This window comes from Abrus precatorius, unplaced genomic scaffold (genome assembly GCF_003935025.1).
Source record: "Abrus precatorius isolate BTA unplaced genomic scaffold, Abrus_2018 Scaffold11, whole genome shotgun sequence".
Lineage (NCBI taxonomy): Eukaryota > Viridiplantae > Streptophyta > Magnoliopsida > Fabales > Fabaceae > Abrus > Abrus precatorius.
Genome location: NW_020874303.1, coordinates 25,452,490 through 25,521,705, shown reverse-complemented (window position 1 = coordinate 25,521,705; position 69,216 = coordinate 25,452,490). Strand labels below are relative to the sequence as shown.

General features: G+C 31.4%; 8 protein-coding genes across 26 annotated transcripts; 4 read left to right on the top strand and 4 right to left on the bottom strand.

Annotated features, from left to right (window-relative positions):
* Window positions 1–10,663: 10,663 nt before the first annotated feature.
* LOC113856483 lies at window positions 10,664–11,414 on the bottom strand. The gene has a single exon (XM_027488314.1). It carries the CDS (start codon window positions 11,150–11,152, stop codon window positions 10,805–10,807), a length of 348 nt encoding a protein of 115 aa, XP_027344115.1. The 5' UTR covers window positions 11,153–11,414; the 3' UTR covers window positions 10,664–10,804.
* Window positions 11,415–16,203: 4,789 nt separating this feature from the next.
* LOC113855207 (aconitate hydratase, cytoplasmic-like) lies at window positions 16,204–24,939 on the top strand. 3 transcript variants are annotated; one of them, XM_027486744.1, is made up of 21 exons: window positions 16,292–16,690; window positions 16,992–17,096; window positions 17,308–17,468; window positions 17,569–17,661; window positions 18,101–18,286; window positions 18,389–18,550; window positions 18,703–18,847; window positions 18,941–19,083; window positions 19,165–19,221; window positions 19,317–19,396; window positions 19,502–19,577; window positions 20,299–20,484; window positions 20,778–20,845; window positions 20,973–21,091; window positions 21,201–21,322; window positions 22,362–22,460; window positions 22,540–23,019; window positions 23,543–23,641; window positions 23,736–23,978; window positions 24,081–24,198; window positions 24,564–24,939. In XM_027486744.1, the coding sequence occupies exons 1-20, from the start codon at window positions 16,432–16,434 to the stop codon at window positions 24,147–24,149; spliced, it is 2,952 nt and encodes a 983-aa protein (XP_027342545.1). In that variant the 5' UTR covers window positions 16,292–16,431; the 3' UTR covers window positions 24,150–24,198; window positions 24,564–24,939. The 3 variants fall into 3 exon arrangements, with proteins under 3 accessions (XP_027342543.1, XP_027342545.1, XP_027342546.1); XM_027486745.1 differs by having other exon boundaries at window positions 24,568–24,644; XM_027486742.1 differs by having other exon boundaries at window positions 16,204–16,690; window positions 24,081–24,804.
* Window positions 24,940–26,445: 1,506 nt separating this feature from the next.
* Window positions 26,446–26,859, bottom strand: LOC113856546. Its single transcript, XM_027488401.1, has one exon. The coding sequence runs from the start codon at window positions 26,857–26,859 to the stop codon at window positions 26,446–26,448; it is 414 nt and encodes a 137-aa protein (XP_027344202.1).
* A 5,011-nt stretch (window positions 26,860–31,870) lies between these two features.
* LOC113853897 (protein DETOXIFICATION 40-like) lies at window positions 31,871–36,281 on the top strand. The gene is made up of 7 exons (XM_027484591.1): window positions 31,871–32,354; window positions 32,524–33,155; window positions 34,778–34,834; window positions 35,254–35,492; window positions 35,654–35,772; window positions 35,958–36,044; window positions 36,146–36,281. The coding sequence occupies exons 1-7, from the start codon at window positions 32,034–32,036 to the stop codon at window positions 36,209–36,211; spliced, it is 1,521 nt and encodes a 506-aa protein (XP_027340392.1). The 5' UTR covers window positions 31,871–32,033; the 3' UTR covers window positions 36,212–36,281.
* A 2,365-nt stretch (window positions 36,282–38,646) lies between these two features.
* LOC113853896 (glutamate receptor 3.7-like) lies at window positions 38,647–43,776 on the top strand. Of its 2 annotated transcripts, XM_027484590.1 has the most exons (7): window positions 38,757–39,278; window positions 39,753–40,406; window positions 40,554–41,104; window positions 41,506–41,783; window positions 41,987–42,018; window positions 42,278–42,684; window positions 43,042–43,604. In XM_027484590.1, the coding sequence occupies exons 1-7, from the start codon at window positions 38,978–38,980 to the stop codon at window positions 43,453–43,455; spliced, it is 2,637 nt and encodes an 878-aa protein (XP_027340391.1). In that variant the 5' UTR covers window positions 38,757–38,977; the 3' UTR covers window positions 43,456–43,604. The 2 variants fall into 2 exon arrangements, with proteins under 2 accessions (XP_027340390.1, XP_027340391.1); XM_027484589.1 differs by having other exon boundaries at window positions 38,647–39,278; window positions 39,753–41,104; window positions 43,042–43,776.
* Window positions 43,777–48,272: 4,496 nt separating this feature from the next.
* LOC113853759 (glutamate receptor 3.4) lies at window positions 48,273–54,037 on the top strand. 7 transcript variants are annotated; one of them, XM_027484358.1, is made up of 7 exons: window positions 48,273–48,469; window positions 48,951–49,366; window positions 50,084–51,415; window positions 51,562–51,839; window positions 52,224–52,255; window positions 52,373–52,782; window positions 53,212–54,036. In XM_027484358.1, exons 2-7 carry the CDS (start codon window positions 49,271–49,273, stop codon window positions 53,662–53,664), a joined length of 2,601 nt encoding a protein of 866 aa, XP_027340159.1. In that variant the 5' UTR covers window positions 48,273–48,469; window positions 48,951–49,270; the 3' UTR covers window positions 53,665–54,036. The 7 variants fall into 7 exon arrangements, with proteins under 7 accessions (XP_027340159.1, XP_027340155.1, XP_027340160.1 ...); XM_027484354.1 differs by having other exon boundaries at window positions 48,280–48,469; window positions 50,076–51,415; window positions 53,212–54,037; XM_027484359.1 differs by having other exon boundaries at window positions 48,356–48,469; window positions 48,951–49,612; window positions 50,076–51,415.
* A 2,943-nt stretch (window positions 54,038–56,980) lies between these two features.
* LOC113856219 lies at window positions 56,981–58,755 on the bottom strand. The gene is made up of 3 exons (XM_027487952.1): window positions 58,586–58,755; window positions 58,110–58,189; window positions 56,981–57,359 (listed from the first exon to the last, which is right to left on the bottom strand). Exons 1-3 carry the CDS (start codon window positions 58,697–58,699, stop codon window positions 57,281–57,283), a joined length of 273 nt encoding a protein of 90 aa, XP_027343753.1. The 5' UTR covers window positions 58,700–58,755; the 3' UTR covers window positions 56,981–57,280.
* A 2,742-nt stretch (window positions 58,756–61,497) lies between these two features.
* On the bottom strand, window positions 61,498–68,941 carry LOC113854091 (homeobox-leucine zipper protein HDG2-like). 10 transcript variants are annotated; one of them, XM_027484946.1, is made up of 15 exons: window positions 68,600–68,658; window positions 68,247–68,300; window positions 67,911–68,149; window positions 67,696–67,743; window positions 67,149–67,363; window positions 66,941–67,058; window positions 66,563–66,751; window positions 65,403–65,852; window positions 65,202–65,303; window positions 64,879–65,079; window positions 64,413–64,587; window positions 64,023–64,294; window positions 63,248–63,343; window positions 62,741–63,133; window positions 61,549–62,147 (listed from the first exon to the last, which is right to left on the bottom strand). In XM_027484946.1, the coding sequence occupies exons 5-14, from the start codon at window positions 67,352–67,354 to the stop codon at window positions 62,768–62,770; spliced, it is 2,175 nt and encodes a 724-aa protein (XP_027340747.1). In that variant the 5' UTR covers window positions 67,355–67,363; window positions 67,696–67,743; window positions 67,911–68,149; window positions 68,247–68,300; window positions 68,600–68,658; the 3' UTR covers window positions 61,549–62,147; window positions 62,741–62,767. The 10 variants fall into 10 exon arrangements, with proteins under 10 accessions (XP_027340741.1, XP_027340739.1, XP_027340740.1 ...); XM_027484947.1 differs by lacking the exon at window positions 68,600–68,658 and adding an exon at window positions 68,411–68,440; XM_027484940.1 differs by lacking the exons at window positions 67,696–67,743; window positions 68,247–68,300 and adding an exon at window positions 68,753–68,941 and having other exon boundaries at window positions 61,498–62,147; window positions 67,907–68,149; window positions 68,600–68,689.
* Window positions 68,942–69,216: the final 275 nt, after the last annotated feature.

Below are 69,216 nucleotides of genomic sequence, written 5' to 3'. Positions count from 1 at the left end.
TCACCAATCCTCTATCTAGCAAAAGTGATCTTCAAACTAATTAAGCTGCCCTTTATCATTCAAAGAGACTGAATGCATTCTAAACATGTTCATTATATATTTTCAAACATATGATTTTCAAAGTTTTGAATTTAAAAAAAAAATGAAGGATTTATCAAAATTAATTTTCAGGTCAAACACTAAAGTATAGAACAAAATTATGTGTGTGGGTGTGTACTTTTTCCAGCTTTATTAAAAAGATGAAACAAGAGTGAATGACCTTATCTTAAGCGCGCCATATGCTGGGAATCAATGTGACCATATTGTGTTGTGTTATGCGCATGATGATAAATTTAGCCAATTAAAAGTATTAATGATTACATGAAGGGGCCAATATGAAGTTTATTTGCAGTGGTGCATGTGGTGCAAAGCATGAAAGCACGTTAATGAGACAGAGTAGGGTAGTGAGGAACTCCATGTGGTTCAAACTAATTTGGATACAACCATCACATGTTATATATCTATTGTAGGGGCACAGAGTGGGGAACATTATATTTTGATACAAAGATTATTTATAAAAGTTAACTGCCTTATAATTTCAGCTGCTCCTGCATATGCTACACATAACATTCCAGCTTGTCATGGCTCACAACTCAGTGGTGAGAAGAAAAATCTAATGTTTTTGTGGGTCTCCACCTTCGTGAAGTTAAATTTTTTAAGGGAAAAAAACATTAATCATGAATTATGAAAAGTTTATAATTACAATACAAGTCTAAGTGTCTAATGATGATTAACATCATGTTAAAGTTGACATGACATGAGTGAATGAATATTCCAGTGACAGACTTTCTACCTCAAATTACTCTTAAACCCAGAATTTAACTAAATGTATTGAAAGTGTCAAAATATTTACATTATCATTAAAAAAAAATTGAATATTACAGTAATTATTTTAAAAACTATACTTAAGATGATACGAAAGTAATCTTCAAATGAAGAATTTTTTGGTTACTTCCGGTATATAATAAACTGAAACTATATTGTGTTAAGAAATATTTGAGAACTGACATTAGAGGTTTGCTAAAAAAATAGACCAAAAAGTATATATTAAATCACATATTTGACATTTTGTTCAACAAAAAAAAAAGTTGACATTTTGATTTCCTTAAATTTCTTTATCTTTAGAATAAAAACAATGTCAACTTGATGTCAATTTGAAAATCATGAAATGGATGACACTGACTTATAATTTAATGCTAGTTAATTTAATTGTGACTATTTTTTTTAATTTCATTTTGTAGAATTACGTATTTGTGTAAACTTGAATATATCTCTGGCATGACATGGTAAAATATTACTTAATAACATTAGAGAAACTAAATTCATATAAAATAATATATCGATTTGATTTATATAAGGGTAAGGCAACAACAAAAATTCTGTGCGATTATTATAATCCTAAAATGTTATATCTTAACGTTATTCAAATAATTAAAAAACATAACATTTAATCGCCTTCTGTAGTGGCCAAATATTCTTAAACTTTACGTCCAAGATTAACATAATAATAACTGCTAGTATTTGCTTATGGATTTTAAAGATGAATCTCCCAATATCAGAACACCTTTGTAATTGGCGTCTCATAAATGACAAAACCATGCCACTTCCAGCATGATAGACTTATACTTAGAACAATTAACAGAGAGGAGTCACACATGTCTCGTTTGCCATTATTAGTAAGGACAAAAGGACAAGTTACCTGTAAATAATTAGTGTCCCTATGGTTACTTAATTTCATACAGCTATAGTTGTACAATGTATACTAATGATATACACATGAAAATTAATTTTAATCACAAGCTAAACAAAAAATATATATAGTGTTCTATGTGTTAGGAATAATTTATTTTAAAAAATCATACTGTATTTTACTACAAAACTTTAAAAAAAAAATTTAAAATAATTTTTACCCATAAATATAATTTGAACATATACATTACATTAAAAAAAAAAGTCAACCTACTGTTGAAATTTATGGTTCATGTTACAGATAAGTGCAAAGCTAACTTTTCCCTTAAGTTTAAACTAGCTGAAAGTGATGCAATTGGCATCTACCTGCATGTAATCAATGAAAAATAATAAGAAAGAGAAATGTCAAATGTTAAGATTTCAATTCAATCCACTAAAGGACAATATACAGTAAATTAAATTAACTTGTACACGAGATGAAAGGAAAGGGGGGCTTGTATGGTGTGGAAATGGAGATATTTTTTATGACTTGAGATTAAGTATAAGTAGTTACTCATAAATGATAAAATTTTGACAAAACATTCAATATAAGTAGCTAGAATCATGAATTTTCGACCCCTTAATATTTTTTATTTTATTTTTATGAAAATGGTGTGTGTGAGAGAGAGAATCCATGTTCCATAACCTTACCAAGTTGCTTGTAATATGATTCTTCTGTCACTTTTACAGTACGACTACTTCTACGAGTAACCTCTTCATTCTCTTCTGAAGCAACCCAAAGCTGCCAATGCACGAGACAGTACAAACTGTAGGTTGTTGGCTTCGTGTTCATGCTTTTGTAGCACAAGTTACAATACTTTGCCTCACAATTTCAATACTTATATCATTTTTCTCTTTTTTATCTTTCTTTTTCAACAAATAAGAGTGAGGAAGACTCTAAAAATAAAAAACTAAAATAAAAAAGTGTTAAAAGTCATAAAGGTTCTCAACAATGAATAATCAAAGGAATTTAAAGACAATTTGCTACTTTAGAGCGACCATTTTTCTACTCTTCAGGAATAACTAATGATACTTTTTTTAGCAAATGGGGCTTATGATCAAAGCATGATTGTACACGTTGCTCGTATCAAATTGCACTTTTTTTTTCATAGATTGTGCCATCTCTGTGCTAAGAGGAACTCATTGAGCCATGATCTGCTTTATAAAACTATACCATAAACAAATATGAACGAGTGCTAAAACAAGGGTCTCTAGGACCCACTAATTAAAATAACTCACTGACCAACTTTATTCAGATATGCTAATTAATTTAAGTGAAAAAGAAAACTAGGTTGCATTGGTTTAAACATGTTCACATTCATGGGCCAAACACAACCAAGTCTAAACATCTGGATGGTTCTTATACTTTATGCATTGCATAATAAATAAGATTATAGTTCAACTAACCAAACAAAGCCACCCAAAGTACTGACAAAAGGAAAATCCTTATGGGATAGCATAATTTCTGATTCATTTATTTTCCTCCTTAGTTTTTATATAAAAAAATCAGTAGCAATTCAGTCTAAGAATATGATTTCATGACATATTTATCCTTGAATGAGACAGGTAGACACTCTTGGCTTGTGGTATTAAATTGGACCCCTCTCCTTATTAAATTTTTTTAGTTTGTTACCAATATAAATCATATTGTTATCTGGACCCGTGATGCGAGGTACCCCATAGTCTTAATATAATTGGGCCTTGTCAAAAATGGCACAAATGAATGTCCTTTTCAATTGGCCTACATCTTCCATTGTTCTTGGTCTACAAACCATGTACTCACTTGGTGCCGCACAAATGGGGTATTCTACCAAATATCCATCCCTACCACTACCACATCACCACATTTGCATTCTTATAGTTGGGGCATTAAAGTCATTTGAGAAGTTTAATTGTTGGAGTCCAAATGATGAAGAAATGAATAAAAAGCAATGTCACTGTCAATCATTACCATGAAAGTGTTGAGCAATTTTCAGTAAGGACCTTCACCTGTTGCAATGAATCATTTTGAACATATTATGTCAATTCGAAGGAAGATTGTTTTTCTTTCTTCTTTTGTTTTTCCTTTTATTTTCTTTCCTTTTTATGTATGGATAGTCCTTAGTAGTTGCCATACCGCTGTTTAGGGTCTGTACATGTTGGTCACCCATATACAAAATATCTTACAATAACTAATGTCTGTGTGAATATAACTGCAACAATTGTGTTTAAGAAAAAAATTAGATATTGAATTGAACACTAACAATAATTATCATACTTAATGAATTCTTGGATATTTATATATGAATTTAACTTTATGTATTATTAATGTAAAAATATGACTTTAAAATAAATTATTATAAAATTTAATTATTTTTGTTAATATAGCAATCTATGATTGAATATGGTATAAAATCAGTATATTTCAATTAAATTCTTCATGTATTTGAAATTATTACTCACTTTTTGATTAAAAAAATATACCTTTTTAATGTTTTTACAAACTACTAAATCCCTAAAATAAAATTGTTATTTTAATATTAAATTAATTGTGAAAAATAATAAACAAAAAATATTACTTATCAATGTAACACCCATTAAAGAAGATATTTAAATTATATAAATATATCTAGTTTTATTTTTGCCAGATATAAATATATCTATTAAATGTATGTGTGTGCACAAGTGGGCAGGTATGGGGCAAGATGTGTATTTTGTATTTTTCATTTTTTGGGTCAACTGCAAGATGTGTACATAATATGGACATCCATATCCACTAATTTATTTGGGTATTTATTTAGGCATGGGCCCAAATTCAATAGGTAAAAAAAACCTCACTTAACCATTTGATTCGGGTCCACTTGTCATCTTTAGCACGCATGTAGATACTGAGCCCAAAAAAATATATATGTAAACATATTATTATTATTATTATTATTATTATTATTATTAATAAGCACACTCTTTTTCTTCAAATTTTACTGTTTAATGCACATTGGGTACATTTGTTTGAGCATTACTTAAGACCACAGACCGAGCAAATAAAATTTAAAGAAAAAAAAAACTAAAAGGAATAAAGAATTAATAAGGAAGATAACATTATCCATCATTGTGGTTTATATCATTTAAGTTATATAGTAGTTCAACTGTATCAGACCAGCCACACATAGAAGTATATGAATCATGTAAATTTAAAATAATGCAAAAATATTATGATAATACTATTTGTCATTCACCATTTAAAATCCTTTTACTTTATTAGAAAATTTCTAATAGAAGGATTATTCGTTGAAGAAGAAATCACCATCTAACTTTTTACTTTTCCCTTGTGGGGAACAAATCAAACACGTAATCAATGACTTCTATAAACCATCAACCAAATCTTCATCATCAATTCACAATTTAGAAAGAGGTCATAGACTTCCCTTAAAACCACATGGTTACTAGCTATTGTCTTTATCTCACTTTCAACTTCAGCACAAAAATCTACTCTAGGAGGTAGTGCCACATAAAAGTCTCTTTCAAGCTTGCAGTTTCTCTATCAGAAAAGCCAATAAAATCCGTGTAACGTTGTCCATAATTCTTACTAGGAATCTGCAATACCCAATAAAGAAAATAAAATAAAACAGTGACTAATTAAGCAATTATTTAAAATTGTAAATTTTAGAGCAGATTAGGTGTTTGTAACCTAATATAGGATGAATTTATAGTTTCTCTTTTCTTTTCTTTTGTTATCCCATAGAACATGATTGTCTCTGTTTTCATAGAAAAAAAAGTGATGTACCTATCATATATAATTTTTGTGTGTATATTTGTAACATTAGTCTTATTTTGGATAATTTTTTAATCTTTAACCAAGTATCTCTACACTGTAAGACTAACCCTCATATCAGAAGTGAGAATTAGGTTTCAAATTGAGAACTTAAGATTCAAAACTATGATATTGATGAAAAAGTTTGCCTAAAATTATTACTTTAGATAATTTGAAACCATTTAAATGCAAACAATGTTTTATTTTCACATCACTAATTTGTATAATCATTCAGTGGCAGTGCTACGTATTACATTTTTACCATAGTAAAGGTAATCATCCTAAGATATATAAGAAATCATCATTACACTGACCTTGTTTATTGCTGTCAAATGAACATGGTATATAACAAAGGCCCCTGAAAATCCAATCACAATCAAGCCAAATGCAGCTATTGCCAAAATTTCGGGGCAGGTCTTTACCATTCGCATAAATCTATTGACATCCCTCAACATTCTCTGAAGTAGCCTCCAACAAAAGAAGACAATTTTGTGTACATAGAAAATAACGACGAATATCGCAAATTCCATCTAAATTGATGGTTCCTCTGCATGTACTAACATTAAAAAGTTATTATAAATCAAGATGAAAATTTTATTATCTAGGGAATGTTAAAGTTGTATGTAAATTGTAGTTAACCATACCACTCTAATGCATGGACCGATCCAAGGGTAGTGCTGATCGTATCACTTAACACAATTGTCAAAACTTGCACAATGGCAACTTTTAGGTGGCCCAAAGATCCTATAGACTCAACAATACTTCCAAATTCTTTTTCACCCCATTAACAATTACCTTTTGGTTCTATCTCTGGTACTAGTCTCTTTAGAAGTTTCTAGGTCCTTTCTAGGAAAATTTCAATGGTCGGTTGTGCTAACGACAATCGAGTTGATAAGAACCTACCTTAATGTAACAAAAATGGTGATGAATAATATGGCTTGAACCAATTATTAATGCAGCAAACATGGATACATTGATCAATTTGTTGAAACTCAATTACCTCTTCAAAAACAAAGGAAGTTTAAACATGTTTAACAATGATGTTGATTAAAGACCAAAAATGAATGTCAAAACATAACAATGAGGGCAAAGTGATGTGGCATATCTTTCGTAACACGTGGCAGAAATCTAACTTGAAAGAATTATAGAAGCAGTGGTCAACAACATTAACCTTCTTGGATCTAGACCACATATAAGTAGCCCATGGAAGAAAATGGATGAAAGAGCACAATTTTAGCGACAGTAACTTAACTCACATTGACACATAAAGAGGGTATACAAAAGTTGTCAACTTTACATTCTTCCTTGGCCTACTTGAAACACTCTAATTGTGTCCAATTTTTCAGTGACACCAGATTTTAGCAGTTGACCTTCACAAACCCTTTTCATTTTAATCAACTTCACCCTTGAAATACTCACCATACTCTGATTTCAATAACCATCCTTGTTCTCAACTTCAATTACTTTGTCTCTGTTGCATCTTTCAACATCTTTTTCTTCCACTTCCCCCACGTAAAGCAATGAATTTCATCTCTTATATTTCAATTTCGGTTGCTTTAGTTTCCTTTCCACAAAGTGAAAGCAATGAAATTAGTTTCGGAAACATAAACAGTTTGGCAAATAAATTAAATAACCAGTCATTCAAGCTATTATTAATATTGTTATTATTCGGTCAATCTAACTCTAGCTATCCACCTCCATATAACATATACCAATGTGAGTGCCCTTTTTAAATAAGAATATTTTTAAAAATTATTTTACATAAAAATATTTTAAGACCTTTTTTTTATAAGTTATGTTTCCTTAATATTTAACATTTATTTTTTTATAATTTTAAATTTTTGAAAGTCTACCTATTTAATTTAGTTAAGAAGATATTTATTATTAGTAATACAAATGTTTACTCTTTTTATATTTAAAAATAATCATAATATATATAATTTTAATTCAATAAAATATCAATAATATACAAAGATATCACTGATTTATTATTATTTCAGCCAAGTTAATTCCATTTTAAAGTTTTTTTTTTCTAAATTAAACTTTTAATATTTTTGGTCAACTGAACAAGCGGTAGCCCTGTTACAAGTAACGATTGGCCCAATGTGTTGAGGTGTAGCTTTACCCAATAAGCCCACCACGGCATCCATGGGTTAAAAGACACGATAAAATAGAAAATGGCCACATTATATGTTCACATATTCATAATGCTATTTTGAAATGGGGCCATTTTTCCATTTTATAATTGAACAGGAGAAAGTCGCGTATGTGCCAGTTAGTTTTTGGTCCACTCATGACATGCAACTTATTATATCACTGGTTTTATAGTTTTATTTTAAAGCATTTTTCAAGTATTGAAATGTTTGTAGTTTTTCTGAAAAATGAAAACATTGTAGTTGAAAATATCTAGTCAATCTAAAGATCTATTGACAATAATAAAACAAAAGTGCATAAGAAAGCTACATTCTGCAAATGGCATCCAAGTTATTTCTATACTTTTTTGGGTTAGAAAGGTGTTTCTGTACTAATAATGAACATTTTTCAACTAATAGGTTGTGGACTTCTTCCGTGCCCAGTATTAGCCAATTGTCTGGTCTATAGATATAATAAAGTTGTCTGATAGTATGTTTAGTTGGAGAGAGAAAAGTGAGGGAGAAGAGAAGCGTTTGGTCAAATGGGAGATCAAAGGAGGGAAAAAAAGAGCCAAGTATGTTCTAATCGAGTAAAAAGAGTTCAACTAAAGCGAGGAGATTAAGGGGAAGTGAATGTTGGGTTTTCTTTCTTAATAATATTTAATTACATTTTAAATGATGTATAAAATATTTTTAAAAATTTTTGTAGGATAATTTTTTTATTTTGAAACATAATTATAAAAATACAATTTATAGGATTAAATTAATTTTTATTATCATTATAAAACAAAATAAAAAAATAAATATGAAACATGAGAAAAATAAACCTTAAACATATATCTAACAGACAAACTGAAAAGAATATTTTGAATATTAATATGAGAATAATAAATCATAACCATATATCCACACGTAAATAGTTATATAATTATTTTTAAAATGTTATGCAATTTAAAATTTTAATTTTAATCAATCGTCATTAAATTTAATGAATAAATTTTATTTGCTCCACTCATTGTCCATTAAAAAAATATTATATCGCATCGCAACTCATTTCATTAGCTAGGAATTGAAAATAGAACTAAAATATTTTTGAAATCCAATTTAGGTAAGCAATTAAGGAATTCATTATAAGAGAAAAATAATATAAAAAATAAAACTTCTCTTATATTTTATAAATAAATTATCTCTTCAATTTTTAAAAAAAATGTAAATAAGAGTAGTTTTTAAAAAATAATTCTAATATTTTTTTTGTCAACTTATAAAAAAAACTTTTATTTATTTTGTATACTAATTTTTTTTATATATAAGAATTAAGTGAATTTCATTTGTAAAACACAAAGTAACCATCCGGCTGTTCAATTATGAGTCCTCGAAATCCAGAAAGTATGCAAACAAATGATACAAGTATGCAACTATTATGATTCAATCTCCAAAAGAAACCGAGCAAATTGAATATGTAACATGTAAACGTGTCTTGCATTTAACTGCTGACATGGTCGTGAAGCGTTTTACCGTCTGAAAGAACAAATAAAACACTGTTCAAATCCCAACTAGCAATTGTAGCTGCAGTTTAGTTACACTAAAACCAGAAAGACCTCAAGTTCACATTTAAACTGAGAATCCAGCCTATCATACTGCAACACTAACCAGAGCAAAACCAGCCACAAACTTTTTCTAGAAAACATTCATCCACGCGCAGAAGCATCCAAGAAAAAGCAAAATCTAGTGACCAGGTATTCATTCTAGAAAGAAAATTGTCTCCCTCAGACAGATTTTGTGAATGGTGTACTAAAATTAGATTCGTTATAATAATGATAATGGCTTCTAAACCAAAACAAGTTCTAGAATGGTGGAAAGTATATGATGCACATAATGATATCCTCGAGTCACTATCATGCTAAGCAGCAATAAGTCAGTAACAGATCAGACGCATCATAAGACAGTTACTTGTTAAACAAACATCAAGTTTAGATTGGCTGGAAAGGTAAATTATCTATTTGAAGTTCAAGTTACTCGTCTATTTCAAAGTTCAAACTATAAACCATGCCTTAGGTGATTAATCTGGCTATATGAGCAAAATCGCTTCTTCCTTTGCACGATCCATGTTTAACAACTTCCAGAATACAGACTAACTAAATATATTCATTCGTTTCATAAGCAATATTATTTATCAGATGTCAGCAGTCAATTAAACCTTGCATCTGTAACTAAGACCACATTGTCCCTTTACCTCTGTATATTTAGGAAATGAAACAGTTAATTTGTCAAAAAATAAAAATAAAAATCAACCTGCCATGCTTGCAAAATCAGCACCAAATATCAATTCGTCAACTAGAAATCTCCAGGAACAGTTAATTTGTGCATTAATTTAACTACTTGTGAAGAAATAAATGCATATGCCAAGTAAAACATGCTTAGAAAGGATTTAATAAATAAACACCCAACAGAACTACATAAAGAATAAAATTGAAAACAGATTATTAACAGGACCTCTAACCAAAACATTCCATGTCTAACAATCTTTCGTATCAGATTAACAAACAAGAACATTACTATTTACTACTTCACTAGAAACACAAAAAAGTAAATCACTAACATCACACATGCAGCACACCAAAGTAACACGTTAACTGCTATTGAAACAGAACCGTAATAAAGTTAGCATTAATAAATCACAGTACGGAGGCAAAAATCACGAACTAAAGGATTAATGAACAGTCCCGCAAGCCTCTAACCTACGACAAAGTCCCTGAACAATAAATTTAACATGCAAATGTTAATGTTAAAACAAGCAAATGCCTGCATTATTGCATCCGTAAGTAGGATCTACATCGCGAAACATACTGAAATTGGAGATACCAATTTCCATATTTTCACGAGAATTATATAATCTAATAAGCATTAAACGAAAGCACCACCACAGGAAAAACATCAACGCAGGCATAATTAATACCATGAACTGAATATGAAATGTGATTTCACTTTATTAATTTCACCCCTATCTGAGTAAGTTTTTCACACAATTCAACAAAAGTGCTACATCTGCACATCTAAACTGCTCTACATCCTAAGACAGAAGAATCGCTTCAGCCTTTTTTCCGAATAAGAGAATTCAATTCGCGACGAGAAGGTCACTGGCGAACGAGTCAACAACCAGATCGGGCGAGTCCGGGGAAGGATTCACAGGAACGAAGAGAATGGACTTAGCAGCCATGAGTTTCTTCCGCTGCGGGCAGCGTGGGCCGTAGATCCTGGCGACGAAGAAAGGAAAGCCGGCGTCGACGGCGTTGACCTGAGGCTCGTCGGCGTTAGTGAGCGGCGAGGATGGAGGGATCTGAGAGAGGGAGTTGAGACGGTGAGATCTGGCGCTGATTCGAGAGTCTCGGATTCGAGCGAGAGCACCAGGCTTGAGGTACTTGTGAAAATGGTGAGGTATGGATGGTCTGGTTCTACGGTTCATGGCGTCTTAGAAAGTGGATGTAAGTGAGAAGCGAGAATCGGCGGGAGAGGGAGAAAGAGAGCGAGAGATCGAGAGAGAGGTTGGAAATGGTGTTAAAATGGAGAATGAGAGGTTAGGGATTTTAAGGAGTGGGGGAGAGGCGGGAAAGGGGGAAGAGCGGGGTTGGGTGAGGGTTTCAAAACAGAGGCTCAAGGAGGCGGGATTTTAACATCTTTCTGTTTTTGCCTCCTTCCTTCCTTCCTTTTTTTTTTTTTTTTCTTTTCGCGACAGTATTCGTCAACACACTTCATTTTTGCACTTTCTATTTTTTATTTTTTTTCCTCTTGGACTGTACCTTTTTTTTTTCTCTTAGGAAAGTAAATTAGATAAATTTAAGTGGCACCGTTATAGGTAAAAATATTTTCATTATGAATTGAATAACCTGCTACTTCTGATGGACTAGCTTGAATGGACTGAATACTTCAAATTTTTCAACTTTAATTGTCGATTATGATTATATTTTAGTATATGATTAAATTAAATATTTTAAAAATATTTCTTATGAAAAATAAAATATTAAATAATTTTTAATAATTTTCTAAATTTTTTTCAAAAATAAGTAAATATTTTGACATAAAAAAGTAAAATAAAATGTGTTTAGTCTTGTAAAAACACAATACCTTGTAAGTCATATTGTTTCCCTTGAAAGTGAAGTTTTTAATAATTTATATATTTAGTCCTTCCATTTTTGTGATAAAATATGTACTATCGTTAAAATTTTATAAATTTTGTTAAAACTCATTAAGAGTGGATTTAAGTATAGAAAAAGTAATGCATATTTGTTATAGAATCAAATATCAGTTAAAGTTGTATAAAAAATCATATATACGTTTTTATATATTCTTTTATTATTAATAATTATTTAAAATAAATGTTAAAAGTGAATGTTAACATCCTTCGTATTTTATATAATTTCTTAGTTAGAATATATGTTATTTTTAATCTTGTATTTCTATTAATTTAATTTCTAATCCTAGTAAAATTTTATTTCTTTTGTTTTTAGTATTTTAAAATTGAGTATTATATTTTTATATTTAATTTTTTTAATTTTTCATAATTTGTGTTATAAAAAATATATTTTATATACATAAATTATATAGATCAATTTATAAATAATTATTTTAACTTAACATATGATTTTTTCAAAATTTAATTAATAAAACTATATTAATTAATTAATTAATTAATAAAACGTATCATATTATAGTAAACTATAAATTGTATAATCAATTACTTTTATCTATTTTTTGTATTTTCTTGCAATTTTTTTTCAAATAAACTCACTATATGCTTTATTGCACTTAAATATATTGTATTATTTTTATTTACATTTAAAATTAACTTGTAAAAGTATTAAAATTTAATTTCATGATTATTAATATATATTAGTTATTGATATTTAATTAAAAAAATTAACACTGTGATAAAATATTAAAATATATTGTAATTTTATTACAATTTTTATCGTTTTAATATATACTATTAATGATTATATATTTAAGTTTAAATAACTTTAAGACAAAGCTATTATTAATATATATATATATATAATATATATATATATATTATTAATCAGTGAAAAATGAATTTTTCTTGGACCAGAGACAATCATGATTTTAATCATTTGGGCTTAAAAACATATTGTAATTTATGATTGAAAAAATAGTTTAAAATAAAATATACGCTAAAATGAGTGTTAATTTATAAATGAGTAAACATGATGAATATTTTTGTTCTTTTTCCATTCATTGGAACCATTTATTATTGTCATTGTTACTGATAAACTTTTATTAACAATGTTGTTGTCATTATTTAACCTTCATCGCTCTGTTATATATTAACATTATCGACAAAAATCTCATTGTTTTATCTTAAAATTCATATTATTGTGGTTATCACTCAACCTCTTTTCATCATTGATGTTATAACCCTAATTATCAACCAACGTTCTCACTTGATAATCCATGTTATTATAACCAGTCAACACATTTACTCACCTTCGTTAGTATTACTTGGCTTTTACCACCTTTAATCACTGTTTTTATTATTTTAAATCATTCATCCTTGTCACTTAGTACCGCTCATTTCTACTACTATTGCCTAATACTACAATTCTACTCTGTTACCAATACCCTCAAAATCCTAATGATACTACCACCCAATAATCTTAGCTTTATTATTGTAATTTAGCATCCTTTACCACTGTTACACTGCATAATGCTCTTGATTACAAATATTATCACTTATTTGTCTACTAAGACACTACTATTATTGTTGTTACAATTATTAATTATTTTTTATTCTTATAATGACTTGATATTGTTTATTATCACTTAACATTTGTTATCACCAAACACCTTTTAACATCACTACTATTATTTGTCATTTTTCATTAATTTTATCATTAGACATTGTCCATGTTATTTTTATTTTTTAAAACAAATCAAACGTACAATGTTTAGAATATATATCTAAAAAATTTAACAATAAATACATTAAATTATGACAGGAGTGAAATTTTATCACTTTTATATAACTCATCATATTTTATATTTATCTTGCAAAATGATAATATTAAGTAATATAAAGCATGTGGCAATGAATAATGTCTACATGGCCCATTCACGATCGTCTGTAATGTTTTCATGTGACGGTTTAGGCACAGAATGTTGTCTACGTGGCCCATTCACGGTCCTCATTTTTATTTTTTTTTAAACTTCGATGGTCCAATTATCCATGAACTCTCGTTCTTCCAAACTTGATTAAAATGGTTTACATCAAATATGACATATATTGCTGAGAGGCAATATCAATTCGAGTGTTTTGTTTAACTTTTATTGTGTTGTTTTGTGAAAGTATTATTCAAGACGACAGATTTAGTCAAACACAAAATATTATAAAACTTGGAGGCTTTAAATTAGTATGATGTAACTTTGCTTTATATATAAAAATGTTTTTTTCTGAAATAGCAGCTAAGAATTAGGAACAAGCAAACGATTTCTCTAACCCATCGTTTATACATATTTTTCCTCCTTATCGTCACGCAAGAAATAAGAGTTAAACAAAACATTCGTAAAAAAAATGCCACCCAGTTAACTAGGACCATACTAAACGATCAATTCGGGTTCGGACATGCTCATTTTTCCAGCTCTAAATGTATGTTGTTTTTGCTGCACTCACATTAAAAATTTCCATGAATCAATATTTAGTGTGTAGCACATCTCTATATTGAAATTACTTACTTTTTTCCCAACTGACCACTACATGTACGACATAAGAGACGAGATACTTGTGAGAGGAAAATTATTTGTAAAAAAAGAAAACATGCATTCTGCACTTCTATATTATTTTATAGGAAACTATAAGTCTAAAGACTATATATATATATATATATATATATATATATATATATATATATAGAGAGAGAGAGAGAGAGAGAGAGAGAGTTCAAATTCAAAATAAAATGCATTTTTCATAGAGGAAACAGGTTAATGACTTTGGATGTCCAAGAAGCAAAATGCAAATTGGTTCGAATGTTCTCCGCTGAAAGTTCCTTTATTAAAAATGGGTGGCACCATTTAGAGAGATTTTAGAAGGAAGGAGGAGAGAGGATATTTTTAAAATTAAATATATAAAATAATATATCAACAAAATCTTAATATATCAAGTATGTATTTATTATCATTTTGATAATAAATAATATACAAATCTTTTAATTTAAAATTAAAAAACATGACTTTCTTTCTTTTTTATCTGAAAAAAATCCCTCCTCCCAAACAATCTATTAATAAACAAGGAGGGAGCAAACCAATCTCATATATTGAATTTTTTATAAATATATTTTAGAAGAAATAGTTTTGTTGAAATGTAGTTAGATTTCATGTATAAGCATTTTTTTTCTGAAAATAGTTTGAATAATAATTTATTACTTTATAAAAAACTAATCTCTTATAGTATATCCGATACCCGTCGTCTACTGAAATTTGAATTTTCACGAATGAATTTTTAACTTATTTACTCATTTTTAGTCTTACACGCACACACACATGTTATATAAGGTATTTGTGTTTCTTACGTTTTTTTTTTAATAAAACATAATATGTAAAACACTAAGTAAATAGAAAAATTATTTTAAAATTATTTATTTTATTTATAAAAAAATTCGATACAAATTTTTAAGTAATTAAAAATAACTAATAATATGCATTCATCGTTCTTTATTAGCTAGCTAATATAGCATGATCCGCAAATATTTAATTTTTTGTCTGAAGAAACTTTATTCAAACATATCCTTTTTTTTGGGTAAGAAAATCATCCGTCTTTTATTATTTATTTTTATAAAATAACCAAAAATGTTTGCCTTGGAATCGTCAATGTTTGCGCTGGGCCTACCGCCGAGTATTTATTCTTGGTCTGCTTCGATGGCTGAATATTTTCGTACTTTCTGAAACTCTTTTAGACATGGACCGAAAAATAACCCTCAAGACACGATAAGTAAACCAAAACAAACTATCGTACATTGCAGGTGCATGGCTCACCATCGACCCGCGCCATTCCGTCCTCGCGCGTTGAATAACATGAGGCACATCCGGCACTTGCGTCGCGATTCTGATTAAGTGAGGTGGAACTTACGGTGGGAAAAAAACAATACTATAAAACTAAAATATTGACACGAATAACGAAATATTACTGAAAGTGAGGTGAACATTGACACGACGATAAAATATTATATAATAAAAAAGAATAATTCGTTGCAGTGAGAACGAGAATGAAAAATCAAAGATGGTGATGGCACGTGGAATGATTCGTTAGCCTTAGAGGGCTAATAATAAGAATACGGTGTAGCTTTCTCGCCAGGGATGCGAATAGTTGAACGAGACAACTTGACCTCGCCACTTGGGGAAACTTGGCAAAATTTGCCTAATGAATTCGAAGCACGAACCGGGAATTTAAAATAATATATTATGGAAAGAATATGTATATAAAAAGTAAGCATGTGAAATAATAAAATCAAAATTGAATTTGTAATTTTTTCGTGATTGGACGTGAGGATTGCAGAGCGTGGAGACATCCGCACAGGAACAGGTTTGGGTCTCAATAAAATGGGTATTCCTTGGGGGTCTTGTAACAATAGAAAAGTCGAGGCACCGTTATTTTCTTCTAGAAGGAGCCCAAGTATACATTCGCTTTCCACACGCCTCTGACTACTCTCTATCGCTCTCTCATTCGAATGCTTGATCATGGCCTCTACTACTTCTTCGCTCCTAAGAGCATCCAGGGCCAAGCTCTTCTCTTCTTCTGCATCTCTTTCTAGAACCTTCGCTCGCTCCTCTCCTCACCGATCTCTCGGCTCCTCCTCCGCCGCACGCTCCTTCAGCTCCGCTGTCCCCCGATGGAGACACGGCCTCGATTGGAGGTCTCCGCTAGGCCTCCGCCCTCAGATCAGAGCCGTCGCCGTTCCCCTCATCGAACGTTTTCACCGCAAGATTGCCACTGCTGGTACTTCATCCTTCACTCCCGTAATATTGGAATTATGTTGTTCGTTTATTTGATCTGCTTTGTCCAGCTAAGAACTGTTCATTTCAGCCAGTTTTCCGGTCAAATGTAAAATGTGAATTCCGTTTTGCTTTGTTTTTATGTTTTTGGAATCATCCGTTTGATTATCTATGGGACGTAGGGAGTGTGATTTAGTTTATCTGATTAACCTCTCCGTATGAATTTGTGATATGTAGTTTAGTTTTTAACATGTGTTGCTGAATTTCGTGTTCTGATTGGTCATCTGACATAAGCGCCATTGCAGCTGGTGAAAATCCTTACAAGGGAAACTTGACGAGTCTCCCTAAGCCTGGTGGTGGCGAGTTTGGAAAGTTCTACAGCCTTCCTTCTCTCAACGATCCGAGAATTGGTAATTTGCTAGCTTAGTTTGGCTTTTTTTCCGTGGTATAAATCTTGCTGTTGTTTTCATTCACTGGAATTTTGGTTAAAATATGTCGTGTTGGTGGATTTCGTTCCATCATCATCTGTCTGATGAAGGACCGGTGTCACCTTTAGAATAGTACATTTTTCTTGCTTTTATGTTGGTTGCTGATGGCGTCAACTTTGTGGGTGTTTGACAGATAGGCTACCGTACTCCATCAGAATTCTCCTTGAATCTGCCATTCGTAATTGTGACAATTTCCAAGTTACTAAACAAGATGTTGAGAAGATTATTGACTGGGAAAACTCTGCTGTGAAGCAAGTTGAGATTCCCTTCAAGCCTGCTCGTGTTCTACTGCAGGTATGTCATTTAATTCTTGATGCATCGAAGAGTTGTTGTCATGGATGAGTGATATGAAGTAATTTGCGTTTTCTTTGACCCCTTTCCCTCCTCTCCACAGGATTTTACTGGAGTCCCAGCTGTTGTTGACCTGGCTTGCATGCGTGATGCTATGAATAAGCTTGGCAGTGATTCTAATAAGATCAACCCTCTGGTATACGTCATTCTTATAATTTTCCTGTGCTTTTATTTTCTGTGAAGTCGTTGATAGCAATTACTTAAGAAAGACATTTCAACCTTTTAAGTATGCGTTATGGGGTGACATATGTGCCTTGAACTCATAATTACTTCTGTAATAATTTTTTGATACACATTAAAGAAGTTGAGTTCCGTGTATAATGGCAGATGAAAGTGTGCTGCTGTAACTTCTATATATCTATATAACTTTTATTTTAATACATGATTTTTTTCACTTAAAAATGGACCATACCTATGTCTTCATAATTTGAGTAATTATAAAACCCAATTTTAAAACTAACCAGTTATTGTGTTTTGGAGGAGTTTCTCAAACAACCCCCTCGACCTTATTTTCCCTATATGTTATGTTTGCTATAGTATAAGTGGCTCTGACACTGATCTATAATTGTTGCCAGGTTCCTGTTGATCTTGTCATTGATCATTCAGTTCAAGTTGATGTAACAAGGTCAGAGAATGCAGTGCAGGCCAATATGGAGCTTGAGTTCCAGAGAAACAAGGAGAGATTTGCTTTTCTTAAATGGGGGTCAAATGCTTTCCGTAACATGCTCGTTGTTCCTCCTGGTTCTGGTATAGTACATCAGGTAAGTTCAGAATAAGACGTTTAAAGTGATGTCATGGAATAAATTTTTTGTAGTTGTTATTTTGGTTGTTAATACTGGGACTTATGATGTTTTAAATTCCAGGTCAATCTTGAATATCTTGGACGTGTTGTTTTCAACAATGAGGGCTTGCTTTACCCTGACAGTGTGGTTGGGACTGATTCACATACAACAATGATAGATGGGCTTGGAGTTGCTGGATGGGGTGTTGGGGGTATTGAAGCAGAGGCAACAATGCTTGGCCAGGTATATTTACTTCTGAATTTTGACTTATATTTAATGAATGCTGATGATCTACTCTTTAGAATTACATGTTTGTATCCTTTATCTTAAAATAAGCACATTGAGCAATTCAGCTACGGTCGTGATCCTAATGCTGCGTTCTGTGATAATAACAGCCTATGAGCATGGTTTTACCTGGTGTTGTTGGGTTCAAGCTATCTGGAAAATTGCGCAATGGTGTTACAGCAACTGACTTGGTTCTAACTGTGACCCAAATGCTTAGGAAACATGGAGTTGTAGGGAAATTTGTTGAATTTTATGGTAATTAAGTTCTCTTTTATTACATCCTTTTTTCTTCAGTTTGTGCTTGTCTGTTCCAGCTGATTTCCAGTTTTCGTGGTTTTTGTTGTTTAGGTGATGGTATGGGTGAGTTATCATTAGCTGACAGGGCCACTATTGCCAATATGTCTCCAGAGTATGGGGCAACCATGGGCTTCTTCCCTGTAGATCATGTTACATTACAATACCTCAAGTTAACTGGAAGAAGTGATGAGACTGTGAGTATGAACACATTTATTATTTCCAATGATGTGAAATGCTTGTAGGGTTACTTGACCTTCGTTTTTAACTGAATATAGGTGGCAATGATAGAGGCCTATCTCAGGGCAAACAAATTGTTTGTTGACTATAATGAGGTAATACTAGAATATCCTATGCACTCTTTTTGAACAGAACAACCGTGTATCTGTATTAAGGGTATGGAGCATTAATTTATTTTCTGGAAATGCAGCCTCAAGTAGATAGAGTGTATTCATCCTATCTTGAGTTGAACCTTAACGAAGTTGAACCATGTATCTCAGGACCAAAGAGGTAAGACACTTCTCTTTTGCGTGACATTTCTTGTAGTTGATTGTTGGTTTAAAAATTTCTGTTTTATCATTTGTGATAATTCATAGTGAATGATGCTCTTTTCAGACCTCATGATCGGGTGCCTTTGAAAGAAATGAAATCTGATTGGCATGCGTGTCTTGATAACAAAGTGGGATTTAAGGTTAGTGATGCTGTGGTGATTAGATATTTTTCTCATATTATCTCCTGATAAGATGATTTTGTAGTTTATCATCATATCTTGCATTTGCTTGACTCAATCATTTGTTTAAAGCAAAAATGATACTTCTGCTCATTTGGTTGCTTTTGTGTTAAAATGCTCACTGGGTTTAGCATCACTTTTTGTTTGCGCCTGTGGTGACTTGAAGTAGTATCAGGTATACCTGAAATGATCATCCCCAAAGAAAGTTTAAATTATCTTACACTGATTGGTGTATTGTTTAGCAAATGAAATGACTTTGTTTCTGGAAACTTGAACAATTAAAAGGCATCATTATAAAAGGGGTGACCCAGTGCTTGAGGCTCCCGTCAAATGGGTCCCACTGGGTCTGGGAAGGATAGATGAAATGGCATCATTATGTCAATAGAAAAGAAATTAACCTTGGATTTCTTGAAGCTTGGATCTAAAATTGTTCGATATTACCTTAAGTGACACCTGTTTCCTGAAAGTTATCCTGTCTCTATTGTATTTCTTCCTATGATCACTGTACCAGAATTCCAGTAAGCATTATAATAATTAGAAAGCAAGAAATTGATCCATTTTCTAATATTAGTCATTTTGATTGTTTCAAGTTGTAGACCTTCAACTTGCTGAGACAGTTGCAGACTTGCAGTCATAAAACATGCAATAGTGTAGTTACCCTACATGTTTTCTTTGAATGCAGGGGTTTGCTATACCAAAAGAAGCACAAGGAAAAGTTGCAAAATTTGATTTTCATGGGCAGCCAGCAGAGCTCAAGCATGGTAGCGTTGTGATTGCTGCAATTACAAGCTGTACAAATACATCAAACCCAAGTGTGATGCTTGGGGCTGGTCTCGTAGCCAAAAAAGCTCATGAGCTAGGTTTGCAGGTTAGGCACCAAAATAAATATGCAAGAAACTGTCATTGTACTACATTTTGGTCTCGTTTGTTTATAAGTTAGAATATCAATTCCAACTTTCAATGAAAAACCACGTTCCACTAAAGTTATTTTGTTCAGATTAATTTATTTGCTTTTCTCAATCATGTTCAATGGATTAAAATTAATTTTGACAAATCATTCTACTCAAGGGCGTGAACATATTGTCTTTACATTGATGTGGCATATTCCTTTTATGTTGTCTTTTTCTTGTTAGTAATTATAGATGCTTCAATGTTTGCCAGGTCAAGCCATGGGTAAAAACAAGTCTTGCTCCAGGCTCTGGGGTTGTTACAAAATATCTACTTCAGAGGTATTTCACACTTCTGAGATGAATATCAATTCTGTAATTTGTATAATGTTCTTTCCTTCTGCAGTCTCCACAATTTTGGAAAAATATATACTAAATTTGGGTTTTTGTTTTTATTATTTTTGGGCAGTGGCCTGCAAAAGTATCTAAATGAACAGGGTTTCAATATTGTTGGATTTGGCTGTACCACTTGTATTGGCAATTCAGGGGAACTGGATGGATCAGTTGCTTCTGCTATCTCCGAAAATGGTAGTTGAAATTCTAAATATGATTTCAATAACTGAATCTGATTCCTGTGCAATTCTTGCAATTCTGTCTTGTTGCCAAACTAAGTTATTTCTAATATTGTCTCATGCAGACATTGTAGCTGCTGCTGTGTTGTCTGGAAACCGTAATTTTGAGGGCCGTGTACATCCCTTGACAAGAGCTAACTACCTTGCCTCGCCACCTCTAGTTGTTGCTTATGCTCTTGCTGGCACAGTATGTTTGCCTAGTTCATATTTCTAATGTGTATATGAAAGGTTTTTGGTTCTTGCTTCTTTCATAGTGTCTCATTATCATCTCTCATTTGAGATTAATACTAATAGATGCCAAAGGACTTGATTAGAAAGAAAAAACAAAACTAACAAATGTTATAACTACTAGAGGCTAATTTCAGGCATTGATATGATATTGTCTGGTCCATATACTTCATTTATGTGTGTTTTCATTTAAATTGCTACATGCTACTGGACTCAAGCCTGGTTCAAAATTCAAATGCTTTGTTACATGTTTTTTTTTTCTTCTCAATTCTTTCTATCACACTTTGTTTTAATCCCATTTTTTGGATATTTACATTCAGAAATTAGGTTCTTGACTTACACTTGGCTATGGGCCTAGCTTTGAAATTTTTTTTCCTGACATTGAGTCTCTTGTTACACACTAATTAATATCTTGGTCAACTGTTCTACTGACTGTATTAAGCTTCATTTAGAATCTTGTTTTAGTTGGTTGTATGGATGCATATTTTATGTACTATTCTATCAAAGGTTGATAAAATTTAGGGCATGTTTAGGGTTTAGGGCAGCTTTGAAAATTTTTTTCCTGACATTGAGTCTCTTGTTACACACTAATTAATATCTTGGTCAACTGTTCTACTGACTGTATTAAGCTTCATTTAGAATCTTGTTTTAGTTGGCTGTATGGATGCATATTTTATATACTATTCTATCAAAGGCTGATAAAATTTAGGGCATGTTTACTTCCAGAAGAAAAACATTTTGTTTTCAATTCCTGTCTTTACTTTTAATTACAAAAATCACTTTGTTTTAATTTTATTTTTTGTTCTCAAAGATTTGTATAAGAAACAATTAAAATAATTGAAAATAAGAAACAAAGTGACATTTTTGTAGTTAAAGTGAAAATAGAAATAACAACTAAACATTTCACAATCAGACAGGCCCTTAGAGTTTATAATACATCAATTTTTTTCCACTTCAAATGTGATAAACCTTCACATACTTTTTCGGCAAATTTTCAGGTTGACATTGACTTTGAAAAGGAACCAATAGGGACCGGGAAGGATGGAAAGAATATTTACTTAAGGGATATTTGGCCATCCACTGAAGAAATTGCAGCGGTAAAATGATGTCTGTGAAATTTACTCTAGAGATTTGACTGTGTACAGCAAAATTAACTTCTCATTACTTGATTCCTAGGCTGTCCAATCCAGTGTGTTGCCTGACATGTTCCGAAGTACATATGAAGCTATTACCAAGGGTAATGCTATGTGGAATCAACTACAAGTTCCTGCTGAGACCCTGTACTCATGGGACCCCAACTCAACATATATTCATGAACCTCCATACTTCAAGGACATGACCATGGATCCTCCTGGCGCTCACGGTGTGAAAGATGCCTATTGCCTGCTGAGTTTTGGTGACAGTATCACTACTGATCACATTTCTCCTGCTGGAAGCATTAACAAGGACAGTCCTGCTGCAAAATTCCTTCTAGAGCGTGGGGTGCAACAGAAGGACTTCAACTCTTATGGAAGTCGTCGTGGGAATGATGAGGTGATGGCAAGGGGAACTTTTGCCAACATTCGTCTTGTTAACAAACTCTTGAATGGGGAAGTTGGCCCCAAGACGGTTCACATTCCAACTGGGGAGAAGCTTTATGTGTTTGATGCAGCACAGGTGAGTGATGTACTAAATAAGTATAGCTTAGTGCTTTGAAAAATTCAAGTGATAGACTGTTTATTTCATACGATATTTTCTGGCCTGATCTTTCCTAAATTGCTTTCCATAATTTAAGCCAACATCTTGTTGAAGAAGCAAATTGTTGCTAAATTTTCTTTAGCATACGCATTAGGGTGTGAATTCTCTTGCTTCTGTGTACTCTATTCACTCGTGCTTATTAAATAATTGAAATAGTAAACCACAAAATCAAAACTTATTGCAATGTCTATAAGGCTTGTTATTGTGACACTATCTCTCCATTTATTGTACCTCGTCTTTTAGGAATGAGGACACCATTTCGCTTGACCATGGATCTAAATTCATTGGGTACCTAATGGAATAATGTGAAAATGACAATATTCTTTTCTTTTTGTTCCTCCTGTGAAAAGAAAGTGGATACCTTTGTGCTAGGGAATGTGATAAAAGTCGTTGATTTTAGCTCTACCGAGTTTCTGATCCCCTGGAATTTTTTCCATGTCAGAGATACAAGTCTGCAGGGCAGGACACCATTGTGCTGGCTGGAGCTGAATACGGTAGTGGAAGTTCCAGAGATTGGGCTGCCAAGGGTCCCATGCTTTTGGTGAGTCCTTTATATAGCCTGTGATTTGGTTTTCTTCCTATGTTTGAGATTAATATTCCTAACGTACTTGATGACGCTTACATTTTTTTTTCAGGGTGTCAAAGCTGTGATAGCTAAAAGTTTTGAGAGAATTCATCGTAGTAATTTGGTAGGAATGGGTATTATTCCTCTTTGCTTCAAAGCTGGCGAGGACGCTGACACATTGGGATTGACTGGTCATGAACGGTTTACTATTGATCTCCCAAGTAAAATCAGCGAGATAAGACCCGGCCAAGACGTCACTGTAACAACTAACACTGGAAAATCTTTCACGTGCACAGTTCGCTTTGATACTGAGGTAATTTAAGCTGCCCGTGTTGATGCAAGTTTATTTGAACTGAGGTCTGTTATGGGGTTTCTTCTGTCTTGAGCAACTAACGCCCATCCCATGTATTTTCAGGTGGAACTTGCTTACTTTAACCATGGAGGCATACTTCCATATGTCATCAGGAACCTCATCAAGCAGTGAAGTCATCGTTGAAGGGAAATGTTAAATGCCTTGCCGCTGCCTGCTGCATGTACGTACACCTTTCGAGTGGTAATAAAATGTACGGGAAACGAGAGTAAATTCAATAAGTTGGGAATATGCCTTCTGCCTTCTTAGGAAGGCAAATTTTTTGACACTTCAGGTGTTTATATTAGACCAGTAAACATCGAATGCACTGGTTATAGATTTCTTATTACTGTGCGTTGTGTGCCCATTGAACAATGGGGACAATTGTATTTTGAACTGATGCGATCCACGCCGATGGTGGTGAATATTCTTTTAATTTAAACATTCCACTTAATTTTCGTACAACTGTATTGAAATAATGTTTACTAATTTTTTGGGTGTATATTTTACACTATAATCTATTAACTGTCCCTGAAATTGCCAATGTAGTTAGACAAAATGTCGAACATGAGCTGAAGTGGAAGATCATTGAGGTTCTCTGTCAAATGAGAGCGATGCGGCCGGGAAAACCTAAAAAATAAAATTAGATTTGCAACTTTTATGTCAAATATCATTAATTCCAAATAGAAAATAATAATGTAAGAAATATGTATGTAATATTGCTTTTACGTGACCTGGTAAATGATTGTAACTTTGAATAATTAGGTTCTTGAAATGGAGAAATAATTCCCCAAGAGTCTAACATGTTTAGAAGTTACATTAGAAAAGATAACATTTATTGACAAATTTTATGTTTTAAAAAGGAACAAATCTGATAGTTGAGAAATATCCTTAATTATAATGAAATACACTTATCTGACAGCCTATGGTAAAAAGATTATATAGAATTAATATTTTTGTTGAGTGATTATTTTTATCTCACTGAAAACTAATTGTGAATGACCTATTGCTTGATATCGAATGTTCATTTGTTCTCATTAGTGCCAGTAACAATCATTGAAGTTTATAATAAGAAAAATGAAATTACGAAGAAATATAATTTGCTGAGAGATCTTGCTTGTTAAATTTGTCTACGGATAATCATAGCGGCAAAGGTATTTGAGGTCTAGAGCGAATAAATACATGGAAGATCTGTTTTCTACTTCTATAAGAAATAATTTCCTTGATACACAGCAAATTTAAGACACTATACACGAGTGCCTGTATATATTTTAAAAATTAGCAATAACTAAACTCTTTTCAAAATATTATTATTGATTAAAATTTATGTCATCAATTTCATTGATACTTGAAAAAAAGGACAAGTTAAATAAGAAATGAAACCCAAGTTACTTTATTTAGTGAAATTTATATGAATTTTAACTGATACGTTTTTTTTTATAACAAACAACTACTAATAATTTTTTTTGTCTTAAGAATAAGAAATGTATATTCATTTCAGATATATCAATTGTAAATTTTTTATATTTTTATTTATTATTAAATTTGTATTAATAAGACACTCATTATCCATAAGTGGACACACATGTATATAATATTATTATAAATATTTTTAAAGTACATTATAAGTTTATTATATATAATTATTTTTTTTCTATTTTAATAAATTAACTATCTTATATATAAAAATAATAATAATAAGTGCATTAAAATACATTGTTGAACAGCGCGTTCCCCGCTCCCAGGAAGCATGGTTTTGTTTTGGAGTAGAAGAAACGTCCGTTTGGGGTGGTTAGTCTAAAACAAACACATCTTAAATAGATTGAAAAGAACTAAGAACATCAAGTAATGCTTGACTCTGCATTGTAACTTACGAAGTTATAAGACACGCGTTTTCATGTCAGACTCAATATCTCCAGCTGTTATTGCGAATATAGCAAAACTTTTATTCGAGATTGACAGAAAGATATATTAATTCATTATTTACTTTGCAGTTTTGACACGAATATTATTCGCAGAGTCATGATAACTCTTTTTTTGGGGGTAATCAAAACGTGTTTAATCATCATTAGCAGCAAGATTATTAATTAATCGTGTTTTTATTGAGTGATTTGCAAGTATATAATCCGTAAAAAAAATGATCAATGATCATGAACAAAAAATTACATAATCTTAGTATCAAATGATCCTTAATGCCTCATCCAACAAAATTAAATTTTCACGGCGAACATAGAATAGAGCCCCAAGCACCCCATACGAACATATCCACCGAAAATCACCAACTCAAGCTTCATTTCAAATTTCTATACATTGTACCAATCAAATTTGAAACTTCTTAATTTATATGGAACATACTCCCACATAAAATAAAAGGAAAGTATATATAGTCATTGTTTACATATAGCTAGCTATGATTGATTACAACAATAAACTACTTCATAGAGCGATCCTCAGGAACGCTTTCTAAAGCAGGCCTCCAAGAATTTATGCTCCCTCCATTTTCTTCAATCTCAAGCACGCTTTTTTCTCTCAGCATCATATCTCTTAGTAATTGCTCCAATGAAGTGTGTTGTGCATCATTCTCATTCTTATTGCTCAACATCATTTTCAACTCTTCCTTAGTCACCATAAGTCTAATCCTCACAGGAACATTTGTAGAATTAATACCAAGTCTACCTTTACCACCTTTATTATCTTGTACTTTGAACCTTACCTTCTTCTTCATGTTGTCTTCTCGCTTTGCCGTTTTGGACCATGAAGATGTCTTTATATGCTCAACTTTCTTACTTTCTCCATTCTCATCTTGTGTTGATATTTGGTTGTTTCTCATGCAGCAGTTCCACATGTTTAAGCGCTGAACCATTTTAACTCAACAAGGCCAATATAGGGTAGAAGAGAGTGAACCCCTAAATATATACAAAGTGAGAGGAAGAGAAAGCACATGGAAATTCCTGTTGTTACGCCGGGTATTTGAATAAAGAAGGATATGATTCTCTTGCGTGAGATCAACACCATAATGAATTATGCTTTGGATTCCAATTTGTTTCATACTGTGTGAATATTTTACTTGTATAGTCGTCTGTTTAGCTTTAGCATGTGGCGTTTGTTTTGATTTTTATTTATTTATTTGATAATAGAAGAATAGATTAGTTTAAGAATGCTGCATTTGGAGTTTTCCATGCCTTGTCACAGTACAATAAAGAAAAATCCGAACAAACGTATATGTTTTAACATGCCCTTCGAGACACTCTTTATTATTAATTGATATTTTAAAAATTTAAAATACTTATCTCATAAATTAATTGACTATATATTAAAATACATTTTAATTTTTTTTTAAAAATTAACCAATATATTAAAGAGTGTATTTAAAATAATGTATGAAAAATGTCTATTGCTACACTTATACATTTATTGTTATCATTTCAATTTTTTTTATGTAAAATATAATTATAAATCACTTAAAAGAGAGTGATAATAGATATATGAATGTGATGACAGACACATCCAATGTATTGCTAGTATTTTTTTTATTTATAATAAATATATGAATAAAAGTATAGTTCTAAGTTGATGCCCATTAATCACTGCTAAGAAAATGGTACATCTCCTTTAGCAGGAAAGTTGCTAACAAATTAGCACAGCAACTTTGAATTGTTTATCACTATATTATTGGTCAATCTCATACTTTCAGTTGGGGGGGTCAATATATTGCACCTAATTACAAATGGCCGGCCACATTTTCATTACCTATTTAAGAACTAGCACTTCAATTAATATTTTCATCAGAGAACGGAAAAGGAATATTTGGAAAAAAAAAAAAAAAGACTATTGTCTTTGGATATAGTACATTAATTAGCAACCCATTAAGAATAATCAATCATGTAAATCTATGATCACTTGCCTTTTCAATGAGGATGCACCGATCATGTCATTTTGTAATTTCCATTTTTGGTTTTTTAATCCATCAGCATAGCTGAATTTGCAATAAAGGAATGTAGCTTATTCTTTAATTCAATATCCTTGCTACTTAAGGTATAATTTTTTTTTTCCAAAGTTGGAGGTTTATAGAATAAGACGTCTGTAGAAGAGCTTTGTTTATTTAGGTGTATCACTCCTATAAGATTTTTTTAACTTATTTTAATAAATTTTATTGTGAAAATAATTACATAAAATTTCGGACTATAAGTTTTTTATTGAATAAATACTTCGGTAATCTGTTTATCTAAATATACCAATAGGATGATGAATTATTACTTTAGTATTCAATCAGAGACAAATGAAATGCATTACGGTATGTTTGGAACTAAAACATTAAAGGAAAAAAAGGGCAAACTATCTATTTTCAATAATTATTCTTTAATTTGATAATTTTTAAAAATAAATAAAATAAAATAATATCAACATAAAATCAATGTCCTTATCTTTTATTTATTTTTATAAATATCATTAAGTCTTTTAATTTAAAATTCAAGATTTTTCTCTGTTTTTTTAGTAAAAAATTCACTCCCAAGCATAATTAAAAAAATACTCACAATAAAAAGTAAAATTATTTATTAAATGGATCTGAGTTTGAATATAAATATTTAGCTTATAAATTTTTATAGGAATGAATGTAAATATGGATATTTTCCTACCTAACCCACCTTATATTGCACTTATAAGATTAGGTCTCATAGCTTATATTGCACTTATTTAATATAATAATAATAATAATTATTATTATTATCTATTATTAACACACATGAAAAAAAAATTCACTTATAGAAATATTAAAGCTTAAAGGGAAAACAATCCTAAGTTCAAAGGATCGATAAGAAAGTATTTAATGATTTTGCCTAAAAACCGAATTGTGTATCATTAGATATTGCCAATTGCAGCAAAGTATGGTATCTCGATACAAAATTATGATCTTATTATGGTTTAATTCATATGTCAATTGAGAGACCCTGAATCTCATCCATAGTTCACAAATCTCTGAATTCAATGCTCAATAAGCATATTTAAAAACAGTAAACAAACAAGTATCCTCTTTTAATATTTTTAATCTCGAAATTTTAACCTTTAGTAACTTTAAACAATTACAATAATACTATATTATACAAGATCCAATTTTCTTATCCCAGCCCACTAAACAAACTGGAGATCTCACTGGCTCAGGTCTCATGTCAGTAAAAGATTTGGTTCACATCTTAAGAAATTCTGAGTTTTAGAAGCGAAGCAAGGAAGATATATTTTTATTTTAAATAAATATATTTAAAATTAATATTTTTATAATAAAATATATAAATTTAATGCATTAATTATCTATTTATCCTTATCAATGATATATTTATTTTAATTTAAAATTAAAAATATCTTATTTTTCTTTTTCTAAAATTCTCCTTTTAAACATAGCTTAACTATTTAAGATCTAAAAAAATCATTTGATATTAATTTAATTATTAAGTATAAAATATTTATTGAGTTCTTTTTTATATCACTTTAAAAAATATATATATCATCAATATAAGTATTATGATACTATAAATGCTCAAAACTTATTGAACTATGTAATATTTTAATTCTCTATCTTTTTTCTCCCTGCTCACCTATTATATCTTTCTAATTTTCTATTGTTACTAAATAGAATTCTTAATTGTTTCAGTCTTCCCTCAGACTTGTGTACACAATACATGTTCAAGCAATCATCCCCAGTCTTTTAATAATATGGTTAGAGTTATTTACAGAGTCAAAGAATTATAAAGAAACATGGTGTTCTCCCAGTAGCGATAGAAAGCTTGAATAGGAGACAGTGACTGGAATATGGAATGTAACGTGCCCGGAGGTCCAAGTTCTGATTATTATTCTCATTCAACTTTTCACAATATGTTTAGATAAAAAAATGAAAAAAGTTCAGACCTTTTAACTTCTATTTAGTGATGCTGATTGGTGAAGTGTATTCTCACATGAACGTTAACCTTAAAAATGTTATTATTTAATTACTTTATTTACAACCAATATTATTATTGTATATTATAAACAAATTTATAACACGTTATAGATTAATTATTTTACCAAAAAAGATAAATATTGTTTTCGTTTAAAATATTTTATTTTATTAGTATATATCATAAGATAACAAAGTGAAATGTATAGAAACTTTAATACGTTAACGTTTATAAACAAAGTATTAATCTAGCTTATTAAGACTTTATTAATGATCCTAAATGTCAATGGACACAGTTTTTTTAATCATTTAACTTGATAAATATTTAAAAGTAAATTAATGTCAATTAAATGTTTCAAAAACATTAATGTTTAGATAAGTAAAGATTTAATAATATTTACATATTTAAAATAAAAATTTAATTTTAATACATTGTTAGTATACAATTAATTTATATTAATTATTATTATAATTCATATTTTTTACTAATATGATAATTCATGATTAGATGTCAGTATAAATTTTTTAATACTATTCATTTATTTAAATTGAAATTTTAAAATAAATATATCCATATATTACATTGAGTACCGAAATTTATTTATTTAATTAAAATGTTTAAAATAATAGTTAAACTGACAAATTTAGTAATTTGTAAAAAATTATTAAGTGATGTGAGTTGAAGTTTAGGACAGAACTTAGGTATAATTATTATATGTACTATTGGTGTTGTTTTTTTAAATTAGAGTTGAAATTTTACTTTTATAATTTGTGTCAATCTTTAATAATTTTAATGTCAATTTTTATTATGTATATTATTAAGGTGAATTCCAACTATAATTAAAGTATAACAATCATTAACACGTATGATATTGTACTTAAATTTTATCTTCAAATTTAACACACATATTATATATATATATATATATATATATATATATATGTAAAGTAAAGATAATAAAATTATAATCATCTAAATTTTATCAATAATTCAATCATTTAATATTTTTTGTTAAAGAAATCGTAAAATTAGTTGTTAGAATAAAAGTTATTGTTATATAATTTATATCAAATAACAATTATTTGATATCATGTTCACGCAGGTCAATATTAAGCTAACAATTATTTGTTTAGAACATACAAAGATAAAGAGCATTTGAGTCCACTCTCATAGTTATTTAAATTTTTATAAAATTTAACTTTAATAATTAAGATAATGTATAGTGTTAGGTAAATCAACAAAAAATTACATTTTACATCAAATAATCAAAGGTGTAATAATTTATAAATATAACGATATATTTATTCTGTATATTTCTATAATTTTTATATAATGAAACATTATTTTAAACAAATATAAAATGTAAAATAACTAAGATAACTGGTACAATAAAAAGATAAATAATATAATAGATTAAATATATTTTAATTTCAGTCTCCATAAAATTATCATTTCTGTTTCAGTCTCTGTAATTTTAAAAAATAAAAATTATTATTTTGTCCTTAATAATTAGATAATAGCGTGATTAAAAGAGATATTCTCACATGTTAAATTTAACATCACGAGTAACTTTTTTATATAATATTTCATGAGTAAAAAGGAATAAAACCGTTGATTTTTAAAATATAAAAACTAAAATAAAAAATTATCGAGACGTGTGATTTCGAATTCGACTACAAATAGTTTCATAGTTGTTTGCATTATCAATCATAATTAAAGTTTTATTTTAATAATAATATTAAACATAATTTTTTAATAAAATATAACTATAATTTTAATCCATCGTATAAATAGCACCGAAAAAAAAACTTATGAAAAAGTAGTTAAATTTTAAAATAAAAATATAATATATTTTAAGAGAAAAAATTATTTAATCCTAAAATAATAGGATAATGAATTTACCATTAATTATACGAAATGATAACACGCACCCCATTACGTTTGTGTGGTTTGGTGAGTTGGCAGGCAACTCCGACCTATAAATCGTTTAATCCCAGAAAGACTGCGTCCAAGGGGTGTGTGTGTGTGTTGCAGAATCATCAACACCGCACCATTGCATAGCAGAAAGAGAAGGCTTCAACGAATTGCGATGGGTTCAGCGAACAAAGAACCATTGTTAGCGACAAGGGAGAGGGAGACACAGCCACCTAAATCAAAGCACGATTCAGACGGCGAATTGGAGAGAATTCTCTCTGACACAACCCAACCTTTCATTAGCCGTCTGGGACCCGCCACGTGGATCGAGTTGAAGCTCCTCTTCTTCCTCGCTGCACCCGCTGTCCTCGTTTACCTCATCAACTACGTCATGTCCATGTCCACCCAAATCTTCTCCGGCCATCTCGGTAACCTCGAACTCGCTGCCGCTTCCCTTGGCAACACCGGCATCCAAATCTTCGCCTATGGCCTCATGGTACCCACTCCTTTTCCTTTTTTTTTTTTTTTTTAAATTCACTCTTTATCAAATATATTACCACTACTATATTCAATTAGTTTAACAATTTAATTTTTTGAGCGTCGAAATGATGTTTCATTATTGTATTATGAATTTAATTATCATGATGATTAACATTTAATTGCAGTTGGGTATGGGGAGTGCGGTTGAGACGCTATGTGGACAAGCCTTTGGTGCTCAAAAGTTCGAGATGCTAGGCGTGTACTTGCAACGATCAACGATTCTTCTTTCATTAGCGGGTGTTGTTTTGACTATTGTATATGTCTTCAGCGAACCGATTCTAGTATTTCTGGGGGAATCGCCAAGAATTGCTTCTGCTGCAGCACTTTTTGTGTATGGTCTAATCCCTCAAATCTTTGCATATGCTGTGAATTTTCCGATTCAGAAGTTCCTTCAAGCGCAAAGCATAGTGACTCCCAGTGCGTACATATCAGCAGCAACGTTGGTGGTTCATCTTGTGTTGAGCTGGGTGGCTGTGTATGAGATCGGGTTGGGTCTGTTGGGTGCGTCTTTGGTGTTGAGTTTGTCATGGTGGATCATTGTGATTGCGCAGTTTGTGTTCATTGTGAAGAGTGAGAGGTGTAAGCGCACGTGGCAAGGGTTCACATTGCAAGCTTTTTCGGGGTTACCTGAGTTCTTTAAGTTGTCGGCGGCTTCTGCTGTTATGTTGTGTCTTGAGACTTGGTACTTTCAGATTCTCGTCTTGCTTGCTGGCTTGCTTCCTCAACCCGAGTTGGCTCTTGATTCTCTTTCTATTTGGTAAATTTTCTTTTTTTATTTTAATTATTTCGTTCATTTTTTTAAAATTAATATGAGATTGAGTCTCGAGATTTTGACCTTACATGTGTGTGTGTGGATATCTACATGTTTCTTAAGCATATAGGGTTTTACTTGATTGATTGATTGATTGATTACCTTTGCATAGGTAGTGTACGGATTTTTAAAAGAGTTTATGGAAATTTAACCAGCCTTGGTGAGAAAATAACGAGAGATATTCTTTAGGCTGCTACAATACAAATGCACACATATTATCCCCTTTTTAATGGAGATATTCCTTTTCTTCCTTGGGAATTTTGTCGTTGTTTATACAAGTCAATGTAACTTTTAATAATAATTGGATTAAAGGTATACAAGATTCCAAAGACATTAAAGAATGAGAAAAATAAAATAATAAAAAAATGTGAATCATTATACATTTTGTCTTTATTTGATTGAAAAGGGAAATTGAATTTTTAAAATAACTATTTAAAAAGTCCATTATTTTCTTTTCAGTATACAATTTTTAATTTTTCTCATTTTCTTTTCATCCATCCATCATTATGCATGTGAAGAGAAACGTAAGAAACAATGTCTACCGAATTGTTGTTGTTGGCATTATTGGGTTGGGGCAGGACATTCTTTGCCATGATTCATCTTTTGTTTTGTGGAAGATTACTTCAAGCAGGCAGGATAAACTACACGTAGCTAATGGGTAGTTCCTCAGGTAAGAAAATTGACTTAGAATATTTGATTTGTACTGTTCTAGGAACCCAATTAGGCACTTATAACTAATGCTATGGATTTTTGTCCTTTACCAATTTGGACTATCTAATTTTGGGTAAAAAAAGTGTTTGACTTTTACTAAATTTGAGTAATTAATTTAAAATTTAATAAAAAATAATTTATTATTAATGAGCAAGTTTTTTTATATATTTTTCTTCTTCATTATTGATGAATTTTTATCTATTAAATTTAAAATTAATTGTCTAAATTTACTCAAAATTAATGAGACCATAAAGTTAGAGAGCCCATGTGTCCTTCCTTTTCGGGGTTGCAAGGGGTGCAGCACAAAAAGAACAGCATGTTATGTAACTTCCAAGATACAGGTATACCCTTCCTGTTCTGTAATGTCACCGACGTACACAGGCGAGTAAACCTTTGGGTTAAACATGAAAAAACAAAGGTAAGGAAACAAGGGAAAAAGGTTCAGTAGGGCACTCCCCCTTTTACGATGCATTTCGTCAATACTCTCCCTGTTGTGACTTGAACGACGGTGATTCGTTTTTTTTTTTTTAATAATTTAAATTTATCAAAATTAATTTTATCCAAATATAAAATAATCGAATACTTTAAGGTGTGACAAAAGAAATAATGGAGGTTTTATATTTAGTTCACAGTTAATTTGAAATTATTGATGATGCATGTCGTGTCAGACAGACCACATCAGCTATTCTGTTTAATAGTCACGTGTTCCATTAAACTATTAAAGATGACAATTTTAGTGTATTAAAAATTATTAAAAGTGTATCATTATATTTTTTATATATAATTTTTTTTTATTCTTTATAACACTAGTTAACATTTACCTTTCTATATATTACTTTTTTTTTTTCTTATTGCAGTACCACAGTCGCTGGATGGGTGTTCATGATCTCTGTCGGATTCAACGCAGCTGCAAGGTTGGATTTCACTTTTTAATTAATATTCCTTTTAAGATATTATTGGGCTGCTCGAAATTCAATATATAATGTGCTTATCATATAATTAAGTTAAACCGGGAACCTTTTTAATTTTTGACATTTCAATTTATCTTCAACTCATGGACGCCTAACAAAAGATGCTCATGTTTATTGGATGAATATATGGAAAGCACATACATGTAAGCTAATGCTAATCGTTTCATGAGTTATAAATATGAATATGTGAAAACTAATTACAATAACTTACAAAATACGTTGTTTAGAATGAAGGGTTGTTACTTGTTAGATTTGATTTGTAAAAAAGCATTTATATATCTTGAAAACTATCTATTACAAGTAAGAACCTATATTACTTTCCCTGTCTATACTGAACAAGTGTTGGTCTGGCAACAATGCAGCGTGAGAGTGAGCAACGAACTAGGAGCAAGAAATCCAAAATCAGCCTCATTTTCGGTGGTGGTGGTGACATTGATTTCTTTCATAATATCAGTCATAGCAGCATTGGTGGTGCTTGCATTACGTGATGTTATTAGCTATGCCTTCACAGAGGGGGAAGAGGTTGCTGCTGCAGTCTCTGATCTTTGCCCACTGCTTGCTCTTTCTCTTGTCCTCAATGGCATTCAGCCTGTCTTATCTGGTAATTGTTATTTAGTTATTTGAATAATGTCATATGATTTATGTAACCGACCTCATTTTATAGGATAAGACTTAATTATAATTATTTTTGTAGATGAGTAACTAAAATTATACCCAAGAGACTAATGCATGGAATATAAAACATATGGTATATGAATGAAGGGGTGGCTGTTGGATGTGGATGGCAAGCTTTCGTTGCATATGTAAACGTGGGTTGTTATTATGGAGTTGGCATACCATTGGGTTCAGTTCTCGGCTTTTATTTCAAATTTGGTGCTAAGGTATGTATATTGAGAATGTCTTTCATATGCACTTTCAGCATACGATTTTTTTTTCAGTTCTATAAACTGAAAAAGCAGCATTGAATATTTAAACATATACATATTTAACTTATTTCATATGTTCTTATGTTTAAGTTTTAAATAAATTATATTTAATTTTACCGCAATTGGCTTATTTGTGGCAGGGAATATGGCTTGGAATGCTAGGTGGCACAACCATGCAAACAATTATTCTAATCTGGGTCACATTTAGAACAGATTGGAATAAGGAGGTAAAAACACAAATTTGCAATTATTTTATTTCCATGATACTATGCTCGAAAATAATGGGGAATTTATTGTTACTGCTTGATGAGAATTTTCTTCATTGTAGGTTGAGGAAGCTGCCAAGAGGTTGAACAAATGGGAAAACAAGAATGAGGAGCCACTTCTAAACTGAAGAGTAGAAAAATTTATTTTATATAGGGGCTAGAGAGACAAAAATTAACCCTATTTAATTTTTAATCGAAACCATTATTCAATATAATTATTTTTACTAATTCGGTTAATTAAGCGCTTTCATGCATCTTTTCATTTCTATTTGTCAACTAGCGCATACTATAAATTTGAATATGTATTTTTTAAGGCAGAGATATCTCATATTTTGCTTTATTCCTATGTTTTTCCTCTCTAAGTATTATCTACTGATACTTTAAAATTAATTCTTTTTTTTACTTTTTAAAAAAATTGCCGCCCCCCCCCCCCCCCCCAAATAAATAAATAAATCTACTTACATTTTTTATTTATTTAAATTAATTATAAATATTTATCTTTTAATTTTTACATATAAAAATACACATGCAGAATCCTTATCGGTTACAATCATTTTACAGTTCCGTATCTGTTTGTATACTTTTTTTTTTATAAAGAAAACTTCATATATTTTTGTCAGAAAATATAGGGCTAGACCCAAAAAAAGTTTGTCTGGCTAATCTGAATTCAATTATAATGGATCATTTGAAAAGGAAGTTTAAGCCCATATATAATTGTGGGCTATAGTCATGTTAGTATCATGCGGACTATTACAAGATAAAACTCAGCCACGATTTGGAGAAAATAATTCAATGAAAATACATTATGATGCGTTAAGAAATAGTGTTTGATTAAGTGATTTTTTTGATAAATTATTTTTAAACCATAATTTATATTATAAAATTTTACTACAGTAATTTGAAAATATTTTATTTTAATGAGATATATTAAGAAATTTATTAAAATAAGTTAACAATAACTTGTTCATGATTGTTAAAGTTTATTTATTACATTAAATAAATAAATTTATAATAAATAATTTTTTTAATAAAAATTACTATCATCAAGTTCTTAATCTTATTCTTAAGGATAAGATTAATATTTTTTATAGATAAAAAATTAGAGCAATTTTTAAACCAAGTTAATAACAGTTTGAGTGACAACAAAACCGATAAAAATTTATGTATAATTTTTCGAAAATCAAAACTGCCAATAATTCTTTCTCATGTGTTATATCACCATTTTTTATAATATTTTATTATGATATATTTAATTTTAAATTGTTTATTCTGTAGTTTCAAAATAAAAATACAAAATGGGAGCCTGCACTTAGATAACAATGGACTGCATATAAATCTTAATACATACTTTAAGTATAATAAATAAACGAATTAACGAGTGAGGTTTTGTTAAAAGCGACTTATAGTTATACATATGAAAAAAAAAATGCTAAGAAAAATGATATCGATTTGTGTAATTTTCCATCTTGAAGAGGAATAGAATTCAATATTCATTATTCAAGTCAACTGTCGACTCAATGATAGCATTGACGCATATTAGAAAAATTGACTTAACAATAGGTTATGTTTGGTACGGGTTTTTTTAAAGAAAGGGATGATATATTTTTTAATTTTAAATAAAAAAATATATATTATTTATAATAATAAATACATTATTAATATATTAATTTAAAATATAAATTTTATTCTAAAACATTCTTTTTTCAACTCTGTTAGGGTACTTGTCTCCATCCTCACTATTGATTCTCAATATCATACACCCATGACAAGTGTTTTTATATTATTTTAATTATAATCTTAAAATAATTTTATTATAAGTGTTTAATGATTAAAATTAATTAATATTAATCAATAAACAACATTACAAAATAATATAATTTTTTTCCTTTAATTTTTCACCTAAACAGATCAGATCCATATCTGTCTGACTATCTTTAAATTCGTCACATGCTAAGCATGTGAGCGACCCCTCACTTTAACTATCTCCTAAAACAACTCTCCCATGCTTCCCCATCTATGGACTATTTTTTATTTGTTTTGAAGGAAAAAGGATAAGCATAGACAATTTTTAAATTATTCAATATAAAAGAAATATAAAAATGAAAAATTAAATAAATAGAAAACTATATCTTTGTAATTTAATACAATATAACTATTTATAATGAACTCTTCTTTTTCTATACTTACTAAGAAGAAAAGAGATGTTAGAAAAAAAAAACTTTCTTTAATAATAATTAAAATTGTGTATTCAAATTTAGTATTATAGTAATTATATTATTATTATTATATATATAAGATTTATTTTACATTTCAACACTTATATCTTTTAATAATTTTATATAAAATACAAGATTATTTAGTTTATTATTAATATTTATTAAATAGTGTAAGTGATTTAAATTTTTATATATATTAATAAACTAGTTGTTATTATTAAATTGAAACGAAATATTGGGATGCGTGTATGGGATAAAATATCAAAATAAAATTTTGGAGAAAAATGGAATTGTTTTGATTTGTTGATAGATTTTGTATACATCCATGGAGATGCGAAAAATGATGTCTACTCGAGGAAGTCAAGATCATCCATACATACGCTGTGTTATATACCAATCATTTATGTGTCCCCTTGTCATTCCTTGGGATGAGCCTCGTTTTCACACTCTGCTCATATACTTGCAATTACCAACCAACCACCATTTTTCATTCAATTACTCTCCTCTTACACTGTCACCGCCACCTTTTTTCACCCCCCTCATTAATTAAACTTCATCCGAGCAACTTTTTGCTGATAGGACCTTTTCTCAACTATACTCATGAAACTGTAATCTTTGTTCTATTTCAATCATGTTTTGGCGGTTTTGGATACTGGGCATGGCCAAGTTTGAGTCTTTATGGTGAAAAGTTTGGTGGGTGGCTTGAAATTGGAGTCAAGTATGAAGCAGCTTATGATTTTGCACCTTGTAACATGGAGTTGGGTATTCCTCCTTTGTGGTATTGCTCACAGCCAAAGGCCTGCCAGTGTGAACATTGGTGCTGTTTTTGCTTTCGATTCGGTCATAGGTAGAGCTGCCGAGGTTGCTATGGAAATGGCTGTTTCTGATGTGAATGCAGACCCCAGAGTTCTCAAGGGAACCAAACTCAACTTGATCAAGAGGGATGCCATGTGCAACGCTTTTCTAGGATCCATTGGAGGTGACAACCGAGAACCTCTTCACTTTTTTTTTTCCTTTCATTTATTTGTTATTTGTTTTATAAATTCAGCAGATTATTTAAGAAGACAGATTTGCTAATTATTTAGTGTATGACACAAGTTGTTTTCTCACTCTGCTGCACTGGTTTTATTATTACTCAAACTTAACTTCATGAACTTTGCCTATTGGATGTATGGGTTGTTTGTTTTTTAGTTGGTGAATCAATTCTCACTTTCTAATGCAAAACACAAGTTTCAATAGAACTCTGTGATTCAGATTAATTTATGCACGTATCTCAATTATATTCAACGGCTCAAAATCACTTCTATTTAGCTTTAAACCAATTGGACACGTAAAAGATTTCTAAATTTAAATTGAGTTAATGTAATGTAATATAAGCCAGTATTTCTCCTAAAATAAGTGATTCCAAACATGCTACATTATCTGAACTGAATTACATATTGTTTTTATACAGCTTTTCAAGTACTTGAGAAAGGGGTTGCAGCTATAATTGGTCCACAGTCGTCTACTGTAGCTCATACGGTTTCTCAAATTGTTGATGCTCTCCAAGTTCCTCTTATTTCATATGCTGCCACTGATCCAACCCTGTCTTCCCTCCAATTTCCTTTCTTCTTTCGTACCACACAAAGTGACTTAGAGCAAATGACTGCAATGGCTGATCTAATTGACTATAATGGATGGAAAGAGGTCATTGCTGTATACTTAGACGATGATTATGGAAGAAATGGAATATCTGCTTTGATTGACCAACTTGACAAAAGGAGGTTAAAAATTTCACATAAACTTCCTTTGAGTATTCAGTTTGATCTGGATAAAATCACTAGCTTGCTCAATCAATCCAAATTGTTTGGACCTCGTGTTTATGTTGTTCATGTCAACCCTGATCCTAGACTGAGAATATTTTCCATTGCTCATAAGCTTCAAATGATGGCTGATAATTATGTCTGGCTTGTCACAGATTGGCTTGCTACTACACTAGAATCGTTATCCCCGGTGAATCAGACCACTTTTGATGTTCTCCAAGGGGTAGTTGGTCTTCGGCAACACATTTCAGATTCAAGAAAAAAAAGAGCTTTTGTTTCTCGATGGATAAAAATGAAGAAAGAAGGTGTGGTAAATACTAGTTTGAATTCCTATGGATTTTTTGCTTATGATGCAGTTTGGGCAGTTGCACATTCAATTAATATATTCATCGAAGTACACAAAAATATTACCTTCTTGCTTCATGATAACTATAAGCAACCTCAAACTGAAGGAACTGGCATTCAGCTTGACAAGCTCAAAGTCTTTGTTGGTGGATCTGATCTGGTCAACATATTATTACGATCAAATTTTACTGGTGTGAGTGGTCAACTTCAGTTTAATTCAAACAGAAATATTGTAAGCGGTGGCTATGATGTTATCAATATCAATCAGATGGCAATTACTAGGGTTGGTTATTGGTCTAATTATTCAGGATTTTCAGTTGTACCCCCTAAAGTTCTCACAGAAAAGGAACATAACAAGTTTTCTCAAGATCAGAAGCTTGGAAATATTAATTGGCCTGGTGGAAAGACAGAAAGACCACGTGGTTGGGTGATTGCTGATAATACCAAGCCACTGAGAATTGGAGTGCCAAAGAGGGCAAGTTTTGTTGAATTCGTAACTGAATTGCAAGGTAGTAATCAAATTCAGGGGTACTGCATTGATGTCTTCAAGAAAGCCCTTGCGTTTATCCCATATGAAGTTCCTTATGTATTCAAGTCTGTTGGGAATGGTAAAGAAAATCCCAATTATGATGCACTTGTGCAAATGATTGCTGAAAATGTAAGTGAGGCACACACTGAAAAATATATATTTGCAAAATTAGTTAATCCAGGCTTTTATAAGTTAACATAAACTCCTTTGCTGAAGATGGCTGACATAATATTATGTTTTAGCTTACTCAACAGTTTGTACAACTTTACCTTAAAGATCTTTAAGATTAAAAAATTTCCTTTCCTTTCCTCTTTTTGTTTTTCTGGGTGGAGTAGCATGTGCAGAAAGAAGGGAATAGAAATTGAAAAATTGTAGTTGGCATTATTGGTTTTTATTTGGAGTGTTGTTTAGTGTTATCCAGTATAAGATAATTCACTGAGGTTCTTTATACTGGGTGCCTACTTTACATTTTTTACTTATTTGCATGTTGGATTTTTCATAACCTTGTTTATGCTTGAAGTTTGGTTTAGGTACTTGATGCTGCTGTTGGAGACATTGCAATTGTGACAAACCGTACAATGATTGTGGATTTTTCTCAGCCTTTTGCATCATCTAACCTTGTTATAGTGGCTGCTATCAACAATGCAAAAACGGATAGTTGGGTGTTCCTCAAACCATTTACAGCAGATATGTGGTGTGTCACTGCTGCATCATTCTTGATGATTGGAGTGGTTATATGGATTCTTGAGCACCGAATAAATGATGACTTCCGTGGTCCTCCCAAGAGGCAACTTGTGACCATGCTTATGTAAGTCTTTCTAGTAAATTTTATGCAATTTTCCCGTTTAATTTTTTTTCTGTTGAACTGCTATTATAAGTCAAACTATGACTGGTAACTCTGTGATTTGATTACCTTTTAGACCTAGCTTGGTGAATTTGATGTAGCTGTTTGTACACCACTGTTTATCTTGTGTTTTATATTTTAAATCCGTGCTGTCGTTTGTTTTTCAGGTTCAGCCTCTCAACACTGTTTAAAACAAATCGTAAGAAAGCATAAACCTCTTAAACTATACTTATTTTGTTCTTGTACTTAGACCTGAGTATGTCATTCTCTGTTGTCAGTTTTACATCAATTTGCATAAAACTGTATAGACCATACAGTTTCAATGTAAAATTGACGACAGAAGACATACAGGATTATGCATCTTTTCTTTGGTTTGCATAATTATACTGGTGAAGTAGTGATATTTGTGGGATCTGCATTACGCTTTCTGATAATCTTTTACTTTCTCATGAAATCAGAGGAGAAGACAGTAAGCTCACTTTCTAAAATGGTGATGATAGTGTGGCTTTTTCTATTGATGGTGATCACAGCTAGCTATACAGCGAGCTTGACCTCAATTCTTACAGTGGAGCAGCTTTCATCACCCATCACAGGAATCGATAGCTTGATTGCAAGTAACTGGCCTATTGGATACCAAGTAGGATCATTTGCTTACAGCTATCTGATAGATAATCTTTATGTACAAAGATCAAGACTTGTTTCCCTAGGCTCCCCTGAGGAATATGCTATAGCCCTGCAGAAGGGACCACATGGTGGAGGGGTGGCAGCTATCATTGATGAGCTTCCATATGTGGAGTTATTTCTGTCAAAAGAAACTGATTTTGGTATTATTGGACAGCCATTCGCCAGAGGCAGTTGGGGATTTGTAAGTGGCCATACATGATTATAATAAAGTGATTGAAATTTCCCCACAGTAGTGATAATATAGATAGTAGAAAAAGCATGCTTACATGTTCTAAATCCTATTTAGAGGAGTCATCTTATTTCAACAAGTTATTCAATATAACTTACTAGATTAAGCTCTTTTCATTTATTCCAGGAAGTTTTATAGTCAAACATATGATATAAGTCTTTGTATAGAAAGAGCTTACTGAATAAGTACTTAATTATCAAACACACCCTTAATCATACCTTGTCATTTGGTTTTGAACAGTGGACATTGTGAAATATTTTAGTTATGTCTATATTTGGCATTTCCTGACATTTCACAACAATATATCAGGCTTTTCAAAGAGACTCTCCTCTTGCCTTTGACATGTCTACCGCAATTTTGAAACTCTCCGAGAATGGAGAGCTTCGAAAGATACATCACAAGTGGTTCTGTAAAATGGGTTGTCCTGAAGAAAGGAAAAGCAACTCTAAGCCTGACCAACTTCACTTGGTTAGCTTTTGGGGTCTATATCTCTCATGTGGCATTGTCTCTCTCGTTGCAATGGTGGTGTTTCTGCTACGAATGATTTGCCAATATGCTCGCTTCAAACAAAGACAAAAGGATATTGCTGCTTCATCCTCAGAACCATCATCAAGCACTCCTTGTTCCCAGGTTGTTGTTAACTTCTTTAACTTCATTGATAAGAAGGAAGAGGCCATCAAGAAAATGTTCACTCAATGTGACAATGTTCACAACACCAACTGAGATGAATATTGTGTTGCAAAAGAGCTCAAATTTATAGATTCAGACAATGCTGTCACTCGGGTTGTTTGCTTTTAACATGACTATATGATATGTGATGGCACAATAGTCTCTGTATAGTGACAATAATGATAGTTTTGTATATTATTTGTAGTAAGTGCTAGTGTTATACTAGTTTTTAGTTTATTTTTTTTTACAAGGTCATGCTGTTTAATATGCTTTACTCAAATCAACTGTAACATATCCCCATGTTCCAACCTTAGTGTAATTTGATGAATCCAACTTAGATGATTTCATCCTTAAGTTTGTTACAAAAATTTTATGAAACAGAAAATGGTGTCATCTAAAATACTCGCTAGTTATTTTAAAACTAAAGTCCATTTTTCTAGGTGAAAGACCCTTATAAATTGAGTTTTGGAAAATGAAGAAATTTTTTATTTTAAGTTTTGGAAAGACCCTTATATTTAACATTAATATTTTTAAAATAAAAAAATTAATGTATTTATTATACATTTATCATTCTAAATAATATGTAATTTTCTTAATTTATTATTATTTTTCTTTTCAAAAACTCCCTTTAGAACAAGTACTCCATTATTAAGAGTTAAAAACAGTGAAAGTTAGCATCATAAGCATGAGATCATGAATATGAGGGAATCATGGGGTAACGACTAAAGCTGGGTGAATTGTGGACTTATCTATGAATGTGAAGTATGCACATCTACATGAGTCCCCACAGGTCGCCTGACATTTCAATCGTGCTTTTAGTTGACTAGACAAAACTTTCTTTTGTGCCCCTTTCCCATCATCTTTCTTCCACATACGTAATTACGTATATATTATCTTGTATTAGTTTTAATTTTTCTTATACTTGACTTTTCAAAACCATTTTAACTGCTAATGTAATTGACAATTAATTTTAAACACCTTGTTATTGATTTTAAGACGTGAAAAAATGGAATAAAGTTTCAAACGTATCTATTATTTATTATTAACTTCACCTAAATTCTTCGTTTCGTATTCAAAAATCACGAATTTGATAGCAGGAATTCAAAATTAATTACTAATGATATTGCCAGTCAGAGAAAATTTACCTTTTAAAAATGCATTTACCTTGAGATAAATTTAAGTACAATATAATTATTTTTGAAGGGAGAAAACCATATTTTTTTAAAAAAATAAAGAGAAATATTATTTAATTTAAAAATTATTATATTTTTACATCGATTTTCTCCTATATTTAATTATAATATCTTCTTTTATCATTTTATTCTTTTTTCTATCATATTTCTTACTTTTTATCTCTCATCCTTTTTTTCCCCTTGCTTTTCTCTTTTCCTAGCTCATTTCATGGATGTTCAATGATATTTTTCAAAACATTAAGACGACCGATATAACTATTAACCAAATTTAAATTTAAATTATTCATTTATAATTACACGTTTCAAATTTTACATTCTTATTCCACATAACTCATTCTTACATTTGTTAGGAGAAAAAAAAGAAAGAAAGAAAAAGTAACATATCTTTGACTATTCTTAAAGTTGAAAAAAAAACGCCATGTAATGGTTATTCCGTCGCCACTCAAATGTGTGTATCAATAATTGAATTGGAATTGGAATGTGCCCACTCAAAATAATGAAAATTGATCCATGTTAGGATTTTATTTATCAAGTCCATTTGTTTGTGAGCCATCCACTTCTTTTCTCCTAAGCAAATGTACAAATCAACTTTAATTAAAAAAGCAAGCACATTAGTGTTAAATATCTTCGAAGAAATTGAAAAAGGAAAAGAAAAAAAAAGAAAGAAAGATGCCCAAATTTAGAAGCCTATTGGTCGGAATGACTGTCATTAGTGCATTTTTTACGATAATTACTTTCGAAGAAATAATTATTCTTTTAAAGCTTCTTAGAAAAGATTTTGCTTAAAATGCTTTTGAACATAAAAAAGAAGCTAATTAAATATACAATTAATTCTTCAAACAGCCATACAACCATTAAAATCAATGCGGGAATCAATTCCTTAATAATTAAATATTAGACATTTCTTACAAAGCAAGACAGATTTAAAGTTCAACCAAAATGAAAGTTTAAGACATTCTAATGGTTAGAGAAGGATATTTATGTTTGACCCATAATATTAATATTTTAAACCATGATGCTTTCTAATTAAACATTAAAAATATTTAAATATAAAAAATGAGTAAGTATCCAACACATGTTAAATCAGCAGAAGTTTAGCGGACACGCATTAAGAGTTTCATAATCATCCACTAGAACCAGCTTTGGCTAAATGGGAATATTTAGCCAAAATGAGTGAAGATAACAGAGTAACCACAAACAAGAGAACACATTGATTCTTTTCATATTTTTCTTTTTAAAATATAGTTTGTTAATTCACTATTGATTATTTTAAGGACGCTTGCTCGCAACGTTTTTAATTAAGAAAAATATTTTTTAAAAAATTTTAGTTCCATATGTGTTTATTTCTTCAATAGGAACAACGTTAAAGTTGCTTTAAGAACTTTGATTAACAAGTTCCTTCAAGCAAATTTGAAAATCATAAAATTTTCAAATTGATATACTAATGTCAATTCAAACAAAAAATATTAGGGATAAGTATAGACTATTCTTATGGTAATTTCACGGGCCACCATTTGTAGTATTGCTTTTTTATGATGTGTTATGTTTGAATTTGTTTACTTGCAGTTTTCCTTTATAGCCCTTCAAAGGTTCTTTTATGGCCAAATATAAAAGCCTCAAACAATATTTTTTTAGTATAATCATATGTTATACATTATCAATAGAATATATGCTGTAACATTTTATATCTGTTATAGATTAGCTTTTCCTGAAACCCATGTCCCACCCATATTCACACGCATAAGGATTAAATTATTATTTTAATTTTTATATAAATTTAAAATTGATATTCACTATTTAGTAAAATTATAGTGAAATTAATATATATTTTTTATGCAGAAACTAAAATAAATAATAATAATTGTGTGTGGAAATTAAAATATGACATTTTTATAAGTTAATTATCACGCTAAAGAATGATATTATGAAATAACGAGAACTTACAAAACGCAGAAGATAACGAAAGATGATTTACGAAAGAAAAAGGAAAGATTTAGCAAAAAGTTGTGAAGATAAAACCTGAAATAGAGGATTAAACAACTAATGCCTATTAATTTGAGTAATTAATGATGGCCGTAAAAATTAAAGTGCATTCATTCATTAAGGTAATCCAAACAACTAAAAAAAAGGAAACAATAGAAGACAATAAACAATAGGGCGAAAAAGAAGGAAAAAGTTGGTCACGTGCTTAAAAGTTGAAAAGTCAAGAAATGAAAAACACATGGTAGTAAAAATTATTGATACAACATACAAATCAAAGTTAAAAGGGCATCAATAGATAATTCTTTAACTTATATTTCAAATTTATATATGTGAGTTGAATGTATATTTTGCCTCAAAAGGTTTTACATTTTAATTGTTAACATTTTTCATATGGAGAGGGATTAATTTATATTGGTGTAAGTTACACTAATTTTTCTATTGTTAATAATTTTATAAAAATATAATTTTTATCTATCTAACTGTTAATTTATAATCATATATTATTTTTATTATCGATGTTAAATTTTATTCTAAATTTGATACTTATAAAAATATAATTAAATAGTTATTATTTTCAAACATTGTAAGTGTATATTAGGTTAATATTAATGTGTGTGAATAAATTATTAAATTTTTTAAGTAAATTAAAATTTTACAAATATAATTTATATGATAGTAATTTTTAAATTGTTTCAATTAAAAATAAAATTTATTAAAATAATATAAAAGTAAGTGTAATGAACATTTTTCTTCTTTCTATATTATCATCTATTTTAAGTTTATATACCATTTACAATTAAATAAATATTGACATACTATTTTTTTTTAATACATACTATATTTAACCCTGAAAATTTTCACTCAACTTGATTTTTTTTAAAAAAAAAACCACCATAAATAATCCCACAAAATTATAAGCATAAAATATTTAAATCCTTTATCCAATACATAAAATTTAACATATCTCATATTGATAATTTTAAAAAACTAAGATAATTTTTTTTTTCAAGAACTAAAGTATCTCCAAAGAACTGATTTAAATATTCACCCTGATTTGTTTTTCTCTGCAAACGCAAAGGGCTTCCATGGCTATAGTCAAGTTGTCATATTCTTCTGTGTTTGGTATCTTTGGACAATATGCGCCACTTGTCCCACAATCCCACTTTGCGGTACCAAAAATTATTACCATTACATATAATGGATGTTTACATATCGTTCTAGCTATGCTGTCACCATCAGAATCAATGTGAGTTATATTATTTATATAATAATTCTATAATATATATTTTTTAATCATCTCGATTATTTTAGTACAATGACAAAAAATTTTAGTTGTTATAAAAGAGTTAAACAAACTATACAAACAGCCATGATATACATACAATAATTTTTATAATTTATTATTTTTCATCCCATCACTTTTCTCATTCATTATTTCTTTCTTTTCTCTTCTTTAAATATTGTAATTTTTTTTGGTTTATTGTTTTTTATCCTTCTTTTAATTATACAATTTTTTTAAAAAATTATATATAAATAGAATTTCTCAATCAAGAATCACGTCATGCTTTTTATTTTCTCACTGAAAAAAATGTGACTCACGAAACAGCTATCCTGATAACATGAAACTGTCACACGAGAAGACAGAGATTTTGTAACATATTTGACGAAATTAACGTGGAGAGAAGACAATGCTTGATGCTTTAGTCTTGAAGGGGGAGTGAATGGATGATTCTTTGCTTTCAGCTTGAAACAAATTAACTTGCTTCTTTTGGCCAGTGAAAGTGGATAGTGACATTCTTCAATCACATGCTTCTCAACCACAAGCATGTATATAAAAAAGAGTTCAGAACTTTGCAGCCTTTGTTAATTATCCCTCTAAGTTTGGACTTGAGGTAATCGCAGATACTCTGCTCTCCCTATCTCGTTCACTAGGTATCTATTGCATATTATATTGTTTCTTTCTAAATGTTGACAATATATTTGGCATGTGGGTCTCAACACTAACACAGTAAGTTGTTTATTTGGTTCTAAGTAGTTGTTTTCACAAAGGATTTTCTGACCTTGATTGGCTTATTAAACAATTTATGACTATATACCTTTATAACCACACATTAAATAAAACAGAAAGTGTGGATACGCTCATAGAATATTTTGTCCATCTGGGTAAGTGAGTATCTGAATTTTATAATCCAAATTGCTGTTACCATATGGCTTGTTCCTGTTGGGTGGTTGAATCTAGTCTTCTGGGGCTTTACTGGTTTCTACATGAATAGGATTGAGTTCATTTTAAGACCAAAATATCCTTGTGTTTGTTTGGCTCCTTCCAGCTATGATGATTCTTGCCTTCTCTTGTTGGTCTTTGTGCTGCTACAGAAATGGCTGGCACTTAACAGGTGCTGAGTTTTGATGCTGCTTTAAACTGAAGAACCTGAGGTGCAAATCACAGCTTTCAGAGTTTTTCTCACAAATGGAGGAGTTTTGGGTCACAAGGTATGGAAGAATGGTTGTGGGCAGGGCTTTGTTACTCTTAGTTTTGTGCTTGTGGATTCCCACACAGGTGATGGGAAGAACAGGAACTACGTCCACAAACTCTACTACTTCTTCTAGGCCAACTGTTTTGAGAATTGGAGTTCTGTTTACTGTTAATTCTATAATTGGAAGATCGGCTAAACCTGCAGTTTTTGCTGCCATCAATGATATCAATGCTAATTCGAGCATTCTCCCTGGCATTAAACTGGAAATTATCCTACAAGACACGAATTGCAGTGGGTTTGTTGGAACAATGGACGGTATTTGCCAAAACTTCAATTTCTGTAGCTACAAAGATGCTGTATCTTTGTTTAATTTGAGGTCTTGTATTGAAGGAATATATTTATTTTAGAATTTTATGTTTGCTTCTTTGTTTATCAAGTACTTTCTTAGTCTTCTTGCTTTTGTCCATTTCTCTTTTATAACTCGGTGCCTGTTTAGATTAATTTATTTTGTCATTTTCTTTGTGCTTCAATAGAAGATTCTTTCTTCAAGATTAAGGATTAGTAAGTTTTCCTTCTGAATTCAGGCAACTTGCAATCTTCCTGTTTTTAACTTTATGAATTGCCATGTTTTTTTCGTAAAACTTTCATTTCAAGAGTATGTTCAGTTATTGCAGAATCACTTTGCTTTCTTTTCAGTCTTGCAAATTCATATTCTGATATTTCATTTCATTTGAAATGTCTGGTGCTTATTACTTTGTTTTTGTAAAACTACTCCAGGTTCCAAAAAAGCAAGCTATATATTAACATCATTTGTGTTAACATCTTTGTGGATCATCAGAATTTTGAATAAACTCCCATTCATTAACATCTTAGTATTCCAATTGCATAGATGTTAATGGGACAGAACAGAATTTGGAGAGGAATTTGTATGGACTACGTTTACATGTCCTTTTATTGTCCCCTTTCTACATGTGTGAGTGAAAAAGAAGTGAACAAACTTTATTGATTTTTCTTGATCATGTAGCTTTGCAGTTGATGGAGAATGAAGTGGTTGCTGCTGTTGGTCCACAGTCCTCCGGAATAGCCCATGTTATCTCTCATGTTGTGAGTGAACTCCATGTACCTCTTGTTTCATTTGGAGCAACAGACCCATCACTATCATCTCTACAGTACCCATATTTTGTCCGCAGCACCCAAAGTGACTATTATCAAATGTATGCAATAGCAGACTTGGTTGATTACTATAGATGGAGGGAGGTGATAGCCATTTTTGTAGATGATGATAATGGAAGGAATGGAATTTCAGTACTGGGAGATGCTTTAGCAAAGAAACGTGCTAGGATCTCTTACAAGGCTGCATTCGCTCCTGGATCCCCCAAGAAAGACATCAGTGACTTGTTAAATGGAGTGAACTTAATGGAATCAAGGGTCTATGTTCTGCATGTTAATCCTGACACTGGTTTGTCAATTTTTTCTCTTGCTAAGAAGCTAGGAATGATGACCAGTGGCTATGTGTGGATTGCAACAGATTGGCTTGCTTCAGTGTTGGATTCATTGGAGCCAGTTGATCCTAACACAATGAATCTCTTACAAGGGGTTTTGGCTTTACGCCATCACACTCCTGATACTAATGAAAAGAAGAGTTTTCTCTCTAGGTTGAAGAACCTTAAAGACAAGGAAACTCCAAGCTTCAATTCTTATGCATTGTATGCATATGACTCCATTTGGTTAGTAGCTCATGCTCTTGATGCTTTCCTCAAAGAAGGTAGAAAAATATCTTTCTCTTTTGATCCTTTGTTGCGTGACACAAATGGAAGCATGTTGCATTTGTCATCACTTCGGATTTTTGATGATGGGCCTTCGTTTCTCCAGAAAATTTTGAGGGTTAACTTTACTGGTTTGACTGGTGAAGTTCAGTTTGATACAGAAAGGAATAGACTTCGTCCAGCATATGATATCTTGAATATTGGTGGATCTGGATCAAGGAGAATTGGTTATTGGTCTAATTACTCTGGTCTCTCAGTTGTGGTTCCAGAAATTTTATATAAGAAACCACCAAACACTTCAACAAGCAATCAACAACTGTATGGTGTTATATGGCCTGGTGAAACTGCAGTTAAACCAAAAGGGTGGGTATTTCCCAACAATGGAAAGCCACTGAGAATAGCAGTGCCTAACCGGGTAGGCTACAAGGAATTTGTTTCTAAAGACAAGGACCCCCCTGGAGTAAAGGGATATTGCATTGATGTCTTTGAAGCTGCCATAAACTTGTTACCTTATCCTGTGCCGCGACAATATATATTATTTGGAAATGGTGTGAGAAATCCCAGCTATGATGACCTTGCAAATCAGGTTGCACTAAATGTAAGTTCTAAATATAATTTTCAGCCTAATTAGCTATAGTATGGATAGTTTTTGAATGTAGTATCTGGATTGTGAATATAATTTTGGGTGGATGAGGTCTCTTCAAATTCTAATAGTTATGTTAACTTGGTCTTTCACTTCTTCAGAACTATGATGCAGCAGTAGGGGATATTACAATTGTCCCAAACAGGACAAGGGTTTTGGATTTTACTCAACCTTTCATGGAATCAGGGTTGGTTGTTGTTGTTCCTGTCAAGGAGATCAAATCAAGTCCTTGGTCTTTCCTCAAGCCATTCACTACTCAAATGTGGTGTGTTACTGGTGCCTTTTTTATTTTTGTGGGAACAGTTGTATGGATTCTTGAGCACCGGCACAACCCGGAGTTTCGTGGTAAACCGAAGAAACAACTCATGACAGTCTTTTGGTTAGTATGTTTTGATAATTTTGAAAGCCTTTTTATCTAAATCTTTTGGAATATGACAAGGGGCTCCTTTTGTTATGAACCTGGTTAATGCCAAGGTGTTTGACATCTCAAGTTGCAAACATTATTTATCATAGCATATTGTATTGATATTTTAATTTTTAGTTAGAATTGAGGTTAACATATGATTTCATATCTTTGCACTTATTTCTTTTTCTTTTCTTTACTTTCCTTTCTGTTTTACCTCTTCAAGAATCTTAGATTAAACGAGTCTCTAGCTGACCTTCCAAACCCCAGCATAGCGGGCCTAAATCTTTAAATTTTATGCATGGTTTGCTTTAATATTATGTGACACATTTTACTTAGATAAGTGTTCCTCTTTTGCAGGTTTAGTTTCTCAACAATGTTTTTCTCACACAGTACGTGCCCCGCAGATTCTCATTCACATAATTTAAATTTTGGCTTGTGACAGTCCTTATTTTGTGTGACATATAGTAAAAATTTGTGACTAACTCTGCTGCTTTGACTTGGCACAGGAGAGAACACTGTGAGTGGTCTTGGGAGATTGGTGCTAATCATATGGCTTTTTGTGGTGTTAATTATCAATTCAAGCTACACAGCTAGCTTAACATCCATCCTCACAGTGCAGCAATTGTCATCACAAATTGAAGGAATTGACAGCTTGATCTCAGGCACTCAACCAATTGGAATTCAAGACGGGTCATTTGCAAGGAAGTACTTGACAGAGGAACTCAATATACAACCATCTAGAATAGTTACATTGAAAAATATGGATGCATATATTGATGCACTTCAGCGTGGACCAAAAGAAGGAGGGGTTGTGGCTGTTGTTGATGAGCTTCCTTATATTGAGATCCTAATGTCAAGTACTGATTGTAAGTTTAGAACCGTTGGGCAGGAGTTCACCAAAAGTGGTTGGGGATTCGTAAGTATCTTTATTTGCATGCCTATGGTTTAGATCCCTGGAAAATAAATGAAAATAAAACTCTCTGATGATTTTGTTTTTTGATGTTTCTAGGATATCTTTCTTATAATATATTTTTTAAAGGATAAAACTTAAATACAATAAGGCATTGTTGATGTTAATTCTCTAATAAAAATTGATATTTCATTTTGGTAATTGTCACCCATTTTAGTTACAAAAATGATAGTAGTAATAACCAAGGTGGAATTTTGATTGGAGAATAACACCAATAGGCACAATATCATAGTTGTCTTTTAATTTAGAAGGTTTGTGCTAAGTTCATATATATATATATATATATAATGATAGTAGTAATAACTATGACTATGCTTGTTATGTTTATATATTACACATAATATATTGTTCTCATATTTGATACTCTGATGACAGGCATTCCAAAGGGACTCTCCCCTTGCTGTTGACATGTCAACTGCCATTCTTCAACTATCTGAGAATGGTGATCTGCAAAAGATTCATGACAAATGGCTTTTAAAACATGATTGTACGGCAGAAGATAATGTTGACTCAAATAAACTATCTCTGAGTAGCTTCTGGGGTCTCTTTCTTATATGTGGCATTGCATGTATCCTTGCTTTAATTGCATTTTTCGTTAGAGTGTTGTGTCAATATAACAAATTCAGCCCAGAAACTGTGGAAACTGACGAAGAAATTCAACAAGTAAGGCCAAGAAGGGCTTTCAGAGCTACAACTAGCTTCAAGGACTTGATTGTTTTTGTGGATAAGAAAGAGAAAGAAATCAAAGAGATACTCAAACAGAAGAGTAAGAAAAGGAGACGTAGCATGAGCTCAGCCTCAGATGGACAATCTAGTTCATCCACCTAATGACAAGATAATCCAATAAGAAAAGGAAAGACACATATTTTTTAACTCTTATAAAATAGACGTGTCTTTCGCTTTTATATTGGATCATTCTGTCATCATTGGAGATGATATTTTTTCCTAAGTAACCATGTATATTTTTTAGTGTATTGTTTTAGTTCCCTTATTTAGGCTATACTATAATAACAACAGTATTGACATTAATTTGTCAACGTTGAAATATTTAAATTTATCCCTTCTTGCATAGGGAACTGTGGCTGTTAGATTATTATTAACACAGCATACCGAAAAAAGCACATTGGTCTACAATTCAGACCAATATACACTAGATTTTGACAATTGTACCTTGATACTAAGGAAAAAAAATGTTTTCATTCAGCTTCTTATGCTTGACATGCGCTTCTTCTTGTTTTTTTAGTAAGAGAATTAAGAGTTAGAGCGAAGAAGAAGGAAGAGAGAACTTAGTAAGATGTGAGATAAGGAAAAGATACAATACGGATACAAGAATTATAAATTATAGAGTATGATGCGAATATAATATAATAAATAATATTAATTTAAAATTAATGTAAAATAAATATTTTGAATCTTAAAAAATGAACATTATTTATTATGGTATCTCAACTTCTATTGATATAGTCTTAAAAAATATAGCTACTATATTTTCACAGGATCGGATATAAACACACGTCTAGCACTTATGACGTAACAAAACTATTATTTATATAAGGGTTTCTTAGAGAAAATATCCTCACTAAAATTACCATCTTATATTATATGCTTAAGTTACCAATCCTATTGTGGTCCCTTTTATATAATGAATTTCATTAACATTATTCAAGCATGGATGTGTGCAACATATTCAAGTTCAATGATCTGATATGACAAGTATTTTTTCAGGGGAATCTGTGTATCCCACCAACCACATTCACATTATCTAGGCTAAGGGTTTCCTTCGTGAATGCAATTACTCTTATAATTGTCATAGATAGATCTGCCACCAATTAGTTCCTTTTAAAAAAAAATTAAGATGATTTTTTTATTGAAAGAAATTAAAGCTAATTATAAAATTCTTAGATTCACAAACCTGCAAAAGTTTTTATAATGATTATAAAATTCTGCAAGACAGCATAACTCAATTAAATAATTTCACCGTATGGGGCTTATCGTTTCTTATTATAAATCTGAAAATGATGCATCAAATCATTGTGGCAATTCCACATGTTTTCCGTGGGAACATGCGTGTTCAAAGGATGCGTAATCTTGTCTTATTTTTCAACTGCAAACTTCATAGAAAAGAGGTTCCGATATTTTCCTTTTTTATTGGCTATCTCCTGTGTCATCATTTGTCGTTGAATTCTATAATTTATTTTATTTACTAATGTGTCTATTATTACTTTTAAGTGATTGTTATCGTTTTTATTTGAATATTTCGTCAAATATTTGTTTATAACCACATTAAATAATAATAATAATATCTTGTCTAAGTTCCTAATCACTTAGCTCGAGCTTAGAATTCTCCTGACCTTTCTCTAATCAGCATTTGTTTAAGATGTGGAATTAAAATCACTTCCGAGGTGTGTCTATAACTTCCCCGACCCCAACCTAAAGTAGCAGCTAGATGTGAAAGCAAAATCAAACCGGTATCATAATTTTGACCAATTTAAAATATAATTTCATGTAGTTAAAATAACTGAACGATCTTCATTAACTAACTAACAACGTGAATAACAAGGTTTGGACCCAAAAAATATGAATAACTAGGCAACTTAAAAATGATTCTTCAACTTAAATTATGGGAATAATTTAAATCAGAATAGTCTTAGAAAGTGTGAAAAATATGAAAATTGTGTAAGTAGATTGTTAACATATATAGTCATCAAACTTCACATAAAGTTATGTTTACAGTGTTATGAAAGAAATGTTTATTATCATTCTCACATGTTTATTATCACTTCTTATTTAAGATCTTCTATTTAAATATTAATAATAAAATTTAATTAACAAATAAAAAAGAGTATTTTATATATAAAAAAAGTGACTTGTAAACTGATAATAGACTCGTTTGTTAAGAAACCTTATAGGTTTAGTTGATATCAATTTTAATCAATACTTTTTTGGGCACCAATATCTGCCTAAACTTAGTTGTACGAATGTTGGTGCTGGGTAAGAATTTCATTGATGCAGTGTGCAGACAGCAATGTAAGTGTTAAAAATAGGACCAAATTTGATTATTTCATTTAGCTTTCCATTGTTTTGCAATGGACCATCTTTCGATACCGACTAGGTAAACCTCTAGACCTAAACAAATATTTCATATAATTTATTATAGAAACCCGAAAAGTCTTAATATTTTCATATATATGTACGATAGGGATATAAAAATCAATGTCGATAGGACAATTTCTATGTTCATGAACCTGCACCAATTTGTTAGTTGCCTTAAATTATCTCCTTTAAAAGCCAAGTTTAAACCAAAAAGAAGGGGTGATAACTGTGTAATTGCGCTGATTTGTGAATGTGAATTGTTAAGTAATCAATTGATCATGCCATCGCCTTCCAGTCTTCTACCACTTTAAAACGCTTCAAAAAATGCTATGATCATGTTTAATGACCATTGAACCTAAGGAAGACGAGTCAACCCTATTTCTCATGACCATTTGTTTACCAGCAATGCACATTGAAAAATGCATGCTTTACATGGTAATAAAATTTTAGGACAAATTACTCACATTTCTTCAAATTTAATATATTTTTATATATTACCATAACATCATACACCCTTATTAATAACAGAGGTCCCCTAATTTCTTATAAAGTTATATGAATAAAAAAGGTTAATGGTACAAAAAAAATGATGAAATTTTGTTAAATATAAATGTAATTTGGCCCAAATTTTATATTCATCAAGGTGATGATGATGCTTGTGACGTACCACATTGAGCAGGCAAGAGCATACGCCAAGGCCCTCCATGCAACATTGTTGTTTTCGAGTGCTACCTACAACATCAACTAAAATAAGGTCCTTCAAATTCATCACAGCAAGAAACACTTCGACCGGGATGGATAGTGGGAAGAAAGGAATCTAGCTACAGGAGAGCCAACTATAGACTTTTAATGTGTAAATTAAATGCTGAAGTGCATTTCTGTTCAAGTGCACGGTCAACCTCAATCTAAGGGCATTCGAGAGGAGTTAGTTTAGAATGAATAGAGAAACAGATCATATGCATTTCGTACTGAAGATTTTTAAATCATGATTCATTAGAAACTGTCAAAAGCGGGGAGATTTTAACCGAGGGAACAGATACCTTATTTGGTTCACAAAATATGAGAAATAAACAAATTTATCATACACATATAAGGGTGTTATAACATCTAACAACTTATCATGTAAGTTCTACAAGAACACACCTAGCCATGCTTTATTTATTGAGCAAGTAACATTGAAGAGCAGAACAAAGAGGCATGAGACGTCTGTTTTACATTGGGAAATAAGCAACAAAAAACAATTTAGTTACGTATTTTCTTCGCATAACCATCCACACCGAGAGAAAAGCTGAAACCACTGAAGGACGCTACAATGCCAAATCAGTTAAGGCGTTTGCAAACAAAAGTGGCACTACTCAAGTTTCTCTGGTTTTGGCTCTCTCTTTGGAGGATCCAAATCCAGATATGTAAATGGCTCTGTTGGTTCCTCTCTGCAACAGCCACGACATAAATGTCATAAGACAACGAAACATAAACCAAGCAGTAACTGTAAAACTTGGATGGGAAAGCGAAGACAGGGTGTGCAAATACAGGCAAAAAAATAATAGCCAAACTTCATCCTTGTAAAGGCAGTGACCCTCTGCTATATTAAAGCCTCTCCAGATTTCAAGAACTTCTAATGTTTTATTTGTTAATATTGTAAAGTACAGACATTTATACGCTATCAACAAAGAAGTATAGACACTTCAGAATAGTAGCCATGTCTAAGTCATACCTATCTCACGTATTTATATCAGATGCTTTATGAACACCTTAAACATTCGTATATGTAGTTTAATTTCTTTTTATTTTATTTTTTAAAATTTCATACATTTCCGATGAGAATATCACAATAATGGGATAAATTATAACATTCTATTATGTCTATAATGATTCATGCTCACTTTTAAAACATCAAGTTTGTCTTTCAATTTAAGATTAGTAGTTTATGTTAATTCTATACTAATTTTCTACATTGTATTAGAACCATCTCATGTCCTATAATTCTTAACAATTGCCATGTCCCCGTATCCATATTGTACTATATCCAAGTCCCATGTCATATTGGTGGTTCCGAGGTTATCTCCACATCAATAGCTATTTTGAAGTTCAATGCTAAATCAATTCACAAAAAAAAACATGATATTCCTAAATCCCAAGGGTAGATATAGATAGAATTGCATGGTAGATGATAATCTCACCCAGGCTTTGAACGCATGCACTGCCAGAAGAGCTTGAAAGGACCTGGAACTGTCTTGAATGGGTTTCCCTCAAAGCAAGCCTACAAAATGTACCACCTTCAACACTTAGTGATAACAACAGAAAGTTTACTCCAAATAAACGCATATGAAATTGCCACTACCACTATGAACAATGAGATGCCTCCCCTTCACAATCATCTCAAAGAGAAATTGCCATAAAACAAAACTAAATTCGATGAAGTGACTCGTTAAAAAAGAAATTCCCAAGTAAGATTCAAGTTACACAACAATTTCAATTGCGTCACATTTCAGTGGAAAATTAACATAAAGCATAAACACGAACTAAAACTAACGATCAGTGATCAAAACTAACGACCCAGTTGAAAAAATTGAAAATTTAAACAAAAAAACAATGGGGGTATTCTGAAATTGAATAAGAGGGGTTTGAAATCGAAATTGAGAATGGAGAAACCTACCTGAATAACATCCTCAAGACGGTCGTTGCAGCGGTGAGCTTTGGGTTCAGGGTGATTATCTCCGGTAATTCCCCATGGACTCTCTCTCCTCGGAACCGGCCTTGGCTCACTCATCTTCTTCTTCCTCCTTCACCACTCACCTCTCTCACACTCTCCTCTTTGATCGATTCCACAAAATTTCACTCCTCAGTTAAACTCAACTCATGCTGAATAACTTTACTTGGGCCGGACCTGCCGTCACCTCCCAAGAAAGCCCACTTTTCCATATTCCACTTAAATGTATTATTTACTAGTATATTTATTTTCACCAGAAAAAAATAGTATATTTATTTGTACATTGCACTAACAGTTTTAATATAAATATATCATTTTAAAACAAATATAACAATAAAAATTATGAATATAATTGTAAATTTAGTTTATAATATGTGAAATGAATTATTTTAAAATAATATAAATATTTATCTCTATAAATTATAAATTAATCATTTTTCATATAAAATTTTTATTTACTTGTTATATAAATTATTATTCTTACTTTATAGAAATTAGTATGTTTATAGGTAATGCAAATATTAATTTATTCTATCACTTATATATTAATATAATTTTTTTTTTCAAATTGATATGAATATATTTCTATAAAATAAATATAATAAAAATATCATCTTATGTAAACTATTCATCTTGTATCTTTTAAACAGTGTTGTATATCTTACAAGCAGCATTGTATCTCTTAATCAGTATAGTTGCAAGTTATTCAGGAACAAGCAAACGAAGGTCCAAACTATTGGCTCAAATAGAAGGCAAGAGGTTTTCTATTCTGACTTGAAAAAACGATGTTTTCTATTTTCATTTATTGGTTATGAGAGGTTTTGTATCTTTGATCATCGCCACATAACATGAGCTTTTTAAAAACTTTACCCACACAACTCACTAATTAGAAAAACAAAATAGTGGCATCGAATGCAATACTAATGTGGATTCTCTTAATTGTTGATTAAGCTCTTATTTCCCTAGAAATAAAATGACAAATTGAGCTTAGATAACACATAAATTAGTGGAAAATAACTAAAATTATATGAAAATAGTAATTAATTTTGACCAAAATCAAGGATTTCGCATTTATTATGTATAAATTATTGTCCAAAATTTTTCCGCTACATAAATGTACATCAAATCACATCTGTTGCCATTATTTTTGCACCTATGAATATACTATGAAAAAAAAAATTGTCATTTATTAATACATAAAAACTATCAAGTGTTAGAATACTCTTTGTTAATATAATTTTTGTCTTAAAAAACAAAATAAAGTTTTAGAAATTTATACTAATAAATTATGTTTTGTATTTACACTTAGGATGTAAATAAAGGAGCAAAACTAAGTACTTAAAGTTTAAGCTTGACTTGTAATTTTTAGTGTTATATAATATATAAATCTTTTAATTATAAAAAAATTAAGTAAAATTTACAATACTTTTTTATAATTGAGAAGGTTTAGTACCTCTCTACACATAAAATAATTGTCACAGTAAATTTTATATCAATAGATAATATAGTTAATAATTTAGTTAAAAAAACGTTAATAACTTATAATTTTGAAAAAATAATCATAACCATTAATATAAAAATAATATAAAATATTATCTCAAAAAATTAAGAATGTAAAAAAATAGTGAACTAAGCCAACCTCTTGTCCATTTGTTAAACTCATTTGTCAAACCAGCTCCCAAAAACACGTAGTGTACTACGTGTAACATGAGGTTGTCGCCAATTAAATAACCAAAAGTTAAGTTAAAATAAACTAATTTTTATATAAAAAAAACTAATTTTTCACTAACTAAATTATAAACATCTTTAATAACATTCGAACAAAAAAATCTCAGCCCATTATCTAACAGGCTCATGGTGAATAAATCTGCAAATCTCAGTTATAAAATTGACTTTTAATTTTAAGCCTATCCTATCATTTTTCTACCTGTAAAAACCATAAGTGTTGACCTATTTAAATAACTCATGACTTTTTTGTACTTCTATGGCTACCATGAAAGTGTACTGCGTACTTCTACAATAAGTTTGGTTGAGAGACCAGACAATCAACACATCATTCAAGTCTTCTCATTCATTACAGTTGTCAAAATCGTTAGGTACTCTCATGGTATATAAAATCTTAGACAAGAAAACTTATTTAATTTTAAGGTCCTGTTGATTAATGTCCTAAAAATATCATTATTACATAAATTGATAAACTATTGTATTAATAATACGATATATAATAGTAATAAATAAATTTTTTAGTATATAATGCTATTATACACTATTAATATATTGCATTATTTATTGGTATAAACTTTTATAATTTTTACTAACAATTTTTTTTTTATGTAATAAACATTATATTTAAAAATTTATTTTAATACTTGACAATTTTTTAAAATAAATTATCTATTTCCCAAAAATGTCCTTTTTGTGTTAGCCCATGAGATATATATCTTTTCCCCCGTACTTAAGTTACTTCAAAAATATATTGGAGTACAATTTCGGTTGTGTTTTTAGTTTTCATAGTTGAAGGAATTACATAACTAAGTTAAATTCGAAACATAAGATACCATAAGTTCCTAATTAGACGAAGATGAACTCATCAAGAAGTCTGTTAACAAGGAAGCCTAAACTCTCTGCAGTGCTGATTTTCTTACTCTTTTTCAAACACTTCAAACTTCTTTGTATTTTTCTTATCACAGACCTTTTGTAAGTCTCCAATTGTACTTTTATGATTTTGTTATATAAGTTCAAGCAAATGAAATGAAGTCCTTCATATTTAATCTAGAATTCCTGACGTAAAACAGTAATGAATATTAGTTTCCATCGCCTATCCAATTCCACGCATAAGCTAGCAAAAAGCAGTCTAGAGTGAATAGAAGTATTCTAATCAATTTTCAAACTTGTGCCCAATATTAATAGTGCTACCACGGTCCATAAGAACTTCTCATTGTATAGTTCAAATGGTAGATATCTTTACGTCATAAAACGAATAACAAAATCACAAACCGTGAGATATGAGTTACTGAATAAGACATGGGAAATTGGAATTTAGCAACATTCATTTCAAAACCTTAAAAAGGGTAGGTGTAGGGAGAATTTAACCACTTTGGGCCAGTGTTGCAAGCTTCCTGGCCATTACTAGCTAATGCCAGTGTTTTATCTAAAACACAAATTTGATCCATAAAAAAAAAAGAATCTAAAACACAAATAACAATAGAAGAAGGAACATAAGAAGTTACGTCTAAGCTACAGCCTAATTATCATCCAAAAGGCTAATGCTAAATATAAATATGTAGTCTTAGAAGGTGAAGAGAAGTAAGGTCTTGATTTAAGCTCTTAGCATTTACTATATCCAGGAAGTCAAATCCCGAACCTTAATCCTCTCAGCACTGTTTTGGAATGCTGAAAAGGGATCATGCAAGGTGCGCTCTTGACTTCTCCCCATCCTTTTTATAAAGCCGAAGTTCCCAACACCTTTTCTCCAAAATGCAATGCACCCCTTTATCCTTCTCCCAAACTGCATCATTGTGAGCCAAGTAAAGACACCATTAAAATCAAGAGTTAGAGAATCAGGTGCAAAATAGAAATAGAAAGAAAAAAGAGAGAGAGAAGCAATTTGAATGTAAAGTCAAATTAGTGATGTGTGACATAAGCTATTTATTATTAAAATAAATTGAAAATAACTTACAGAAGTTATAAATTATTTTTATACATAATTTCTAAACTCTTTAAAATAGATCCTAAGTACATCAGAAAACTGCCATGTATAGTGATTAGTACATAATAATCACATATTCAGTTCATGACCATGCTATATCTCACTCCCAAATTTCCAACATCAAAAGACCAACTCTCTTATAAACGAACTAAACAGTATAAATAATGAAGCAGGCATAAGGTTTTATATTGCAGCCTCAGTCACATTTAGAATTTTATAAAGAATTACAAACAAGCATCGCTAATATGACTTTTAAGACTTAATATTACGAGCACAATTGTAATTCCGGACCACAATTTGGAATCTTAGGTGTAAAGTGAAAAAAACAAAATAAAAGGGAAAATTTGTAATGCTCAGATAGGAGTTTTAATGATAATATCTGATGTTCTTACCGCACAATATTCCATCAATCTTGAAACTCAAGCAACTTCACCAGACAAAGAAGCCTTAATTCTCTCAACAGTGCAGGCAATGAGATTGTTAACAGTAGCAACAGATCCAAGAGAAAGCTTAGCGGTTGGAACTGAGTCAACTAATATTTGAAATGCAACAGTCAAGAGAGATCCACCATGTCCAGTGTCACCAATTCCCCCTCCATGCGTAGTGGTCCCATCTGGGAGTATAGCAAACCCTGAAGGAAGAAGAGCTACATAATCTGGGTCCCCTCCATTGAGAACCACGTTCATTGCCACAATATCCACAGGAGCATATATAACAAATGAGCCCGTTGTGTCGGTGCAACTCTCTTGTAATATCAACATGTTGCTTTGGCTTGAATTGGCACTCTGCACCATTGCAATACATGTCAGTCAAATTTCAGTTACTTTGACTGGAAATGAGAGAGGTGGTTTTGATGAAATTGATGAATAGTAAATGGGTTTGACTGAAAATCAACTTACATTCACCCGAAGTAGAGAGACACAATTTCCCGTATCTCGCCCATTGGCAATATGTGCCATTTCTTGGACAACTCCGCCGTTAGAAAGAATATCCCACTGTTTCCAAGGGGTTGGAAAAGTTTAATGACTCAAAATAGAAATTTTAATCAATATGAGAGATGAGGAGATATGTTAATCTACAAACACTCTGTTTTTTAATTTAAGAATTTGATATATAGCCCATTTGTTCACTTTTTATTACTTTTTTTTTCCAGAAAATGTACCAATAATATTATGTGTTTCAGTTTTTTTGTGGTGAGAATATAAACCTTCTATTTACTACATCTTTCTTATTTTTTTCGTTATTATAAAAATTAAGGTCGATTTAGAGAGCAGCAATGATGTAAATAACCAAAAGAAATATAAAATAACTCTATCTAGGATTACATACGATCATCCGTGAAAATTAATTTGTGAAAAGTCGAATGACAAAATAAAATAGAACGAAGTTTGATGGCCTTCATCATGGCACCGTCTTTGGATATTTGAAAAGGATGTACACAATTCAAAGTAATTGATATGAGACAACTTAGTGTAGAAATTTGACGTATGATGTACTAAAAACTATGACTACTTCATATGAATATTGATACATACAATAGACACCCAAATAAGCAAATTTACTAAACGAAGAGTGTCTATTAAACTATGAACACACAATAATGCAGCCTAAAACATTAGATAAGAAGGTAATCATTGGTGGCATAATTGTTGCATGTTTGAATATAAACATTACCTCACTTCTGGAGTTCTCATCGCGGAGGAATTCAAAAACTCTTTTGGGTGACACTGGAAGCCAAAATGAAGTTGCAGCACTGAGAACAATACCAGGAGGCCTTCCTGGGTCATCTACACTCTTACGGGTCATAACCCTTACATCATCAGCCCCAGTTCCAGAAAGTGTTGTCCATGTGTGAGCAGTTGAAGCACTCACTCCAGCGCAAAAGCTTATAACCATTCTTTCAGCCAGTTTTAACATACTCTTTCTCCCATCTTGGTTTGTTATCACTATGTGCATACATTAGAATGTTACAAGTTACAACATTATTCTATTTATTTAAGAAAAATTAAAATTTTGGCCCCGTAAAAAGAAAATCAATTAATGAGTATGAATGGTCATGGATACCGCCAACATCTACGGTGGGAACGTTCGTTGCCATGGCACTGGCTAGCCTTTCACATTGTCGATCTAAGGTTGCGATCCAACGTTTTGCACCAAATGCATGTCCAGAGCTAACAAGCTGTTTGTATAGATTATGAACACCTCTGTCATCCACTTCTACATTTTCAACCCATATGACCTAGGGCAAAGATTAGCTTCAAGTTAAACTCCAATGAGAATAAAAACAAATGCCAAATTCAACTACTAGGCACATCAATTCTTCAAGGATACGATATGATCCGTGATGAGGATCGAAATCATCAATCTCCTTTCTTTCTCCGTTTTAAAAATAAGAAGTTAGTAAAAGAATTTTAGCAACTAAGCACTTATAAAAAAGGAGAAATTTTATTGTTTGTGTGTTATTTTTTCATTGGGAAGGAGAGCGAAGAAGATAGATAATATCATTCCCCATGATGATATACATTCTAACCTTAGAGTAGCCATTAGGCATTTCCTGAATTAAGCAACCAGAAGGCCTTCTTCTGCATCTCGCAGAAGGACTAGGGCGCAAATTATCCAAGGAAACGTCCACTACTGCCCAAGTCCCCTCTCCGTGTTGCTTACAATATCTCACGAAATAGCTCTCTCGAGTTGGCACAAGAGGTGAAGGTACTTGTAATTCAGCAGTCATCTGCATAATAAATTGAATTGTATTTATTTATTTATTGCATTGTTAACAAGTTGTACAGTACAAAGCTGCACTATTCCTTACATAAGAAAATTAATGGATATATTTGTATAAAACATACTTACCACTTGCAATGCACCATTGTAGTTCCCCGCCACCCCAGTTGAAAGCACTTCCAGAGTCATTGCTCTTGAGACGATTCCAGAAAACACTGTGGACCATTGGTTCTTAAAAGCACAGCAGAATACGTACACATTAACATCAAACACTAGAAATCAAAATATTTAATTATTAACGTGAAATGAGAAAGTAAGAAGCCTATATACCACATCCATGAGAATCTCAACAAGGTTAATATGGTTCATGATAACAACAGCAGTTTCTCGTGAAGCTTCACACTTAAAACCCGCAGGTTTTGGGCCAATCCCTCGAGGAAAGGACCTAATGTACTCTTCCTCGTTGAGCAAAGTGGTGGTGCCATCAAGGGTAGTCAACCAAAGAGGCTCACCCATTTGTGCCATTCCAATGAGTTCCTCCATAGCTGCAACAGCGAGTTCTATTATGATTGGTTTATCAGCTTCGGTGGGTCCACTGACTGGTCTAAGAAGATCTCCAGCACCACCATATATATCTCCTCCACCAATGCCTGGTTGGCCTCCAAAACCACCAATGCCAAGTTCTAGTGGACGCGGAGGAACAGATGAAGGGGAAAGAAGTGGATAGCTTACCACAGGCTTTCCCACATACTTGGCAGCAATTGCAGAAATCCTATCAATCTGAAGATAAATGACCAATACATGAGTTAAAGAATAATCATCTTGGACTTCTAAGAAAGAGCAATGTTATTCTTTATTTTAGCAACATTTGTCATAATAAGAAAATTATAAAAAAAATACAAGATAAAAATGATGACATAATAAAAAATTATTTGTGAAAAATTAGTAAAAAAGAGAAATTAATAAAATGTCTTTTTTGTTCTAATAAATATTTGCAAATTCATAAACTTGTTTGTATTTTACTTTTATTTTTAAATATTTTTGTAAAAAACAATAAAATAGAATCTTATTTTTAAGGCGAAGTTAACTAAGACACCAGTTAAGAAATTAAAGTTTTTTATTAAAAAGCATAATAATATTTTATTTTATTTTATTTGTAATTTTTAATGCGCTCTCAACATTAAGTTATTTATTAATTACTAAACCAGCTACTTTAAAGTATCAGTTAACAAGATTTTTATAATTAATTTTTAAAATAAAATATTTTTTCTAAACAAATAGTCCTTTGTCTCATTGTCTGGTCTAAAATTGCTGCCCCAACTCCTAGATTTTCAGAAGCCCTGCAATTGCACCGCGACTGTAATGACTGCCACATTAGTCGCATGTTCACGTAATATAAAGATTTTTTGTCACTGTAACTGCAACCGTAATCACAATATAAACCCTTTTCACCAACATATCAACCATGAGCAATTCCAAAATTGTTGTACCTCTTCTCTTAGACGGGCATTTTCGAGCCTTAAGTGATGCTCATCAAATGACATTTCTCCTATAGCGGTAGGTCCACCACAATTAGGACACGAGGCATTGCTGAGAGCTTCTCTGAACCTCATGTTATCTGCTCGAAGCTTCTCATTTTCACTTCTAAGCTGTGTGTTCTCATGGCGCTCATGTTGGGTCTGTAATTACAAAACAAGACATGCATAAAAGGGTTCCTTCCAATGTTTTCATTTTTCAAAAACAAAAGAGAGAGAGAGAGAGAGAGAGAGAAATTCTACTCCTACACATATTTTCTACTAGGAAGAGATGATAGAAAAGAAAGACAAATGCGAAATAAAATAATTTTAAAAAATCGAAATCACTTATACCTTCATCTGAGTGCGTTTATTCTGGAACCAAAACTTGACCTGCAATGGCTCTAATCCTAACTCTCGACTCAGCTCCTTCCTTTGCTTGTCATCAGGATGCGGACACTCCTTAAAGAAACTGGAAAAAAATTATTGTGAAAAAAAAAAAACACTAAATTCTAATTCCTTAAAAAAATAAATAAAGGGGTTTATATTAAGAGTAGCGTACGCTTCCATTTCCTGGATCTGGTGCTGTGTGTGGCGATGGTAGCGCTTCTTCTTGGGACGAGGGTCTTGGTCTTCTCCGGAGGCACCTTCTTGGTTTTCACTACCGGACTTAGTGGCAGTGTCAAAGTCATCTTCACGAATTCTTGGGACATCGCTCTCTGAAGTGTTCTGAGGCATATCCAGTGGGTGGAGCTGACCAGCTTCCATCAAATTTGGCTGGAACATATCTACAGATCTTTAAGATTCCGAAGGCTTATGGTTTTCAATCTAACAAAAACAATACGAGGTATATAGTACAGTACACGCAAAAGCCCCAACAAAAACATCAACAACTTTTTTGTGTTTATATATATATATATATATATTGTGTTATATACGTAGATAAATAAGGGTAGTAATTGATTAGATAATTTTAATTATTTGACATAAGACTTGCAGAAAACACGGGGATTTTGACTAGGTTGATGTTTTTGAGGAAAGTTTTTAAGTAGCTTCAAACAGTGAGAAACTAAAGGAATAACGCGGTTTTCGAATAACGAGAAGGGTACAAGATAGAGTTGGGTTCTCTTCACACTGAGACCAGTTTTGACTCGTGAAAAAACAAGGCCTTTTTTAAAGATAAAGTCAAATACAGCAAACCGAACACATCAATCAAATTAGCATCAGAATCAGAACCAGAATTATGACAAAAATGGGGGAAATTCGATAGATGAAGAAGAAGAAAAAGAAAGAGAGATGAACCCAAGCTTCGTCACTGACCTGGCCAAGAGAGAGCCCAGAAGATAATCCAAAGCCACCAACGTTTCCGTTTCTTCCAATCATCGAAGGCATGTTTCTTGCTGGAATCATAATACCAGCTGGCATATTTCAGTGTAGATATGGTGGATTCAAATTCAATTCCTCTCTTTCTTCCTCTATTGTATCCAGGGTTGAGTGGATTTCCTGAGATCGAGTTCTTAGAATAATTCTGTCGGTGTTGCAATAAGGCTAATGCGTCCGTCACTTCAAAAAGAAAACATATGCAACATGAAAACTCAGGCACAAAAACGTGACCTCGCATGTAGTAATAAAAGAAAAAAGTGGACTAATTAAAATGCACCGTGTATATGGCATATCAAAATGCAAAGAATAAAGAGTTGGCCAATTTCTGATGCTGCAAAGCAGCACTAGCAGAATCAGAAAGTGAAAATGAAAAGAAAAAAAAAACAAGGTCCTTGAAGTCCTTGAGGAATCCAACTAATTAAGCTGCTTGTTTTTCCGTACATGTATATGGAAAACCTACCGTTCCTTTAACATTCTAGCAACCCTAGCTATATGCACCAAGAAAAGAGTGAGAATTTTAAAAAAATTGTCAAATGGTATTTTTCGTTTTGCAAAAAATCAATGATCTTAAGGCTGTGCGAATGATACATCATGTATGGAATCAACTTGTGCCAAGACTTTTCCACTCACCAGTGGGTGGTAGTTGCTGGAGATGATAGCTAGAAGGAGATAAATATTTAGATCTGCTTTGGGGCTAAACTTGTTGCCAAAAAAAGTACCCTTTTCAAAGATGCAAATGAAAAAAGAAGGCTTTCAATCAGTTACGGAAATAAAGTTGCTTACATGGTGTACAGCAAAAGCTTGATGTGTGTTATGATGGTCTAACCCAAGGAAAAAAAGCTTAGTTAACATGGAGGGAGTAGAAAGAAGAGGACGGAGAAGGAGAAAGGACAAAGGAATTGAAGGAGAAAAGAAAAGGAGGAGAAAGAGGAACGGATGGAGAAAAATGTGGCAGCGATGAGTTATTGCTGTGCGTATTGAGATGGTGCAATTGCATTTAATGGTAGGCGAAAGAGGTGTAATTGCTAGTGAGAGAGAGAGAGTGAGAAAGAGAAAGAGAGAGACATTTTTCTTTTGTGTAATTTTTTGCCCTTGGGAGAGTTGATAGTGCAACGAATGACGGCTACCAAACTCCTATCTATTGCTTCCATACCATACTGAATTTACTTATTCACTTACTCTACCACCATCACATGTACTGTAACTATTTATTCTTATCACCGGGAAGTTTTATTTTCTCAAAAACA

Bases quoted from the DNA above. Each gene is read 5' to 3' on its own strand.
- LOC113856483 (XM_027488314.1), bottom strand. From the start codon at position 11,152: ATGAACCGTAGAACCAGACCATCCATACCTCACCATTTTCACAAGTAC.
- LOC113855207 (XM_027486744.1), top strand. From the start codon at position 16,432: ATGGCCTCTACTACTTCTTCGCTCCTAAGAGCATCCAGGGCCAAGCTC. The intron at 17,662-18,100 runs GTATACGTCATT...AATTGTTGCCAG, and splicing joins CTAATAAGATCAACCCTCTG to GTTCCTGTTGATCTTGTCAT. The intron at 23,020-23,542 runs GTGAGTGATGTA...TTTCCATGTCAG, and splicing joins ATGTGTTTGATGCAGCACAG to AGATACAAGTCTGCAGGGCA.
- LOC113856546 (XM_027488401.1), bottom strand. From the start codon at position 26,859: ATGTGGAACTGCTGCATGAGAAACAACCAAATATCAACACAAGATGAG.
- LOC113853897 (XM_027484591.1), top strand. From the start codon at position 32,034: ATGGGTTCAGCGAACAAAGAACCATTGTTAGCGACAAGGGAGAGGGAG. The intron at 32,355-32,523 runs GTACCCACTCCT...ATTTAATTGCAG, and splicing joins TCTTCGCCTATGGCCTCATG to TTGGGTATGGGGAGTGCGGT. The intron at 35,773-35,957 runs GTATGTATATTG...TATTTGTGGCAG, and splicing joins ATTTCAAATTTGGTGCTAAG to GGAATATGGCTTGGAATGCT.
- LOC113853896 (XM_027484589.1), top strand. From the start codon at position 38,978: ATGGTGAAAAGTTTGGTGGGTGGCTTGAAATTGGAGTCAAGTATGAAG. The intron at 41,105-41,505 runs GTAAGTGAGGCA...AGTTTGGTTTAG, and splicing joins TGCAAATGATTGCTGAAAAT to GTACTTGATGCTGCTGTTGG. The intron at 41,784-41,986 runs GTAAGTCTTTCT...TTTGTTTTTCAG, and splicing joins CAACTTGTGACCATGCTTAT to GTTCAGCCTCTCAACACTGT.
- LOC113853759 (XM_027484354.1), top strand. From the start codon at position 49,045: ATGGAGGAGTTTTGGGTCACAAGGTATGGAAGAATGGTTGTGGGCAGG. The intron at 49,367-50,075 runs GTATTTGCCAAA...TTGATCATGTAG, and splicing joins GTTTGTTGGAACAATGGACG to CTTTGCAGTTGATGGAGAAT. The intron at 52,256-52,372 runs GTACGTGCCCCG...GACTTGGCACAG, and splicing joins AACAATGTTTTTCTCACACA to GAGAGAACACTGTGAGTGGT.
- LOC113856219 (XM_027487952.1), bottom strand. From the start codon at position 58,699: ATGAGTGAGCCAAGGCCGGTTCCGAGGAGAGAGAGTCCATGGGGAATT. The intron at 58,190-58,585 runs GTAGGTTTCTCC...TACATTTTGTAG, and splicing joins GTCTTGAGGATGTTATTCAG to GCTTGCTTTGAGGGAAACCC. The intron at 57,360-58,109 runs GTGAGATTATCA...TGGCTGTTGCAG, and splicing joins TGCATGCGTTCAAAGCCTGG to AGAGGAACCAACAGAGCCAT.
- LOC113854091 (XM_027484941.1), bottom strand. From the start codon at position 68,011: ATGCCAGCTGGTATTATGATTCCAGCAAGAAACATGCCTTCGATGATT. The intron at 67,375-67,902 runs GTGACGAAGCTT...AAAGATCTGTAG, and splicing joins GCTCTCTCTTGGCCAGGTCA to ATATGTTCCAGCCAAATTTG. The intron at 64,295-64,412 runs GTATCCATGACC...GTATGCACATAG, and splicing joins TCCCACCGTAGATGTTGGCG to TGATAACAAACCAAGATGGG.